Source organism: Gymnoscopelus microlampas (assembly GCF_963454915.1).
Source record: "Gymnoscopelus microlampas genome assembly, chromosome: 21".
In the NCBI taxonomy this organism is placed as follows: Eukaryota; Metazoa; Chordata; class Actinopteri; order Myctophiformes; family Myctophidae; genus Gymnoscopelus; species Gymnoscopelus microlampas.
This window is the reverse complement of record NC_139958.1, coordinates 22,655,114-22,726,254: the sequence shown is the minus strand read 5'-3', so window position 1 is coordinate 22,726,254 and position 71,141 is coordinate 22,655,114. Positions and strand designations below refer to the sequence as shown.

The 71,141-nt window shown below is 40.0% G+C and overlaps 5 protein-coding genes across 9 annotated transcripts; 3 read left to right on the top strand and 2 right to left on the bottom strand.

Moving 5' to 3' along the window:
* Positions 1–6,262: 6,262 nt before the first annotated feature.
* On the bottom strand, positions 6,263–11,041 carry gal3st1b (galactose-3-O-sulfotransferase 1b). Its single transcript, XM_084046298.1, has 3 exons — positions 10,952–11,041; positions 8,981–9,119; positions 6,263–8,877 (listed from the first exon to the last, which is right to left on the bottom strand). Exons 2-3 carry the CDS (start codon positions 9,103–9,105, stop codon positions 7,725–7,727), a joined length of 1,278 nt encoding a protein of 425 aa, XP_083902424.1. The 5' UTR covers positions 9,106–9,119; positions 10,952–11,041; the 3' UTR covers positions 6,263–7,724.
* Positions 11,042–14,159: 3,118 nt separating this feature from the next.
* On the top strand, positions 14,160–18,867 carry srsf9 (serine and arginine rich splicing factor 9). Of its 3 annotated transcripts, XM_084046559.1 has the most exons (5): positions 14,160–14,294; positions 16,238–16,538; positions 16,893–17,113; positions 17,672–17,844; positions 17,947–18,867. In XM_084046559.1, the coding sequence occupies exons 2-5, from the start codon at positions 16,381–16,383 to the stop codon at positions 18,169–18,171; spliced, it is 777 nt and encodes a 258-aa protein (XP_083902685.1). In that variant the 5' UTR covers positions 14,160–14,294; positions 16,238–16,380; the 3' UTR covers positions 18,172–18,867. The 3 variants fall into 3 exon arrangements, with proteins under 3 accessions (XP_083902685.1, XP_083902683.1, XP_083902684.1); XM_084046557.1 differs by having other exon boundaries at positions 17,672–18,867; XM_084046558.1 differs by having other exon boundaries at positions 14,215–14,294; positions 16,132–16,538; positions 17,672–18,867.
* A 6,333-nt stretch (positions 18,868–25,200) lies between these two features.
* Positions 25,201–44,767, bottom strand: sgsm1b (small G protein signaling modulator 1b). Its single transcript, XM_084046255.1, has 24 exons — positions 44,704–44,767; positions 41,705–41,780; positions 40,155–40,317; positions 39,358–39,510; positions 38,857–38,924; positions 38,285–38,427; positions 37,973–38,104; positions 37,693–37,817; positions 37,523–37,590; positions 36,514–36,677; positions 35,811–35,940; positions 35,217–35,343; positions 35,054–35,118; positions 34,347–34,492; positions 33,812–33,940; positions 33,188–33,361; positions 32,548–32,619; positions 30,721–32,037; positions 30,498–30,622; positions 30,260–30,342; positions 29,570–29,679; positions 29,389–29,485; positions 29,025–29,192; positions 25,201–28,794 (listed from the first exon to the last, which is right to left on the bottom strand). Exons 1-24 carry the CDS (start codon positions 44,764–44,766, stop codon positions 28,706–28,708), a joined length of 3,987 nt encoding a protein of 1,328 aa, XP_083902381.1. The 5' UTR covers position 44,767; the 3' UTR covers positions 25,201–28,705.
* Positions 44,768–46,918: 2,151 nt separating this feature from the next.
* On the top strand, positions 46,919–63,775 carry git2b (G protein-coupled receptor kinase interacting ArfGAP 2b). Of its 3 annotated transcripts, none has more exons than XM_084047748.1 (20): positions 46,919–47,112; positions 48,628–48,761; positions 49,831–49,943; positions 50,045–50,150; positions 51,073–51,159; positions 51,280–51,410; positions 51,669–51,763; positions 51,849–51,894; positions 52,558–52,606; positions 52,709–52,781; positions 52,936–53,033; positions 53,386–53,497; positions 53,782–53,933; positions 54,032–54,184; positions 56,281–56,490; positions 56,651–56,740; positions 57,460–57,542; positions 58,640–58,792; positions 61,179–61,242; positions 62,205–63,775. In XM_084047748.1, exons 1-20 carry the CDS (start codon positions 47,061–47,063, stop codon positions 62,412–62,414), a joined length of 2,211 nt encoding a protein of 736 aa, XP_083903874.1. In that variant the 5' UTR covers positions 46,919–47,060; the 3' UTR covers positions 62,415–63,775. The 3 variants fall into 3 exon arrangements, with proteins under 3 accessions (XP_083903874.1, XP_083903873.1, XP_083903875.1); XM_084047747.1 differs by having other exon boundaries at positions 52,555–52,606; XM_084047749.1 differs by lacking the exon at positions 56,651–56,740 and having other exon boundaries at positions 52,555–52,606.
* An 802-nt stretch (positions 63,776–64,577) lies between these two features.
* On the top strand, positions 64,578–68,875 carry LOC311038320 (glycolipid transfer protein-like). Its single transcript, XM_084047771.1, has 5 exons — positions 64,578–64,780; positions 65,573–65,631; positions 66,140–66,273; positions 66,653–66,803; positions 67,641–68,875. The coding sequence occupies exons 1-5, from the start codon at positions 64,678–64,680 to the stop codon at positions 67,821–67,823; spliced, it is 630 nt and encodes a 209-aa protein (XP_083903897.1). The 5' UTR covers positions 64,578–64,677; the 3' UTR covers positions 67,824–68,875.
* The last annotated feature ends 2,266 nt before the right edge of the window (positions 68,876–71,141 follow it).

The following is a 71,141-nucleotide window of genomic DNA, read 5'->3' as shown; positions in this document are numbered from 1 at the left end:
TTTCACTACAGTCCACTTGACTGGTCTCCATAGAAACTGGTAGCACGGTGATGTAGAAACCTTATATCTCCATATTTCATCTTTTTATGTAAATTAGGTCTGCCCAAGGGGTCTGACTTGGCCCCCTCCCACGGAGAATTGCTGATCTACAAGCTCATACGTTGAGATGCATTGTACCTTTGTTAGTATATTTGCATCAAAGGTCGTGTTTGATGTGTATAGCATGGAGATTCTACAGGAATACATGATTCTTACTGCATTTGTATGTATTTAATGGGATGTTTTAAGCAATATGTAAGGCATGAAAGGCATGGCGAGAGAGTATGTTTTGCCCCCTGTCCGTCCGTCCGTGTGTGTGTCCGCGTGTGTGTGTCCGTCCTGTCTGTGTGTTAGCAGCTAATCTCCGGCACCGTTGGCCCGGTCACTCCGAAACTGTGCACACACATATTCCATATTCCATCCTCATTGCCTATGGTTGGCTTCCAAAGTTTGCAGGATTGGTCCGTTTTGAACAAAAAGCCTCAAACTATGCACGCAGCTTGCGATTTCCGTGAATTTTCACACGCACATTCCCACCAGGCCAAGGAAGAAATGCCACCCTTTTCACATTAGCCTATTATAGCGCCACCAGGAGGCCAGAATAGCGTACCTGACCTGGCGGAGACCTGTGCTCCGAGGAGCACTCTAGTTGTTTATCTATTCTGTCAGGCTAATATACACTTGAATGAAGTCAAAAGATAAGCATTTAGCTGAAATCACATCCAAAGATACAGATATAGATAATTGCTCTTCTCTTTGCAGATGAGTGAGGCTGGGAACGAGGCTAAGATAATTGTGTTTATTCTTTTCAAGTTGAATTTTCATTGGGGAAGAGTGGGCTATTGTGGATGTTACATTTCTCTAGAGGACAAGCTGGAGAAGGCAACCATGAGAGAGACTAGATAACTTGACAGCAGAAGACCAGGATTGTCAATGGGCACAAGAATACTCCTTTTACACAGCCATCTGGTCTGGGCACTGATCCATCCATCCTGCTGCTGCTAGCTGACTGAAGATACCATGGGGGGGGGGCAGTGTGTATAGAATGTATGTATATACATAGAAACACATGCTTTACCGCACTCCATGGTGTGTGCCTGTAAAGAGCTTGATATAGACCTACTTTGTTGTGTGCGGTGTTGCCCCAGCCAAAATAGCAGATCTACAAGCTCACAACGTGTTGTGAGTTTAGATCGGCCATTTTCAGTGCACTACACTACACTATACCACACTATACTCGACTATGTAGGTTGGAGATGATTAAGTCCAGCGTGTGTCACTTGTTGTGGGTGGGCTCCGTCACCTGCTGACTCATCCCATAGTTATCAACAACAGAATACAGTTTGACAACAACAACAGAGGCAGGATGACAGAGAAGTACTGTAGCTTCTACAAGATGGTCCACTAAGAAACATGTCTTCCTATAGACCGCTGCTAGCAGTCCCTCAAAAGCAGAATGCTTATGCTTAAAGTTACTGATGTCTGAATGAGGAGTATCATCAGAACTTCACCTCTTCAGAATCTACTTCACCCCCAAGCACTCCTCATTGCTTGCATCACTCCTTGTTGACTGTAATTTGATAGATGCTTCAGGCTTGTTATACTATGCAGTTTAATGGTCACTTGTTCCCATATGTTATGTTATTTAGATAGACATGTACTGTTTGCTTGACCACAAATGCTAAGAATCTTTACGTAATTGTTTTCTTTACACTCTATTTACTCGACCATTTACCCTGTTATTTGTTGACTAGGGTTCATGCCACCTACTCTGTTCTTGCACTGTGTTAGTCATTCTGGATAAGAGCAGCTGCTGAATGCCTAAATTTGCAAATCTAAATTGTAAATGTGGCTAATGATTCTTTTGTTTATTGAATTAATATTTTTTAGAGGCAGGGTAGTGGCAAAAAGTGTTAATTCAACATGTACAAAAACATATCACTATGTGTGTGGTGGTTTGTGAGTGATAGGACATAATGAGTGGCTTAAAGGGGAATCTTTGTCCTCTATTTCTCTTTCTCATGTTATTTTAAGATTGAATGTGAAGTGATCAAATCAAGTCAAATACATATTACATTTTTATTGTATAATTGTAGTGTTTTTTTTTTTTTAAATCAAATCCCAAGACAAAGGACTATGGCCTGGATCAGTAACACCAGTGTTCTCTCATTATTGGATTGTGTGTCTTACAGCTAAGCAGATGGATCCTGTTTCAAAATTGATGAAAGAAATTATCCTCCGAGGATGTAAACCTCAGGCGATGTTACAAACAACCAGATGAAATCAATAGCTACTGTATGGTTCTCTCTGTGGTTTTCTTTCAGAGAGAATATTTAATTTTCACAAATATAAATCATAAAATCTTGGCCAATGATATAATTCTCAAATCTAACAAATAAATAAAAATCATGTTAGTTGACACAGCTTAAGAAAAATAAATATAATATCAGTGATGCAGTGAGAGAGACAGTGGGATATAGCACATTTTGAATGCTCACCAGCACACAATTTGATATGGTGGAGACAGTAAAAGGAAAACGTAACCTTTCCCTCCCATGCAACTGACATCTTTCCCATGGGAGGACCAAGGCGTCCTGACCAGAATCCAAAATGAGACACCATTCCAACTCAATAAGCACTGCAACTTCACAAAAAAAAGTATTTTGATTTACATAAAGGCTTTCCCTCTGAAGTCTATCCCTCCACTAGATCTACATGCACACAAAGCTCTTTGAAGCTCCTCGTCAAACTACAGTTAAGAGTTAATATGCTGTATGAGTTGGGTCTAATAATTAATTCCATAATGCTCCCAGTAAATACTCTCCTAAAGGGCAATAGATGCCATTATGTCTGGGAATAGTACTGATTGAGCAGCATGAGATTTAAAATGTTGAATATGATTTCAGATGCTGAAATTCTGTGTAATAATACACCATGCTAATCAGTCAGTAAGTCTTATGCATGCCATTTTGCAGGCATGTGGAAAGGTTTATGAGACTTCTGGACGGTAGTTCCAGCTTTTATGTGGTTTTATTGGACAGGCCATTACAATTTACTTATTTCCAATAAGTAAATTATTTCCTGTTCATAGCATAGAAGCTGAAGCCTTTTTTGTGCGGACTAATGTTTTGATGTTATTACATCTTCATCATGAACACATGGTCATTATTCAGTGCAGTGTTCCAGGTCTCTTTCGACGAGAATTGAAAGAGAAAGTAGATCTGAGTTACATCAAACAACATTTCGGAAAACTGGTATATGCAAAAGTATACAAGAGTTTTGCAAAACATTTGCAAAGTCTTAAGGTGCTCACTGACAGCACACTTTTGGCTATCTAATATGATTATTACATGTCAAACTGCAACATGAAAAAGGATAAATTGTGATTAACCACTTTCTACCGTCACATTAGGTGTGAAAAGATTAATTTCTTTAGCTGCACTATTCCCTTTTATCAGTTATATTTTAGCTTATTTTTAATCTGAGTTATAAACCTAGTGGTCGGGTGAGTCTGAGCCTTTTTCAGCCAGGAAAGATTTAATCAAAAGCAGCCTTCAGAGCTCTCCTTATAACCTTTCTGCAGTATAGCAATCTTACAGCTGAATGAAGAGGGATATCTTTGTATGCACACATTCTGCTGAGCAGGGACTTCACCTGTCATTGTGTCTAAGAAGATTGTGCTACTATGAAGATAAAAAAACTTCAGCGTGGTTCTGATTTTGACATTGAGGTTTTCTTGCTCCATAAAAGCCTTTACTGCGTCCATGCCTTTTGTTGTGCCAAGCATGAGCTGTAAGCAGAAGAGTTACAGAAGAGTCACAGTATCTGGCCATGAATGTCATTTACCTCCACGCTCTCATCAAGCAGACACTCCTTTGATGGCTCCAGTAACCGACAACATCTTGGTGTGTACAAAAAAGGAGGAGCTTAGATAGCTAGATAGGGCTGGATTTTGACAACATGCCATATCATGGATAACCACTGCATGTTGCGATAAATATTCTGCAATCAAATTATTGGTATGGTGACTTGCAAGTTGAGTGATCATTTGGATATTTTTATAATCTCTTATATATGTAGTTGGACATAGAAATTGTATGAGTGTGCTTTACCAAGCAGGTAAGAGGAAGGGGGGACGGTTCACTGTAATGCATTCAGGAAACTTGACATTAGGTGCAGGCATGCAGCTCTCAGCAGTTGACATATAGATTTAGAAGAATCAGATTTTAGTGGCTTAAAAAAATCACTTTCCATTCATTTCCCATTATTACTCCAATACAACATACTACACAGCAGCACACCTGTGTCGTATGTGGTACACATTTGTGTAACTGCAAAACGTTACTGTATGTGCATCCACAGGCCTGTAGTTGGTCTTTAATCACGTACATAATATGCACTGTATGAAGGCTTCATTGAGACATTATATGTCCAACCAATATGAGCAGACACTCATCATCAGCTCAGATTCGTACCTTGTTCCTCAGTCTACGGGGAGGTTGAATCTACTCCTAAGTCAACACTCAGCATCAGCATGCGCATATCAGTTTGAACTGACATGTTCCATTTCATTCCATATAATTTACCTCACACCCGAGACCAGAAAAATTAGGCTTCAGTGCCTGAATTCAAATGAAAAGTTTGTTTTCCCCCGATGTACCAGTGCAATACTGACTGTCTGTCACATTCTCCTGCTTTTTCCATTGACATGTTTTCACCCAACTTGTCTCAATGTGTCACAATGTCAGTGATTGTTATTTATGTATGTGTAGCAGACAGTCTTGACAAAAGAGTATTCACATGCTGTTTGACATACAGTACATCATTTTGTGAAACAAAGATGGAATATTTCTGTGAAAATATGTGACCATAAATATGTAAATACAATGTATGATAGAGGAACAGAGGAAAAGACTCTTGGATTATATAATATCCAAAGGTAAAGCTAGAACACCAAAGGGAATAGGTACCCAAAGACAGTTATGTGAACACTACACACACAGTAAAATTGGTATCCTGACCTGTTAATGTATTTTCTGATTGTAGACACTGGAGTGAAGCCATGAATATTAAAAACAACATAAAGAAAACATTGTGCTCTCACCCTCGTTACAGTCTCTCCACAAAAACACAATTACGTAATTTTTACCTGCCTCGCCTGCTCAAACCTCTGTCACTATAAAAGCATATACAATAGAAATTAATTCAACCTCATTCCCTTATTCAGGGAAAATGTGGCAGTGTAATATTCTCTGGTGTTAAATTATTCACATCAAGAATACTCCTGCAACACAAAGCTAATGAAAAAGTATTTGTGGTAAAGGACGGTCATGTCCAAACTCAGATAAAACTCAGAATAATCTGTGATTTCCAATATGTTGCAGTGACTATACAATTTGTTGTCATCTATATATACAATTTGAATCCTGCGCCATGTCGGTTGTCCGTATGCGACGCCAGTGTGACGGTGTGACGTAATCTGACATCACGATGACAACGCCAGTGTGACGTAATCTCACGACAGCATGACATCACATCCTACCTATAAATAGGTAGGATGCACCAGTTCGACGGCTTCCATCCTCAACACAACCCACACCGACGACCCTTTACACAAATAAACTGCTAACTTCATCTCCTGCGATTTCAACTATCTTTTCACATTGTACACCACTGCACACTCCCCACAGGTCTGCCATACCAGGTCTGAGTAATCACAAAGTGGGTTTTGGTCATTGGAGAGGTGATGCACGTCACCTCTTTCTGAAGTGGGTACTTTCAAAGCCTGCCGTGGATTTAGGAGAGCACAAAACTCTCTCTCACACTGTGAGGTGCCTGTAAGGTGGCACTGCAAAGTGAACGACGCGTCACGCTAGACGTTCGGGCCGCGTAGCGGCCCGAACTTCTAGTTGTCTACAATACTAAAATATAATGGGCTTGCCCCCTTGTATTTTTCAGAGCTCATAGAGCCGTACATCCCAGCCAGAGCCCTGAGGTCAGCTGACCAGTCGCTCTTGACTGAGCTCAAAACTAAAGACCAGAGGTGAGTGGTGACCGGGCCTTTGCAGCGGCTGGCCCTAGACTCTGGAACGCCCTGCCCCTCCATATTCACTCTGCTCCTTCACTAGAGGCTTTATTACCTAATGGCCTAATTACTTATGTTTGTTTTTTATCTGAAAGTGTAGATTAAAGCATATACTGTCAAAAAAGATTGTGCCTTCACTTTTATTGAATGTCATTAATGCTCATGCATTTATTGTTTCATACGGTGCATAGCTCACATGGATTAAATGATTAACACATTCAGATATTCCTCGTAAAAGATATCTTATATCTCGATACCACCTCTATAAATAAAATAAAAACATATTGCTGGGGTATGACCTAGGACAGTGGTTCTCAAACCTTTACATTTGAAGGAACCCCCAGGGTGGTATGATTTAGGCCATGGACCCATTTTAGTTCCATTTGTACACTCTCAGAATATACCAGACCAGATTCAATTTGGTTCCTAACAATCAGTCATTTAGCTGGGGCCCCTGGAACCCCCTAAAGGACCCCTGGAGGTGCCCGGGCCCCACTTTGAAAACCACAGACCTAGGGTAATAATATTCACTCAATATGGTACTCCTAAAACAACTATTGGTCGGACCACTATTTGTGTTTCCATAGCAACAGGTCTCCTTCTCCAATCCTCCCCATGGCAAGACACCCCTGGAGGAGATTGTTATTTCACCACAGAGTGGAAAACATTAAGCAGATTTCAACACCACACTCACAGATTCTATAGGTAAATATCCCCACACCAGCCCTTCAAATATTTGGTTCACTTCATCAGTCTAACACAACAGCACACCACATTGTACAGACATGAATGTCTTGAAGTAGATCACCCCCACAGTACAGTATAAGATCTGACAATATCAGCCTTATACTGCCCCCTTCAGACAACTCTGCAGGCTTGATGTACTGTATCTTGGGGAAAAGCCTATTACTGAAAAATTGCCAATGCTTTCTTAGCCTCCTGGTAGCTCAAAATTACAATAAATAAATAAAGGAGAAAAGGTCCCCACATTAAATTAAACGTAATTACAGCAATGTTTCGACCAGCACAGTCTTTGTCAGGTGTTTGTGTGGGAGTTGGTAATTTGTGTGTTGATTTTATCCTGCACCTGTGCACAATTTGGGTTGGATGTGCACATTATTCTCCCTCTACTACAAAACACTTTCCTTATTGAATGGTTTTGTGTTTAGCTTCTTTCCTTTCATTAATGGATTCAAGATGTGTTTTTTGAAGCACAGAATTATACATTCATGTCTTCACACAAGAATGTGCACAAAACATTGTAGGACATTGCAGGTCAAGGTCCAGTTTTCGAAAATAGAAAGAAATTGGGCTAAATCAGGCCACTTTAATGAGCACATACGAAATGTAAATCAGCAATGTATTCATCTAATGAATGATATTTTCAATTTCAGAATATACTGTAGGGAAAGGCACTAAAAGAACTGTAAATCAGTGTTACGGGAGTCTCTCTCACTCACTCACTCACTCACTCACTCACACACACACAAATGTAAAGACAGTTACTCTGAAATATTTCCTTCCACTCAGTCGACTCAGAACGTCAAATTGTTAATAAAAATCCTGTCCCACATTTCTCAATGACAGTAAGTCCCTGTATTCAACTAATGGCATCTTTTAGCCAGCCCCACAATGTTGTGAGCCAAAGGTTGACTCCTAGATCTGATAAGTACTGTATTTCAGGCGTGAGCATTTTTCGACAGAGTGTCCTATATTTGGGGTCGATATCTTTTCTCATGTTGTATCCCTGGATAGAAGACTCTCCAAATGGCTGCCAAGGCAGCAAACTTCTATCCTGAATCATCCTGGCTTCAACTGCACCCTCACCCTCGACACAGATGGCCATCATCTTAGCATTCCTTCTCTTCAGCTCATCAACTTCCTTCTCCATTCTTTGTTTGCCATATGCTGCCACTCTGTTCCAGAATGTGGTATTAAAATGTTGATAGAGTGTCCAATCTGCCCCGTTCCACTCCAAAGCTTTAGCTCTCAACTCAGAGGTCAGTCGAGACGCAGACGAAGCCTTGCGGGCATTGAGTTTAAAAAATAGCAGGTCCTCCATGGTCCAGCAGAGAGTGTCCTTGAGCAGGATGAGAGACTCCTCGAAATATTCTGCTATTAGGACCAGATGAAAATGTTTGGACAGAGTATGAATATCTCTCAGAACACGAGGGTCATCTGCCTCCATGTTGTTATCAAACCCCAAATCAAAAAGGAGCAGATTCCTCAGGTAAAATGAATTGTAGCCATCTGGGGTGTAGAAGGCCCAAGGGCTGTGCAGAAACTCTGCCAGTTTGTCATCTCCATGGATCCTCCATGTGAGGGGGATTGCTCTGCGATAGTAATGGAATGATGAGTCAAAGAGTTCAGCTGGGTCACGTAAGATGGTAATGTACACAGCATCCACAGGCAGAAGTTTGGCCACCTCTTGAGCATCAAAGCGCATATGGTTACAAACAACATTGAAACACTGCCCAGGCTGGTATTCCTTGACCTGAGAACACAGGAATGGTGATGGGTAGAAGAAGTCATTGCGACCATCAGGGAAGGCAAACTTTAACTTGTGTCTCTCTCCAAAGCGGAAGAGGATATTGAGTAATGTGCTGCTAGCAGTCTTATGGGTCTTCATGAACATGATGTTCTTTTTGGGATGGCACTCTTCTGACTGGGTGTTTGCGCTCTGCAGTGGGATGGTCACACTCTTCTGCAATGCTTTTGACATGCTTAGCGCACACGAGGGAGCAAACGAGCCCCTGTGAACAAAGTATATAAAATAAAAAGATAAATATATATGTAAATAAAAAAATGTGTGATTTTGCCTCGTCAAAATATTTATTTATTCTTTAATGTACCTACTCTTGCATGTTGACTTGGGTTGAGGTAGATAGGCAGTACAGCACTAGCATGAAGCCAGTCAATACAGTCCAGAGAACCACCCCTCGAATCAGTGACTTGGGCTTCCTCCCTCTCATTCCAAACATGGTTACAAAAAAGTCTGAAAAGGACAAATTAACTTGACCAGGCTGCCACATTACATGTAATGTGTCATTTACACACAATCGTACAGCTAAAATGCTATCTTATTCCACCATTATAATACATAGCCTACAGTGAGTGCAACAGAGTGACACAATGGATTAAAATGCAGGTTTTCAGAAAGTCGATCTGAGTATTATTTGGCGTCCCAATTTGTTTTGGACCATAAAATAGGGTTATACTCACATACATTTAATGCTAATATTTAGACTATTACCAATGTAAACAAACATATTACAGGCACCCAAATACTGTTTAAAACTCATCTTTGTCTCATCTTTCTTGTTTAGTTAATTGCTGTTGTTAGTCCTTATGTTGTTAGTCAGTGACAAGAATGGAAATATCTCCATTTCTGTTTATTATTCTGTTGATTGGGCTACAAATTTATTTGGGCCTTTAAAATTATTCTAACTAAGCGTGGCTTATTATAAGAATTAAGCTATGATAAACAACCCTGGGCAGTGAAGATGTCATGGGAAAGAACGCAAATAACTGATAAGGCTGAAAATGCTGCCTCAGTCTTTTCAAACCAAAGAGCCCCTATGTTTACATAGCAAACATGTTTATGGTTCTTCAATTGTCCTTTGAACAGACGATAATATAAAAGCCTGGTAGCAGCCCCTAGAGGAAGTGCTGCTCCTTGGTATTGTACAATATATCAAGAAACCAGAAGGGTTCATCTTGTAATCTACAGTATAGGCTACCTATTACATTGAGCAAAGTCGACATTTTGGCATGAGGGTGGTGGTGCTACAGGCTACATGGGGTCCCTCAGTCGTTATATTAGGGTTCATCCACCACGTAAGCAAGAGCACTCAACAAATGTCATGGCAATCCATCCATTAGCTTCTGAGATATATTGTGTGCAAATGGAAATGTTGGCCTACGGGTGGCATCGACACACCATCCGACATCACATTAGAGCCCTGCCACTAGTTGTGGTTGAAAATAGGATAAATCAACAAAATGAAATGAATGATATTTGATATAGAAACTGCCAATGATTTATGTATGAGCAGCCCAAAAATAATATCTATTTCATTCAATAATAGCAGGCGAACAATGCAGAACATATTTTTCCCTACCTTTACATAAGAAACGCTGAATGGAACAGATCTTAATGATCATGTCTTACAAAGACAGGCTGCAATGTGTCTATAATGAAGTGTCTGCATTAGACATCTGTTATGGTAATTATTTTTTATATTTTTTATTTATATTTATTACAGGAAAGCACTCAAGGGGCTTCAAACTAAATATTAACTTCTGATAAAGACTGATAAAGTGATTGTACTCCATGATGGGATTCATTATGACTATTATTATTCTCTCCAGTCCATTTTAAGGTGACTGCATTTTGATCAACAATTAATAATTCAAGATTAAGTGTGAAAAGTCATCATAGAGGCATGCCCCTGATTCTGAACAAAGATCATATCTTCATGCAATGATCTGAAGTAAATCTTCATCTACTCTGTTACACTGAATTTATATTTCCCATATCCCATTTTATATTTCCCATTTCAAATACATGGTTATTGCTCCATTATCAGATGTTGGATCGGATTAGAATGTGTTTCAGAAGAAGGAAAATAATATAGAAATCAGCCAAATTGATGTCAACTGAAATTAGATTTAAAAATTCACTCCACAGTTCACAAAGATGTGACATCTTTGTGAACTCAGGAAGATTTTCTTGGACATCATTTCAACAACAAAAAATCTACCAAGTAGAAGAACTGAAAAGTTATTTAAAGCAATTATTCAAAAGAAGTTAGTTGTTTGATTTACCTGTTGCGAGGTAGAGACAGCTGCATCAATAGCATCACTGTGAAGGTATATGTTTTCAATGCAGGCTGAAAACCGACCCCTAGCCTTGGGTATACTATACACACACTGACCAAAGTTACATCTCATTGGCTGTGGTGAAAACTGGAATTCCAATTGGCCAACAAAAAGGCCATTTGTGTCCTTTCCTTTTGGTCTCGGAGTTGATTCCCTCAACTAGTCAGTCTCCTCAGATTTGAGAAAACAGCTGCACAGGTGCACTGTATGCTAATACTGTTTATTTATTAAAGATAACAATCTCATAATTATACATATTCTACTTATCTTGATGATAGTGTGTATGTGTGTGTGTGTGTGTGTGTGTGTGTGTGTGTGTGTGTGTGTGTGTGTGTGTGTGTGTGTGTGTGTGTGTGCGTGCTCGCGTGCACACGCATGTGTGTGTGTGTGTGTGTGTGTGTGTGTGTGTGTGTGTGTGTATATATATATATACACACACACACACACACACACACACACACACACACACACACACACACACACACACACACACACACACATTGGCTGTGGAATCATTCCTCAGTCACATGGGAAAAGTGTACGATCCTGTGAAACCAGAAATGTGAAACTGTTGTCTCTACTCACCCATGACTTCACTCCATGCAGGGGGTCTGCTTACAAATGCAGATATTGGATGTCTTTCCCATCTACCAGGAATGCTTCCATGACTTCTGTTGGAGGATATTTTGTGGAGCCTTGCCCTTAAGTTTGAGTCTGCTGACATCTTCATTGCATCTTTCAGGAGAAGACTGACAGCTACTGCAAGCATGACTTTGCCTAAAGGAGAAGCAAGAAATATTGTAGCTCAGACATGTTCCTTTCCTTCTAGTTCCACTGCCATTCTAGCATAAGGTCTGACACACATTGTTCAAGGAGATGCTTTCATACTGGACACTTAAAAAAAAGACTAAAAAGTCCAGAGACTTTAATATTCTGTGTACATGCCACTGCCACGACGACTATCTGAAATGCTTAACAGAAGTTGAGTAATCATGTGAATAATTTAAAAAGCAAAAAGGAAAGGGCTAGAAATGTATGCTTAATGTGCTTATTGAGCTAAATAGAAAAAGATTTTAAAACATTTTTATGGATTGTTCACCATTGTAAATAGTTGGCAGGCAGAAACTGATAAAAAACAAGGCAGGTTCTATAATAACAGTGTGTGGCTTAATGGATTGTAATATCTGTGCAGTGCAGTGTGTACGTTGCCATAGTAGCCAAATAGATATGCTTGGAATAACAATTGTTTTGAATAATCATTACATACATTTTTTTAGAGGACAGAGAAAGAGAGAGAGTGAGAGAGAGAAAGAAAGAAAGAAAGAAAGAAATAAAGAAAGAAAGAAAGAAAGAAAGAAAGAAAGAAAGAAAGAAAGAAAGAAAGAAAGAAAGAGAGTGAGTGAGTGAGTGAGTGAGTGAAAAATCTAAATACATATGATATTCATATGGTCAGGGGATCTTAGTATAATCTTAGCGTCAATTGGAATTGATGTAAAAAATAATAATAATCAAAATCGATAAATTGGTCAGATTATACAGAACAATCTCATGTAGGCTAACCAAAGTTCAATAGTTGTTAAGAGGAAATCTGAGCTGAGCATATCCTTTGGTATACTCATTGGGAAAGCAACACTAGCCTGACACAGCCTGAATTTTCATTTCGTTTCACTCCATTAAAAAAGCATTACGATTGATTACTACACAAAAGCCTTTCAAAATGATTAACGCCAAACGTTCACGTTGGCCACTCATGAAGGAAGGGATAGGCTCTATTCACAGCAGCCATATTATGAAGACATTCACAGGTGTTACCAATGATACTAATGAAGGCTCGGTTCCATTCTGGTGGGGGCTTTCGGATCTGGCTGTGTCAGGTACTCAGGTTAAGTCCGGGTGCTGATATTGTGCATGTTGGCTCACTGGAAACACTCTGTTACACCAGTGGGTCTACAGTTGGGGTCCAGGGACCCTCATGGGCTTCCAAATGGCCCCTTACAGGTGTGTAACTCTGAGAGTGTACAAATGGAACCAAATGGACCCGTAATCCATTTGTACAGTACACTCTCAGAGTTATGGGGGTCATGGAAACCACTGTGCTAGACTAAATGGAACAGAGCCTTCATTAGTATCATTTGTAACAACACCTGTGAATGTCTTCATAATATGGCTGCTGTGAATAGAGCCTATTCCAGAAAGAATTTACCAACCTTTGGGGGGCAGTGTTTCACTTTTCAGTGTACCGCCTGCCGTAAACGAAAATAATCAGAACAAGGAGGAGGAGCCTGATTTATGCTTTGTCGTACAACGGTGTCGCGTAGTGAAAATAGCCGATCTACAAGCCCGCAATTCATCGCATCCCTCGTGTGTTGTGGGCTTGAAGATCAGTTTGTTCGCCACGCAACACAATCGTACGACGAAGCATACGAACCAGGCTTGACTACCCATGTTGCCATGTCCGCTTATTATAAGCGACTTTGGGCGTATTTTTCTGTGAAGTTGCTCGTAAATAAATATTGGTAGTTGTGGGTTGCGGATTTGTGTTTTGTGGGGTTGCTTATTTAGGCTTGCTTCACAATGTTTGAATTATTATTTTAACCAGTGGTTCTGATTGATTGATTGATTGAATACTTTCTTTAGAAAAGACATGGAAACAGTACATGGAAAGTACAATTTACAATAAGAGGTCCTCTAAACTGGATCGCTCATAAAAGCACAATGGCGTATTTAAAATGAGATCCCCACACACTCAAATCATGATACATTTAAGAAAACAGACAAATGTACACTACTCAAATATTGTCATGTCATGGACCCCCAAATTAATATGTAGTATTTGACCTCCTTCGGAAAATGTTTTGTGCCAGGGAACCCCGTACCAGATTTGTGTTGTCAGAATGTTTTCTTTTTCCTAGAGCTCTAGGTTCAGTGGTTCTCAAAGTGGGGTCCAGTGACTCTCAGGGTTCCTTGGGGGTTCTTCTAAATTGACCCTTACAAGTCAGTAACTCTGACAGACAGTATACAAAAGGACGGGTCCATTTATTTCCATTCCATCTGTCAGAGTTAAGGGGAGACCATGACATTTTAAAGTTTGAGAAGCACTGCTCTTAGTTGCTTCTGTTTGGGCTTATTTTCCTAGACCGGGTTGCTTATTTCGCTCGCAAGATGTGGCAACCCTGCTAAGTACCGCGGAAGGGAACTTGCGGAGGAAGGGAAGGGGGCTACAAGGGGGTTTCAAGGTACGGCGTGTGAAGTACCAACACTGCCTCGTATAACCTACCTACGTGAAAAGGTAACTTTGAATCCTACAATGTCGCATTATTGTTCATTGAATGCTTTCTTCCGTTGCACCAATATATATATATTTTAATAAAGGTGTGGTTATTCCGTTTGATAATGGCGCGTTAGGTAAAGTGACGCTTGTTGCTTGTTAGCTGAGTTAGCTTAGCAGCTCGATACATTATCAACAAAGAGACCGAGTCGGTGTTTGTTGCCCCGTTGCTGGAACGCAGAATAAGGTGTTTTTGACCCGACGTTTATTTCAAGCTGAGGCGTTTGTTTTAACGTTGGTGGTTGAATTTAAAGGATATCAGCGGCTGGTATGTTAAATAAGACAACGGATCTGGTAGCTATAGCTACGAGGCCTAGAAGGCTCTAGCTTTGTAGCTAACGCAGCTAATCCGGGTTGGCTAAAATCAATTCAAACCTTTGACCCCGTACACTAAGGTTAGATTCCGATTGCACAACTAACAACTTCCATAATAGTTGGTTCGTTGTAGATCCACAGGCTTGTGGATTCCTCAAGCCTGCGACGCGAGGTGAGTCTGTAAATCGACATTGACATGTCCCAATGGGCCAGATTACTGTCGTTTATTTGTAACTTCCTCATTATTAAACACTCCAGTTCTCCTGGTGTTGCATTGCATGTTCACTGCGGCCATTTTTTAAAAATAATCTTGGAACGTCTGGCCTTTTTTTCATGCCGTCGTACATTAGGTTATTATCCGAATGAGTGCAATCTTAACCCTTAGCTGTAATAATTAGCACAATAAGGAAGTGGTGCTTCCTGACGTCGCAAACCTGCCTTTCCAAATCGACGATACGACGTAACCATTATTTAGCATGTTGTGACACCGAAAGCGACGCGACCCCGAAACTCAAATCAAATACCCAAAATCCTAATCCAGGAGAGTGAAATGTGTTTTATTTATTTTAAGGATCCCCAATAGTAGGGTGCCGGTGAAATTGCTTGTATGTAGACATAACATTTTATTGGTCTGAGTTGAGTTACTTGGTTCCCTATTGTCTTATAGCAATTTTTTGGAGCAAAGTGTTGTCAGAACTGTCTCCCCGTACTCTGTACTTGCAGAAGTGTTAAGCAGATTACGTACTGTACAGATGGATAGAAATCAAATACTGCATGATATAAATTCTTTCTGTCTTCATATGGCCACTTACAACATTAATTGTTATGCAAATTGTAGCATGTGACTAAAGCTGGCATGTTGACCAATTCCATAGCAACAGGTTTTGTAATCTCTGTACTTTTAAATGCGTGTATGTTAGGTGGGAAATGTACTGATGTAGTGTTGTGTGCCTATTAAATTGTGCATGCATTGTCATCATATTAAAACTAATATTGTGTGGAGCTCGTGTAGCATAAGTTCCTAACCCAATACCGGAGTCTAGGGGCCGGAGTCTAGGGGCCGAAGCCTCAGGCTACGGACGGATTCTGGACAGAACCGGGCTGGAAATGTGATCTCATAGGTTTCAGGGCATCTGTTCAGTGGGGTGTGGAACTAGGCGGAGTAGGCGTGAACCTCTGCATGCGTTACCAGTGAAACTCTTGAGTCCTCACTATCTGGTGAAAAGAAGTGGCCTTGGTGTTGGTTGACTATGCCCTCCGTAGGACCAATTGTAGGAGTTAGCAGTGACGAGGAACCAGAATACATGCGGAATTGGCATAAAGACTAAAGTGGGAGAACTTATTGTCCAACCAAAAAACAAAGCTTATTTTGTGTACAATTGCTCTGTTCCTTTCCACCATTTGCCCCTTTTTAAAGCTCAGCCAACAGAATGCTTTAACCACTGTTAAGGATGTCCGACATTCATTACCCTGTGTTTTAAAGATTTCAGGCTTGGATCCAAGGTCCTGTGCTGTTTGTCTTGAACTCATCATTTACTGCGGCTGCAACCCTGCCCTGGTTAAAACTTTTTGTTTTTGTCTAAATTAAGGAGTTGGATCCGGATGGACAAAATATTGGATTTGGACTAGGATTAGGATAAGGACCACATCTACATCTATTTGTGAACCAGAAGTGAGCTTAAAGCCTGCAGTACCTCCATTCTGTGTTAGCAGAGCCTGTTGTTACACCACCATGGCGGATGGACGGATCTATGTGGGGAATCTTCCAATGGATGTCACGGAGAGAGACATAGAAGACCTCTTCTTCAAATATGGAAAAATACGGGACATCGAATTGAAGAACAATAGAGGCACTATTCCGTTTGCCTTCGTCCGCTTTGAAGACCCACGGTGAGTTTCTGGGATAATCTTGGGCACGTTAAAATCGCATTCCTCTTGTTGGACACATCTAACTCCTAGGCTTTAATAACGTCTCCAGGAGCTGGCGGCAGGGATTGGATGGAGAACGCTTTTCGAGGTGTATGTCCTTTAGTCAGACAGGCGTACTGTAAGGAGTTCTGTCCTCTCTTAGGGATGATGATGATGCCGTCTATGGAAGGAAGGAACAGGGATGGATATGGGGATTAGGCTTTAATAACGTCTCCAGGAGCTGGCATCAGGGATTGGATGGAGAAGGATTTTCGACGTGTATGTCCATTAGTCAGACAGGCGTACTGTAAGGAGTTCTGTGCTCTCTTCTCTTAGGGATGCTGATGATGCCGTCTATGGAAGGAACGGATATGGATATGGGGATTCCAAGCTACGTGTGGAATACCCTCGCTCCTCTGGTGCTAAATTTGGCGGACCTATGGAAGGGGGAAGAGGAGGAGGAGGAGGAGAAGGAGGAAGAGGAGGGGGGCCTGGAGGGCCTAGGGGAAGGTTTGGACCCCCAACTCGAAGATCTGAATTCCGGGTCATAGTGACTGGTAGGTGGACGTTATGAGTTGTAGACAGTTTTTTTTTAGTTTTCTCTCTCATGGCGGACTGGAGGTCAAGGGGACTAAGTGGATGAGGTCGAGTCAGCTGCTTTAAGTCATGAAAGAAAAAAAAACAATCGCTAAACTCACTGGTCATGTTGGCTGCGTAAACTCACTGGTCATGTTGGCTTCATAACATCAAACACCGGCCATAGTGACTGGTAGGTGTGTTTTTTGTCAATGTTTTATTTAGCAAATTTTAAGGACTTTTGTATGGCCTCCATCACCCATATTTACACATTTTCTCAGAATAGCATTGCTTATCTAAGGCAAAATATTAAAGTTTTGTGTTTTGACCCTTCATGCTATTCTTATAAGTTTATAGTCTATTGGAGGCTAGTCTCTGAATACTAAGGTTCTTTAATATTCCATAACATGTTGTTTAAATATGCTCAAGTATATGTAGGTTCTTGTAGTCATGGCATTACGTTTATTGATGTCTTCACAAAATGCAAGGTTTTGTCTTTTTCACCCGGCTGCCATTTTGTCTGTCACATTCACTTCCAGGATTACCTCCAACTGGGAGCTGGCAAGATCTCAAGGACCACATGCGTGAAGCTGGTGATGTTTGTTTTGCGGATGTGCAGCGAGATGGTGAAGGCGTCGTGGAATTCCTTCGTAGGGAAGACATGGAGTATGCTCTGCGTAGACTGGACCGGACTGAGTTCCGTTCTCATCAAGTACGTACACGTCTTATGCTACGTTATCATTCTTACTCCTATTCATATGTACAGTGTCCTAGTAACAATTGGCTAATGATTTTTCTTGTCAACTCGTTGCAGGGTGAAACGGCATACATCCGTGTCTATGAAGAGAGGGGTACTCCCAGTTTTGGTCGTTCACGTTCCCGTTCCAGATCCAGAGGGCGTTATTCTCCACCGGCCTACCAGAGCAGAGGGTCCCCCCCTCAACGCTACCAATCGCCGCCACCACGTCATGCTATGTCCCGCCATAGTCCACCCTCCAGGAGACCACAGCATAGCCCACCCCCACGCCACTACCGTTAAAAAAGAACACCATACATGGGCAGTAAAGGAGTTGAATTTTTGTAATGATATTTTACTTCTTTTTTTTTTATTTGACTTTATCCCAGGCCTCCCCTATGTTGCACCATTTCCCGCCCTTTGCTTGCGATTTACATTCCATGATTAGGATTCCCTCCCACCCATCATTTCTTCGCCTTAAAGATTCGCATTAGGTTTTTGGTAAGTTGGTAAGTTCAAGATGCACTATTATGCATTTAGCAAGAAAAACGTTTTGTTGCATAACTGATGGCATTTTTTTATAGAAATGATAACTGCTCGTCGATTGGTGTCTATTTTCAAATGGAGAAATAGTCAAATTTTACACTTCTGCAGCCATTTAACTAATTATGATTCTGCATCTTGAAATGATAAATGCTTAACGCTTCTGTTTGTGTGTCAAAGTGCTGTTTTAAAGTATGGTGAGGCCTTTTTCTTTTTGTAATTTAGCCACAAGGAGCTACAATATGATACTTCCTTTTTATGTCTGGCTGTATGGCTATATGAGTGTTGCTGTTAGATTAGTGACACAATAACTAAGCATCACCAATCATTTCATGTTTTGAAAATGTATAGACTCGAATCATGATTTTTGTTGGCTTATGTTAATTTGATTAAACTGTATGATTTAATGTTTTCTTCATTTTTTTGCCTTTTTGAAATAAATGAAATGAAATTTTACTTGACTTTTTTTTTTATCTTGCCCAGTTTTGATTTAAAGACTAAATTTGATGGTCCATATTGAGCCAGTTGTACATGGGTTAACACGGTTTCTGTTGGCTTACCATAGTGATCGTGGTGGACGTCAAATGCCCTTTGTGCATCAGGCAGGGACACTTGATCAATTTGAATACTTATTACCGTAGTCAGAAATGTAAATGGCACAGAAGTACAGTAAAATACAAAAGGATGACACAAGTCCTGGAGAGTTGTTTCCATTGTGGTCCTTTGGAGTCCCCTGTGTAACCTCATGGGGGATTTGCATGCCTGTTATGGGAGGCAGATTTCCAAAATATTAAATTTGTATTAATACGTCAAGTTTAAGAATAAATAAATACATATGGTCAGGAATGTTACCTGAACAAGGTATGTCAGATTTATTCAACAGGAATTCATTCATGTTGCAATCTGGTTCATCACTGATGCTATTTGGGTCCAAATCTCAAACCATAGTACCAACAAGGAAACCTCAAACCCTGGCTCTTTACTTGAACAAAACTCCTGATCATGCTTTACATTCAAAATAGTTATTGATTTCAATATTAATTTCTGTTCAATTCCCTGCTCTGACTCACCATGAACATTTTTAAATGCAACATTTTAGGCATTTACTTTCCACTGATGACAGAAAATTCTTGGAGCAACAACCTGCCTTGTACTCAACTTGGTGATTTGATTTGAGAGAAGGTATGTGGGTGCTAATGCCATTTCCTATCAGCCTTAAATGTGGCAGTCGACCAGATTTAGCTCCCAACTATGGCCATACATAAATGGAGGAGATGTAGTAGGGCGGAACCCCTATTTGTTACTATACCTTTCAAGACGGGAACCCCTTTTGGGGGTTGTTGCTATGTACAGTATATAGCAACATATATATATATATATTTTTTTTTTTTCAGAAAACTTATGTAAGGATTTAGAAGGCGTTTTTAGAATCGGCCTTGGGTCTAAATGGGTTAAAGTATACTGGGGGGTATTCATTTTAAAATCTCAAAGCCCACAACGGTTGTATGAGCTTGTAGATCGGCTATTTTCGTCGGGGGAGGATTTTGATTCTTATGTGGACTAAGAAAGAATGTACACTTGATGCATTGGAACCGGGACTAGCTAAACCGTTTCTCGAGCCAGTGAGATGTGATAGAATCAGAGATTCTTTCAGCCATGTTAACTGAGTGTGCACTCATAATGTATGCTCCATCGTACGACGTTGTCACGTGCCGAAAAAAGCAGACCTACTACCAGTGGTGGGAAAAGTACTCAAATGTTTTACTATAAATATCAATACTGCAATATAGTAATACTCGGTTACAAGTAAAAGTCAGGAATTACAAATTTACTAAAAGTACAAAAGTATTGGTATCAAAATGTACTTAAAGTACCAAAAGTAGAAGCTACTCATTAGGCAGAATATCCCATTTCACAATTTTTATCTTTTGAAAATAGAAGCTTGTAGATCGGCTATTTTCAAACGGCCGCAATGTATATATGGCTGAAGTGGTTCATGTATCTTTTGTAATAATAATCGGAATCTACAAAGTCTAGTGACAAAATGTTTCAAATAATTGTAGTGTAGTAGAAGTACAATATTTGCCTTGAGATGTAGTGGAGTAGAAGTAAAAGTATTGAAAATCGCAAATACTCCTCAAAATTGTACTTAAGTACAGTACCTGAGTACATGTACTTAGTTACTTTACACCACTAAGACTGAAGTCTACTCTAAACCTGCCTCCTCTCCATACATCCGCTGCTGTCACAAGGTGCTGTCAGGGGAAATGGCATCGATGCGGTCTGTGATGGTGACTCCGCAAAGCACGTGACGTTTCCATGGAAATGAAAGCTTTTTTCCCCCTCAAACCGCAATTTGATTAACCCGGCCTAATCTCCACCTCTAACAGTAACTCAAGTGTGCTGTGTGTGTGTGTGTGTGTGTGTGTGTGTGTGTGTGTGTGTGTGTGTGTGTGTGTGTGTGTGTGTGTGTGTGTGTGTGTGTGTGTGTGTGTGTGTGTGCGTCTGTGAGAGCGTGAGAGAGAGGCAAAAAAATCTTGCATGTTGATCAAATATTAGCCTAATGTATTTATTATTATGATTTTTTTCGCCCAACTTTGGTGTGACATCTCTCCCAGGTTTGCGTTTTTGGGCTAAACATTCTCAGTTGTGGTCCACAACTTGTGGAGTCAAAGCACCTGCTGTGGTTATGAATTAAGTTCATTAACCTTATGGCCTTGCATTGTAACTTGGTTCATTGCTCTGCCATTTTGGGCGAAGACAAGGTTGTCATTTAATCTTAGGCCTACTGCACTCTGCTCTCTCAAACAGCTGTAATTTATGTAGAAAATATGGCAAGCAAATGTTATGACGTGTGTGTTTTCAAGGTTCAAGGCTTTTATTGTCTCATGCACATATAGCACAACTGTGCGGGCTGTGAAAATATAACATCAAAAGAGCCACAATACAATTAAAAAGCAGTGCAAATAGACGTTAGATGTTGCAAGAATACAATAATGTAAAATCCCACCTGCACAACCGCAGCTTGTCTAACAGTATACTGCACAAGTGGCCACTATATCACACAAGCCAGTGGCTGAAACAACACTGCAGTATAAAATTGGATAGGCTACTGTGATGTGCGTCTATGTGTGATGGTGTTTGAGAGTCAAAGTCCATATAATCCACATGACTGATTTGAGGTCAGGAGTCTAATGACCGGGGATTCAGAGTATCCCTGTGCCTGCTGTATCATGTTTGTTAATTTGTATATCAGTCTGTGTCTGTTAAGGATTGGATTTAATCCTTATTCTATGACGCTCTATCAAAACTAATTGAAATCATGAATAAAGGTTCATCCTACAAGGGAAATTGAAATCATTCAAATCAATCAAATATAAATAGATTTATTCCGAAATAATGAAACTAAACTACCAGCAAGAATAACTTGTGGCTTGTGCTCAAATTGAAAATTGTAGAATAAGTAGCTGTAGTGCAAAACTACTGAGCTGAATAAAATAATTGTATAATTAACATTCTCCAGTGCAGAACATATTTAACAAACACAGGTGGTTTGTATGTGCCTGCTTCTGGTATTTCTCTTTGAAAATATACTATCAAGTGAAAGGTGTGGGCATTTTCTCTGGAGGTCTGCATATACTGCTAGACACAACACTGTGTCTCTTTGCTCTGCAGTGCTCAAGATGTTCTACTTCAGGAAACACTTGAGCAGGAGTGAGGAAGCACCTGCTCAAGAGACTTTGAGGTTTATCAAAACTGAAAAACTCTTGAAAGAGGAAGTGAACAAAGTAAGGATGCATAATATGAATAACCTGGCCAAGCAGGATGGAGTGTTAGAAGAAGCCTGCTAACTGCACAGCCCTGCATTGACCTGTCCTCCCTGTCACAGGATGGCTACAGCAGTGGTTCTACTAAACTATTGTCATGTCAAGGACCCCCAAATTGATATGATTTTATGCCACGGACCTCCTTAAGAGAATATTTTGTTAAAAGAAAATAATAATTCAAATAGCCAATCTACAAGCTCACAACCTCCTTAAGAGAAGATTAAAAAAATAGCTTATCTACATTGTAGATCAGCTTTTTGGATAGCCGAAAAAATAAAAGGGCTGAAATGTTTAAACTGGTCCCCCACTTTGAGAACCAGTGGGATACAACATGGAACCATTTGAAAGACCACAAATCTGGTACAGTAGAGTAAAAAAAAAAGTAAACATATTGCTATACAAGAGAGAGACAGCAACAAACACTGATTTCCTGTAGGTACTGTGGTGGAATTGCATGTGTTGCATACATTTTCTACATGCGCCCAACCTACTCTGTGGATAGTGGCAGTGTCAAGGAGGGGGGGATGCCCCACTTGCCCCAGCCTGCAATTTTCGAATATCCTTCTTGCTCCGCAGTGCTCAAAATGTTCTACTTCAGGAAATTATTCAGGATATTATTATTATTATTAGGCTACTACTACTAGCTTTTAATATTTCTCTCATTACAGATGAGTCAGATGCAACGTAACTTTGTTCCACAGTGCATCTGTCCATATCTTTGAATGATGATAAAGTTAACCGTGAACCTTGAACTTTGTGAGCATGGTGAAATGGCCGGTGGTGCAATACAGGAGGAGGGGTTCAGTGATAGGCCTACTACTACAGTACAGAAGAAGCAGAAGGTGGGGTTTGACTGAGCCATACGTTTGCGAATAGCAGAGAGTCATAGTTGGCATAATATTTTTCATGTGGTCATGAAAGATCAGTTTATAATCTCTGTGCATATTAACTGTAGTCCCGGATTTCCACAAAGTGGTATAACTTCCTTTTCCAGTTCATTTCCCATAACTTCGTTTCACCCCCTGCCCTGCCCTTATTTTATAAAAGACATGACTTGTTCCATAGAACATTTTCTCTCTGGTGTGTGTGGTCTTTATTTCCTTGATCCAAGCACACCTCCCATTTAACATGCTGTACCTGCCACACACTGATAAGTCAGAGAAATCACCCGTTACAGACAAATGCAGCCATGTAAAGAATAGAGAATATAGTAAATATCAAGAACTTCTACAGAGATGTCTTCCTGGATACATAGGCCTACTGTATTACAGAGGTGTTTAAATGAAGAGTTATTGTAACTATCTATCATGACATCACCACAACCAAAAATGTATTTCCGGGTAGATAACACTGGCAGCGTGGCATTGGAGCAGTATTATTCATTAACCTTATATCTGGAAGAACAGGACACTTGTGATATTATTAATGTTATTGGCTATTAGAAATATATCATTTAGTTCAAACTTGATTTGAGTTTTAATACGACACTAAAAATATAGGCTAATAAAACAAAATATTTGAAGACAATCTAAGTAAGAAACATAACAAAAAAATAATGAAAAGAAAAATGTGCGACAAGATAAAAGACCATATAAAGTTTTCACGTCCAATAATGCACCGTATGTATAAAAATATATAATAACAGCGAACAATATCTACCTGACTGTAGTCTAAATATCAAGGGCCTGCCCTGAAATATGATACATATTCCATTTCAAATCATATTTGTCCACCTGGTTATTCATTCTAAAAGATAATATCTCTAGAGCAGCCACAGTTCCAAGCTGAGAGAACCAAACATGTGCTGGGGCAAATCCTCAGACTTCCACTCTTTAACAATGATCTTCCTGCCCAGGATAAGTGCTGTATGAGTCCAGTCGGCCAGAGGTGCAGGGAGATCTATACATCCACAGGTTGACAAACTAGACATAGCTTATGTTCTGGACACTTTCTTTTATACTGTGTAATATCCAAAGACTTTCCACCCATAGGCCTAAATACCCATTTGTTTACAAACATTCTGATCTAGTCAAGGATAATTGAATTACTGATGTTTGACACTCATGATATTGTTCAGATTATTTTTTCTAGCCGGCACACTATTATAATGAGAAGAAGGTGAAACCTGCTTAGATTAAAAATATAGCCATGATTATTTGGTTGGAAGAAATTCATGAAAGCGTTTCAGCTGTTAACAGATGCGATAGCTGCCCTCTCCTGGCCATCCTTGGATCTAAACTTTAGATCCAAGGAAATAAAGGTTGCTTTAGATTCTAAAGCAACCTTTATTTGTGCAGAGGCTGTCTGTGATTCTATGAGTACAAGACTTGTAATGTCAACTTGACATTGCATGATTGCAAGTTGAAGTAAGAAATTATTGTAAACTAACTGGAATGTGTGGTAGAATGAGCGGTGTCACCAGTGGGACAAGACCTTTCCTGAAGATGCAGTAAAGGAGAAAAATAATAAACAATATTAAGAACTGTCTTTAGTACTATGTCATAAAATGGCATTGCATGGTACAGACAATCTGTACTCTCTGCATCATTCCTGCATTGTGTCTGCTGCCCTGTTTTAGATTATTTTGCTCACTGAAGAAGAAAGGCAGATATAGCATATGGCTGTGTTGCCTTCTTGCTGAACTGCTAGTTAAGTTTATCTAAAGGTTTTCCCATGTGGTATATGTAGCTCTCTCTGGGGTAATGATGAGTTTATAATGTTTGGCTGTTAAAGCCTTCCATGTTCCAATCCCACATTTCTTCTAGCTTTTGGCTTTGCTAACATAAAAAAAAAAAAAGCAATGATAAAACAGTATGTATGTATGAATGTATGCGTGCATGTCCAATTTATTAATATGAATCTATTTTCTCAAATAAAACTATACACAACACATGGACTACAAAATATATTGTTTAATACACAGTAAATTAATAACAGTTAATTGACAATTTAAGAAGACATTGAAAAAATAAAAATAGATTTATTTAAGTTGGCTCATTTTCACCTGTTCTGTCCCTTATAATCAAATAAAGCCCATGTGCATTTCATATTGCAATTTCATAAATATGTAACAACCTATTATTATTTATTTTTTAATTTGTTTTTCTTTTGTGTTAACATTGTGTATACTTTACGTCTGTTGACCACAAATACATCACGATCAGCAATACACAAACAGGTTTCAGAAGGTGGAGACACATGTAGGCACTGATACAAAAACACAGGAATTTATGCCACGGTGAACCAAACTTAATATGTATGCTGGATATGTTGTTACGGTAAATGGTCCCATCAAAACAAAATGAAGGGTTGATAGATCCTGTGGCACTGGCACCTTCCCAGTCTGTGAAATCCCACACTAAAAATATACATGTATGTTTCAAAATATACAACCACTGACCAAAATATAAATCTTCCAAATATATATTTGCTATATTCTGACCACCCAGACAATATCTTCTCACATATATTTCCTCTAAAATGCATTTTTGGCCATTTTGGTATATGTTGAAACATAATTATCATTTAGTACCCACTCCATGGGGTATTTTGTTGTCACTGTACATTTGCAGAGATTTGTCCCGTATTTATCAATCCTAACTATTAGGATCAGTGAACACTATTAATACAGCGCCCAGGGAGCAGTTAGGGGTTAAGTGTCATGTTCAGGGAGTCAGGGACACTTCGATACATAGACTAGGCAGGTCTGGGGGTGAACCGGAGACCCTCTGGTTCCAAGACACCAGCCTCGTCTCTACCCATATATTACAAAGACTACATTACCTTGTTGTATAGGATCCCGCGTGATAATGTTGAGTCTTTGAAGATTCAATGCAATCTCCACAGCCTATTCTTTGACCTCGCAAGGCCTGCAATGACTTGGGTGGGATAAGACACCCCTAAGCCCTGCATCAAGAGGCCTGTCTGTAAAGCCTTGAGAGAGTAATGCCATCATTGGTACTATGGCCAGCTAGATAAACCAAACGTCCCATCCAGGAGTATAATCTTGGCTTCTGGGAATAACACAATTCCAAGGTTGTGTGGGAAAACAATCCATGCAGGAAACAATTCATTGTAATTCGTAATGGGATGCAGACAAGTGTGGACTGCCTAGCAGGTTGCACAAGAACCTGCATGGATGGCAGGGTTCAATTTGCTGGGGAGGGGGGGGATTCGCTTCTGCTTTTTATGACCCCCTCTACCCCCCCAACCCAACCCCTTGTGGTCCTTAATTTTCGTTATTATCATCGGTGGGGATGTGTTTTATCCCTGCTTCGGTTCAGACTATTAAATACATGAATTCCTTTGGGGAAATGTAGACTGTCTGATATTTTTGATAATATCACTCATTTAAAACTTTAATGCAATTTTATATTTCAACCACAGTAACCATGGCATCCCTATTTTGGCCACATTTTCAAAGATTTGTCATACGAAGAAGTATAAGAAAATGCCAGTCACACAATGACAAACTACTTGGAGAGGGAGCAAATGATAGGATGCCATAGAGCCTTCCCTGCTGAGTCACTGAAGGAGGCCTGGAATATGTCCACCGAAGTCATTGTGGCATTGGCTTCAAAATGATACAATTTAGAGGCCACCAGGCAGAAAAAAGAAAGACAGGCTCCAGTCCAACTAGAATATATCAGGATTTGTTGAAGCAACAACAAAGCACGGACTAGGCTCACAAATCCATAAAAATACATCAAAACATCAGTAATGATGAGTACTCCACAGTGCTCTATAAGGTATACAAGAAATACCTCCCAAACGTTTGTACCAATAGACCACAAATCTACTCCAACTACTGTGCTTAAATTCCCAAAGAAGAAGCATTCAATGTTTTCACGATAATCTCCTTGGTCAGTGTCAAAGAAAGATGACAGTGATGTTAGCTAATATTTGACACGGAATTCTTACAGTGACAATTCAGCTTAGAAAACAGGTTAAATAAGGTCTGCCACCCTAGCGCTATTTTATGAACATTTGATCTACAATTCTGGACTTCGCCACTTTCCGTCGTTGTAACAGTTTTCTGCAAAACTATTTCCTAACTTAAGGGCTGTAGTCTGTTCTCACCAAGCAGGGCTAGCGTTCCGCACCAGCCGGGGCGAGCATTCTGGGCGAGCGTTCCGCACCGGTGCGGAGAGTGGTCCGCCGCTGGGGTGGCCCGCTCAAAAAATGGGGCCGACCGTGAATTGGTTACCCATGAAAGCACTATACACCTACTATATGTAGGTGATGGAAGTGCATGTTTGTGCAACGACCAATTGCTGCATGATGCTGCAGTGTGCAGTCAGAGTTTGCTCCCTGGTTAATTAAGTGCAAACCTAACAGCTGAAGCTGAATTTTCCATAAATCATTGCAGTGATCAGACATTTTGCTGCAGTCCGAAGCATCACACCAGTGATTTATACTTGAGCTGGCCATTCTCCAGGAGTATTGTATAAAATAAACCAATGACAGCAGAAAGGCCAGGCATGAGGACTTGTTGGGCAGGTGCACAGGACAGTGTGAACAATGTGTGTCTAATACATACAGTGATTCTTTAAGTTTTTACTTTGATATGCATTAGGCCACGGACCCCGTGGCCTAATGCATAGGCCACAGGGTTCTTAATTATTATCAATAATTTAGCTAGGGACCCCTGGGAACCCCTCAGTGATGGAATATTTGAAGGAGGGCTGCAGGGAGTTTGCTGGTCACTCTGTAAGTTGCTGATAACTCTTTGTAAGTTGCCCTGGACAGCAATACAATATGTCTAAAGTTAATTGGATAAAGAATTGATTGACCAGAAATGGTCGGGGTGAGTGTGATGTTGAAGCACTTGACACAGCCACTGACACCAGATAACATCGCTGACAATCAGGGACGGATTATGGACATGGGGCCCTTGATTACCAGGAGGCCCCGTGCTGCAAGGCCCATCGACAATTTACTAAATGTATATAGTTTAATGCTCAAACATGTGGGCTAAAAGATCATTGGCCCAATTAAGGGCCTCCGCAAGTCTTAATCTGTCCCTACTGACAATATGTCCAAGTGCATCAAGAATATGCATGAACTATGATACTTATAATTCTAACAAAAATAGGCTTGTACAACAATACACAAAGTCATTTGGTTATAATTGTATCCCTGAAAAAATTGCAAAATTTAAGGCAAAAATAAATAACATCCTGAAGCAGTTTTACAAGGGGACATTCACTATGTGAACAATAATACTTATAATTAATTTTACTGTTGATAATTGTATTACCGGAAAATAGGAGGGAGCATTTAGAAACACAATGTTATAGAATATTGTATAATGAAAAGTCGATTCATTTTAATGCCAATAAAGTCTTCAGTACTTTACTTCATTTTAGTTTCTTCTTGTAGAATACATCAATATCATGTGGTTGTGTCAGTACCTTTGTCAATATTACCATACAGAATGAACGGTAATGCAACAGCTGCATGCGGGATCACTTGTTTTCGATTAGTGTCTGCACCTTGAGGGCCAAGTCTCGAGCCATCGTCAGAACTTGTGGGACGTTGTGTCGTTCAGCCATTTCTGAGAAGAGAAATCAAAAGGAACTCCCAAGAGTGAAATTACTTCATAAATAGTATAACAGTGGTGGAAAAAGTACTCACATGTTTGTACTTACATGTACTTATTTACTTTACACCACTGATAAATAGTGATGGTTTTACACGGTTTTCAGTGATTATAATCAAGTCTAGGAATTACTCGTATGCTGTTCTCTCTCCTAAATATTGCAGCACTGAAATTCATGGTCTTACCATTGAAGAACTTAATAATGTCAGTGAAGTCCATATTATTCTCTAAGATGATGTCTCTGTACAGCTCAACCAGTGCCAGAGCAATGAAGAGCACAAAGTGATCAGAGGAGGTATGTTTGGCTGCCCAAATGGTCTCCCACACAGAAAACACATCATCATAGACCATCTCTGTTGGGGAAAAACAAGAAAAAAAGATCACAAATTATGACAACCCTACAAGCATATGTTCTTTACAGTGGCTAACTCAGCTACATTACATAAATAAGGGGAAACTATCAAATGCCCATAATTGGAATTTGTGGGTAGGATATAAACTCTTCATAAAATATATTCAAAATATTATGAGCTTTGCATATCTGATCACCTCTTTTAAAATCCAGCAGAAACCAGCGGTAACAGAAGTAGAAGTGGGTATAGTCTCCATTCTGTTGCATCAGTTCAAATAACTCAGAATCCAGGATCTGTCAAGGAAGATAAATACAAAGACATGTTGTAATGAAATGTGCTTCCACACATGGCTGCGAGCCCATGGCTGTTTGTCATACCTGGATAAGGGAGCGCATATTGGCAAAGTGTGAGTCCATAGCGCCTCCATGAGGAAAATTCTGATTCATCCTCTTCATTAGCTCAGTGAAACAGCTAAATGCCATGACCTCTGAAAACACATACAGATAGCATATAAACGTATTAAGCATTTAATCCTAGTGTACTTCGCCATACAAAAATAGCCGATCTACAAGCTCACAATGCGTTTGCAATGCAACGCATTGTGAGTTTGTGGATTGGCTATTTTTTCTTTTTCTTTTTTTTTTCTTAACTTTTTTCTCCTGCACAAGTGCTGATATTTTTAACATTGTGCTAACATTGTGGGATAAATTGAATCTTGAGTCTTGACCTTCAGGTTAAAATTTGTGTCAAACCGGAAACAGGATGGTGTCAAAGGTCATGTCTCACCTAGACACAGGATCTAAATGTCTCAATAGAATAGCAGGGAGACCAAATACATCCGCCCTAATTGTATAAGTTATATTGTATTAACACTCTCTATCATATTGCGTATTAATACTCTCTATCATACAGATTGGATAAAATTACATTTTATTCATTGAAAAAAGTGACATAGTGCCACTTTAAATCTTTAAAGGCCAGGTTGAAAGAGGTTAAACAATTCAATAGTTTTTGAATATTTGCATATTGGCATGCAACAAGTCAAATATATTACTCTGATCACTGACCATCATCCAGAATAACAAGTAGAGGAGCCAGCAGATCACACATGCCCTGGACATAACCAATTTCCAGATGCTGCCACACGTAACTGTAGACATTAAAGAGATTTTTGACACTGTGTTGTTTTATACAGTATGACACATTTGGCTTGAAACAAAAACGAAGAATCATAGTGTCACAGGCATGTAAAAAATGACTGCTTCCTTCAGTGAAATCCTAAGACAGTGAAACGTATGTATTCACCTGCACATGATGTTACGCAGCTTCTCCAGGTTAGCAGGGGTGAAATAGCAATATGTTCTGTCACATCGTCTGACATCCTTATCAATCCGATGTAAGTTGAGTAAATATTGGTCCAACTGTTCTTGCTTTAAAACAAAACAAAAAAGACAAATCATCAATGTATCAACAAGTGAACGACAGTAAAAAATATATATGTTTAATGTCTTCCTTTTTTAACGCTTACAGAGTAGGTACTCTCTCCAGAGGAATCATGAGAGCCTTCTTCCGGTTCAGCTTCTGCTCCCACCTCTACAGACTCTGGTCGAGGGAGGAGACTGTCCATCTCTGGCTCTTCTTCAGAGAGACCTACGTCTGTGCCCTCGGGGCTGGTATTGGAGCCTGTGTCCAGATGGTGATCCAGGATAAACTCCTCGGATCCAGCCTTCCCTCTCAGGGCCAGAGAGACAGAGGGGCCAGCAAGGCCTGCCAATAAAGGCCTCATTCTGTTGTCTTCAGAGGTCATAATGCCTGTGGGAATGTCCTCCATTTCCAAAGCAGAAGGGGAGTCATCCGAGTCTGCTGTGTCTGGAGACAGTTTAGAATGAGATGACAAGGAAATGCTTCCCCTCGATGCTGATTGGAGAGCATTCAGCACTTGTCTGACAGGTGAATTTGAACCGGGTTTCTCATACGTAATTTCGGCGGGTTTGTCTTTCCAGGTTTCAACCAATTCAGAAGCTTTTGCTTCAGATTCCTTACTTTCCGTGTCAGTAACAAATGCCTCAGTTATTTGTGGAGGAGTTGTTTCAGACTTGACTTTTTCTGACATTTTCTCAGGCTCTTTCTCAGTTTGAGGGCATTTGTCTTCCTTCGTTGTAGGCAGACTTAATGGTTCCAATTCCAGATCTGTGTCGTCGTCTGCTTTAAAAGTTAACGTTTGGCCAAGCAGTGGTGCTTGGAAATATTCATTATGAACCTCTGTTTCTAGCCTCAGGACATTAGTGTTATCTGGTGTTGCTTTCATGGGGAGGTTTGTGTCGCCTTCATTATTCAATACACTGGCCAGCTCATTTGTAGAAACTTCCAATTCAGCTGTCCTCAGAGATATTTCACCTTCTCTGTCAGAATGACCAGATTCCAATCTTTCTTGAACTCCCGAAACCTCTGATTCGATAGTCATTCCATTGTCTGAGACCACGGCTTCCTCCTCTGTCTTTACATTGTCCTGGGACAATTTCTGTTTTACATCTTCATTTCCTGATTCACTGAGAGTGAACTGGCCACTTGCTGGCTGTGACCCCCCCTTAAGTTCTTCATTAAAGCTTTGTTCAGGGATCTCTGACTGCTGAGTGATTGTAGATCCAGTGGCTGAATTGGATAAATGAAAGCTGTTTTCTGAACGCAGTTGCTGGTCTGAATGACCTGGGCTAGATAGGTTGCAAGCGGGGGGTTGTGGAGTGCCATTTGGGCTATCCTTTACTGGGCTACGGGGCAGTACTTTCCCTTCCTCAGACCTGGGCTCTGATTCAATTTGATCCACTTCCTCAACTGAGCCAAACACCTAAAAACCAAACAAGGAAATGGGGAGAATATATCATTACATTTTAGTTTCCCATAAATACTGACATGACACAGAGTTAACCACTTCAACCCTCAAGGACCCCCAGTTTGATATGCATTAGTCCACAGACTATGATACACTTTCTTACATGTATCTCTGGGACCACAATCTATAATATGAAAACCTAACTCTGAGAGTGTACAAAGTGGAACCAAATGCACCCATATGGGTCCATTTGGTTCCATTTTGCACACTCACAGAGTTACAGCCCGGCAACTCCCCAAGGACCCTTGGGGGTCCCCAGACCCCAGTTTGAGAACCACTGCTCTATACTTAGTATAATGATACTTAGTTGACCGACGTAGGCTCTGTAATTGGTCTACTATTTATTCCCCTCTATACCAAATTTCTTCTGTTTTTGGCGAATGTTGCCCCCAGAATTGGGATGCTATCGGGTTCAACTGGGTAAACATCAATCATGTAATAATATCCCAAAGTATTGAGGAGTACCCTTGGGCTGCTGCTGGTATCACTGTGTGAGGAAACATTCTGATGCTCCGAGGTGCTGATCTGAGAGGAGGACTGGAGATGGAAAAGGCACACGACAAAGAGGAAACATACTGATTCAGAGACAACATGAAACTAAGGCTGCTTCCTCAGCATATAAACATAGGCTACCCTTGCTGTCGGGGGGGAACCTGGTATGTCCAAAACTGTTCATTTCATGAAATGAACAAAGACAAAGAAAAACCTGTACCAATGGATCTAATGGGGTTATAAGCTCTACTACTTTTCATAAGTTCACCACTTTCAACATGTATCCTTATTTTGGGCATGTATTTTTTTTTTTTATCCAAAAATTGCAGAATATATTTATATATAAATAGCAGCACATATTTATGCTATTTTGTAAGGTTTTTGAAAGTACAGGATATGGCTCCAGTTTCTAAATATCTGTAATATCCACAGAGATGTAATGTATGACAAATTAAATTGTATTGATCTAAAATAAATAAATGAACTAAACATGGAAATCAGAGGTTTCCACCCAACAGTGACAATATAATATAACCTATATTAACTCAGTGATGTTTCATTTTGTTGTACTAAAAATGTGTAGGATATTGTGATCATCAGCTAATTCCCTTACGTCGGTGCTGATGATGGAGTCTTGTTGCACTGCTCCTTTTTCCACACTAGCCCCTGAGGAGCATCTGGCCAGAGCCTCAGCATGCTTCTCTCTCTCCCTTTGACGAACAATGGCCTCACAGCCCTGCCACTCCCTCATAGTTTGATTATAGATGGTCTGCACCTGCTCATCAACCTAAAGACAAAGTTTACATACATTCACACAATCCTCATACTTGTATGGTCTATCTTATCACATCCAAACTATAATTATTAGAGCGAGACCAATATATCGGCCATTATTTTACTTTTTGGACGACACCGGTATCGGAAATCATTGCACCGATGTGTCCTGATTTTTAACCACTTTCTTCCCTATTTTGGGCATGCCATTATAGGAGAAAATGTTTTTCTGTGAGCTCTACAAGCTCACAGTTGCGATGCAACTGGTTCTTTGTGTTTATTTCTATTTATTTATTTATTTTGCGTATCAGTTAAGTGTTCTCAACTTTAATCAAATATACGTTTTTCAAATTGAACTCTTTGTGTCTGACCCAAATGGGCCTCTTGGACCCATTAGGTTACCTTTGTACACTCTCAGAGTTACAAATGTATAAATTAATTAAAATGACTCATTATGCGCTACCTCCAACCTGCATTTCTCGGTCATAGTGAAGTGGTAGTGTCCTAGCAGGAAAGGCCACACTTCCTTGCGTAGTGAGGGAGCCACACCACCAAAATACACCAGCCTCTGAAGTTCATGTTCTTCATAGTTCTGAAAGGCATATGACATTTTTTATTATTCATTTCATTTCTTTTTTTTTTATCAAAGCTTCTGAATTAAAGGTGTGTTTTATGTTTCCAATGGTTTCCAGCCCATAACCCATCCACCCCTTAACTGATTTTAAATTGCTATAATTGCCTTTTCTATTGACTGTTCTACTTACTACATTACTTTTACTGATTTGTACCAAGGTTTGGTTTACTCAATGTGAACATTTTATAAGAATAAAAAGCTTATGAATTAAACAAATAAGCTTAAAATAAGTATTTTACAATAAAAGTATATAATATTATATAATAAGCATTTTTGTGACAAAATATAAGCTCTGCCACAATATATACTGTTTATAAAGCATTATAAAACCGTTTTAGCTTGCCAGTGCTGTTTTCTTTCTTACAGAGCAGTCCTGGAGGAAACTGCTCCAGACCTCTACAGTGAGTCCTCCCCGGGCGTCACGTGGGACATCAGCATCAACTATACTTGGGTTGACCAGAGCTGAGAGGTGAATACGAACCGTGGACAGATGACGGCAGTATGCAAGCCCTAGAGAACAAATTAAAAAAGGTTTTTTTCATACTTTTCAATTACATTTTTGTTCCTCAAACCGTTCCTCTTTTTCTCCCAATTTAGTATTTTACCAATTTTCCCCACACTCATGTGTAGTCCATCACCGCTAATCCCTACAGTTGGTCGTGTGGCACGGTGTAGACAAGCATGTGTCTCCTCCGGTACACATGAGGTTGACAGCCGCCTTTATTTATTTTTTAAATGTGAGGACTTGAGGAGCTTCACCAGGATGTAATGCGTACGGAAGAACGTGTTATCCGATACAGTTCCTCTCCCTGCTCAACAGGTGCCCTGACCAACCTGTAGGAGTTGCTAGTGCAGTGACACCTTTGAACACGGCCAATTGTGTCTGTTGGAGCGCCTGACAAAGCCGGAGGCACCGCAGAGGATTTGAACCCCCTAGTCTCCAATCCATGGTGGTGGGCAGGAACTTTACCCCTGCGCCACCTGAGCGCCAACTTTTTCAATTAAATTAATTTCATTTCATTTTAAATTAAATCAGAGATAATTCAAACATATTCATCCAATTATACTCACATCCATAGAAAGCGCGAGAAATTATCTGGTATTTCATGGTGTCACAAAGGAGCTTCAAGGGAGCCCTGCTTGACAAAACATAGAAACATTCATTCAGCTACTATAGAAACAACTGGGTGTATACCTGCATATCCGGATATATCTGGATGGATGTATTACTTGCCTGTCTTGGTTACATCCATTAGGCAGAGAGCCATCGGATGATCCATTTTGTGAGCAGGAAGAACAGGAGGACTTCCTGGGGGTAGGGTGCCACATGTTTACTCCCTGGTCCATCAGTTCTGGAGCCACTGCACGCCAGGACAACCCTTCATTAGTCACCTCTTCATTGTCACTAGTATCATCACCATCATCGTCATTCTTAACAACAACAAGACAACTAAAAACAAAACCCAACACAGCAGAAGAGTCTGTGTGTAAATAATAAGTACTTGTAATTTGTACAAAATTAACACAAAATAAAACAAACATGGAAAACAACAAACCAAGCCAGAGGATGGAGGTGTGGTAGACAACTTAATAAATCCATGCAAGGTCTCCTTATTGTGAAATGGACAAACAGGGACTGGATAGACAAGAGAAGGATGAGGAATCGTGACAATTTAACATTAGAGTCACACAACAACGATGACATCTGTATCTCACAATTCCTCTAATCTTACTGAAATTCCATCTAGAACTAATGAGTTTCAGGAGAATCAATATTTGACTCATTAGAATGGCACAGATCAACAGCTGGGAGGTCAAAGTGACGTACCAAACTCCATCGGATTGCCCGGAAAGAGGATACGAAAAACATAATCTGTGGCCTCGTCCTCCTCCTTATCTGATACAGAATCACATGATCCCTGTGGACTCCTGTTCCGCAGTTTAGGGAAAACCTTGCCCTGTAAATTGAGAGAAAGGGCATTCAGTGTTATGTCATATATAAATGTAATTATTACACACAAACTGAGTCCTTAAAGACCCGCTTATATCACTTTAGCCCTCAGGTCATAACCATTTAATTGTTATGCGAGACAAGATAATCAGCAATCAATTATCCACCCAACAAAAGAGCTATCCCTGTAGCTGACGTTATAAAGTCTAGTCCATTCAAGTACTGAAACCCTATTCTATGGTCAGTTTAAATCAGTGGTTCTCAAACATTTTCATGTTAAGAACCCCACAATTGTATTTGTATTTGACAGCAGACCCTAAAACAGAATATTTCTGTTGAAAATGTTCAGATTTATTCCAAATGTAAAGACATTTCTAAATGTTTTGAAACTAGCTGATCGACAAGCTCACACTGCGACACGTTGTGACCTCGTGGATCGTCTGTTTCTTGAATAAAGTATAAAACATATAGTTAAACTGTTCCTCATATTGCTGGGCACCCCCTGGAAACCATTTAAGGACCACCAATTGGAGAACCACTGGTTTAAATGGCAGTATATTAATCTGTGTCCAACACTGACCTTTCCTCTCTGACTCCAGAGTGGAGGGTCCAACTGCCCATGCGGCAGCAGCCCAGTCTCAAGACAGGTGAGAAACTGGAGCAAGTGGCCTCCTTTGGGGAAACGCAGAGGAGGCCTCTGGATCCCATCTTGGCTCACCAGAACAACTGTTCCACCGCTGTCCACTACAGAAGAAACACAGTTCATTAACTTCTAACTGTGGTCTCACATACACTGTAGATTCATACAATAATACATGTTGCGATTGATTGATGTGATCTTTGAACCATTCTTGGGATGTAATGGAGGAGGTTTTTGTTTTGTTGTAGTTTTTTTGTTTATTTACAAGATCAAAGTAAAATAAAGAAATGTTAAAAGAAAAAGACCACTGGAAGAGGCAAAGTGAAGTGGAACTAGAAGGGTGCTCTCTCTCTCTCTCTCTCTCTCTCTCTCTCTCTCTCTCTCTCTCTCTCTCTCTCTCTCTCTCTCTCTCTCTCTCTCTCTCTCTCTCTCTCTGTTGTCTTGTCATCTATTTCAAATAAATCAAATTGTTAAAAATAAAACAAAGTCGACTACCATAAATTCAGAAACTTTAGGTGCTGCAATGATTGCATTTGGCTAGTGTGCAGTCCGCTTATCCCATAGCCTGCTGCAATTAGCTAGTTCTGGAACAACCATCCTATAGCCTCTAAGGACGATTGCTCTGTTATTATACATTTCCAAAATTACATGAGCATTTTTTGTGCATGCTGCCAGCATGCACAAGACATATGATGCTTATTAGCTACACACACACACACACACACACACACACACACACACACACACACACACACACACACACACACACACACACACACACACACACACACACACACACACACACACACACACACACACGATTGCAAGATCTCCACCTAGTGGAGATCATGAAAGTGCCATATCAGTAAGTTATTGTAAGTAAGTGTATTTCTGTAATCAAGAGGTACCCAAAAAAACACCCCAAAGAACAGAAGACAGGTTACTGCACCTTGCTGATGACAGTGGAGATAGACGATCTCCTCGAGACGAATAGTCATAGCAAAGTCCCAATAAACACTATCCGAAATAAATAATGTGAATTATTCTAGTGAATTATGTAAAGACATGTCAAATATGGTTGTAAATATGTTTATGTATAACTAAATGTATTTTAATGACCTTTTCTCTGAGTCTAGCTCTCCTACATTGCCATTCATCAGCTGATTTGGTGTCCATTTCAAAGTCATGACAGCTGCAGTTTGATGCAGAGAAAGGTAGCCTGGCATAGCCTCTATGTCATCTCTCTGAAGACAAAACACAAAGCTTGCTAGTAAAGAATAACAGTTTATGAATTATGCAAACACACCTGTCTTCATAGCTAGATAGATTGATTATTATTGATTTTTTTATATCAAATAATTTAAAACACACATAAATAAAATAAATAAAACACACATACCGGCTGTACCAGTACATTGTTCTTGCCAAATAGCAGCGTGGCTCTTGAGTTTTGATGGAGGGACTCGACGTAATCCCTCGCCCACATCACAGGCCGATCATCCATGCTGCCGCTGGACTGTCTCTTTTGGATCTGAAACAAGTCAAGATGACATGAAAGTGAATTTGTTATTGCAACCATTAGTCTGTAATGGGCACACAGTGTTCAATCCGTGGGGTCACCGGCACAAAATCTTTTCAAATGGGGATCCGCAGCCAAATACATATATCAATTTGTGGGTCCTTGATATGAAAATGTTTGAGAAGGACTAACCAGGGCAGGCCGTCTGGAGGGGGATTCCTGGCGACAGTGGCCACTGTGGATCCGATGTCGCTGAACCAGCTCATCAGCAGAGGGGTCTGTCCAGAAATGGTCTGCTGTCTTAACCTTTGTGTACTCCAAAGCACAAGGACCAACTGTAAAATAATGACAATTCAACAAAACATGGTCACTGGAAATAAACCACTTGAATTCTAGCATTCATGTTCTGGGGCTAACATTCAGAAAATCTAGCAGAACTACAAGCTCACAACGCTTGTAGATCGGCTGTTTTCGGCTAAAATATAGTGTAGAGGGAAACCAGAAGGGGGCCTATAGTGCCCTTGGGAATCCAGTCAAGTCGGGTTTAAATGGTTAATAAGGATTAAGTGTTGTAACTACATTCATTTCAATTATACACTGGTGTAATAATTGGCCCATACATATTTCTAAATATTGTTTACAATGAAAGATAATGCATGAAGATGCATTCATATTCACTGATTAATGCAACATCTAGCTTTCTTGTCCAGCATCATTGTGGTCACACAGTGTTAAACAAATACATTACTGAGGCAAATCAATACCTAAAAGAGATGCAAGGATCGGTCCATCCGTAGGATCCATAAGCATGGCCTCTTTCTCATAGAATGTACTGCAGGCATAAAAGAATAACATAATAATAATAATAATAATAATGACATGACATAATAATAATAACAATAATAATTACATGTTTTGTAATGGAGGAGGCAGTCTCCCAATGATATATAAGATATAGTTATTAGTATTACTGCATACAATACAACACTGGTTATCAACGTGCGGTTTTGCGGACTGTCAGGGGTCCTTCATGGGGTTCCAGGGAGTCTAAGTTAAATGACTGATAGTCGGGAACCAAATGGACTCTTATGGGTCTGTAACTCATTTGTACACTCAGAGTTAAATTAACAGTGAGGATTTTACAGCATAGATTGAGGTCCTAAAGATACAAATGTTATCAAATGGGGGTCCGTGGCCTAATGCATATCAAACTGGGGGTCCTTAAAATAAAAAGTTGAGAATCACTGTATGTAACACTGTCTCACCAACAGTTCTCCACCAAATACACAACAATCTTGTCCAGAAGCTTCTCCATCAGAGCGGTGCGGATCCACACGTGTTTCAAAGCCTGAGGTGCGAAGTTGCCTAACTTGGACAGACGACTGCGGTCGTTACTAAAAGGAGAATTGTTTTGCCTGCTGAAGAAACAAACAAGACATGTGATCCAACGGATTGCATTGGTAAGGTCAGACCAGGACTGATCAGGACTGACTGGATGGATGGATGGATGGATGGATGGATTGATTGATTGATTTAGCATTGGAGTGGATAGTACAGGGATGGAAAATTGTTAAGTTGTGTTCCCTTTAAACACTGCCTTTTAACCTGTCTTTGTAGCCAACGTGTCACCCCGACTACAAAGGGAGATTCAGTGATTAATACTCTGGTTTCATCAGATAATCAATAATCTGTACATTGAAACCATACACACTATAGGATGCCAGGTCAACAATGACCTGGTGTGTGTGTGTGTGTGTGTGTGTGTGTGTGTGTGTGTGTGTGTGTGTGTGTGTGTGTGTGTGTGTGTGTGTGTGTGTGTGTGTGTGTGTGTGTGTGTGTGTGTGTGTGTGTGTGTGTGTGTGTGTGTGTGTGTGTGTGTGTGTGTGTGTTATGCTCCTGTAATTGGAGAGAGAACCTGCACTTCACTGGGTACAAGAGTGAAATACAAAAGTGGAGACAAGAGGGTATAATAATAAACTGATATACATAGATATACCGTATGCTGGTATAAGTAGCATAATATATAAAATCATTTTGTTTATATGAACATTTAATATCTCACTTGTTTTCAAAAAGCTGCTCCACCTCTTGGACCTTGTGGCAGAGCTCCTCGGCAGGAGGAAAGCTTTTCCCCACCTTCATGAAGAGAGCTGCAACCTTATTACTGCACAGCAGCCCTGCAGCACGCCGCTTCAGTCCATGCAGCACACAGGCCTCCACTACCGCTGCACGTACACACAGACACACACACACACACACACACACACACACACACACACACACACACACACACACACACACACACACACACACACACACACACACACACACACACACACACACACACACACACACACACACACACAAAAGCTGAAAATGGCAGATCTACAAGCTAGATGTGCTATTTCCGGTGCACGAGACGGCACGAAACTAAGTATAAATCAGCCCTAACTCCAACCATTAAACCGAACCTCTAAATGTCTAATCCTAACCCCAACTTGAATATTTTCCTAGCTGTAAGCCTATCTCTAAAATATTTTTTTAACCATAAAACAACCATATACTACCATACTTGTGAGGACTTTGGCCCTCACGACAAGTATAGTAATACAAGTATGTACATATAATGCTATGATAGCAAAGACTGATGATCATACAACATAGGTTACAAAGATTCCAATCAACAACGTGATGTTTACTTCCATTAACCAGTCCTTTGTTTAAGCGAATCATCACTGGTTCTGGGGGTGAAAAATAAAGGGAAAGTTCAGGAGACTCTCAGCAGGGCTAGAAGTAGAGTGGAATCTGTTGACTGTTGCTTGGATATCAAGGATATGATTCACATACGTAGGTCTCACTTCTGATTAGTTCCAACACCTTTGAATGGTGTTATTCCAGTTTAATGAGTAAAACATTCTTTTTAATCAATCCGTAGAACTCGTTAGAGGATGTTAATACAATATAACTAGTACATCTGCAGTGGTTGTAGGGGTCTCCCTACTCTTCCATTGAGGCATTCTGACTCTTGTGTCAGGTAGGACACCTACTGGTTTATAAGTAATGCTGCCTGAAGCTCATATGCGCAATATTAATCCTGGTCAAGTAGAAAGGAAAGGAAAGTAGGAAAACATTTTCAAACATTTTCAGAAATGTTCCAATTTTTTTTTAAAGCCAATCTAAAAGCTCAAAGCTTGTAGATTGACTATTCTGTTGATTTATTTTAGTATGGCTTAAGTGGTAACCACCTTTTCTTTCTTCTATTCACAATTGGGTCCCTGCCATTCTCGGAGTCAGCAAAAGCAGTCTTATAGATTTACTCCCTCTCTTAACGATTTGATGTACTTAGTGTAAATACTCCATGTAATACAAATCAATATCACCTAATCAACGTCACATTAACTTCTGGGACTGATTTATTATTGTATCATTTTAAAATGGGGGGGGGGGGGGGCCTGGGGTGTCAAATTCCAGGTAGGACATGAAAGTTACAGATTGCAGTTTTAAATTAAGCAGAGCGTTGTGGTTGAAATGTTGTCAATTACATGATTAGTAATTTAATTTGGTATGTTCCTATGTTTTCCTGCCTATTTCAGAAGGAGCAAAGATACTCACCACAGAAGGATATGATATGACTGCTGTCCGCATGTACAAACTTTCTTGTCACTGCCTCCTCCATAATCTGTTTCACCTGAGAAGCAGAACACATTGAGATCTGAGTTAGTCTGACATGAGGCACAGGTTTTCAAATGTGGGGTCCGCGGCCCCCACTTTGGCCAATTGGAGAAAAAAAGAAATTGAAAAAAGGGAAATGGCAGATCTACAAGCTTACTGCATCGCAACGCAACGCGTTATAAGCTTGTAGCTACTTCCGTGATTTAATTTAAAGCCATTTTGCAATAGGGGGGCCACAGCCAGAGGCTACAGATAGGTTTGGGATCCCCTAACATAAGGTGATGAAAAGCCAATAAACCATGTGAAGAGGGGTGAAAGTAAGTAAGGACGATAAACTGAGAATGATTAGAGTGAATTTCAAGAATTAAAAGTAAGCCAATAATGAAGACGTTTTTTCCACTAAGAAAATCCCAAGGCTTGCTATCAATATTTTCGAGAGCAACGAAATTCTTGCTAAATGATTTGACCATAATTGGTCTATGGTGGTGTTATGACCTGCCAGTGCCCATGCATATATTCATTCATCAAGTATTCATAAGGCAATATTCAAGAACCATCACAGCCCTTGCTGTGCTGTATCAAGGCAATTCAAATGAATTTGGCTAATACACTATAAAATGTATTTTAAACTGTTTCAAGTCAGCCAGTTGCTTTCACCATAACTTTAAGCATCTATAAACATCATCATAATAACAAATGTATAATTAAAAAAAAAACATTAAACAGCACATTCATCGTCATAAACTCAGATGTGATCAGGTGGAACGTTTATGATAAAGCACAGGAAGCTGATGCTGGGTTTTCTGTTAATAACAACAAACCTTGCCATAAAATACTGGGTACACTCGCTGACTGTGACTGTCCAGTAACATACCCATTCATCTCCACCCCTGGTTGATCTAGCATTCAAGCTGTTTATACATTACACCTGACTAAAATACACAATAGAATGGATACATCATCATTGATAAATGATGCATTTAGAGAGTAGTCAGATGTTGCAAAACTGCTTATCTGATTCTAGAAAACGCCACACAGATGGTTCACAGTGCAAGGTTCTTAGCAATGCTGTAGGCATGGTATTGGCATCTTGACATTTACAGTGCATCACAATTCTGTAATACATTATGCAAGGCTTACTCACATGTTTTTCTTTGATTTTGTTCTTTATAACGAATTTGAAACAAGAATTCATGTGTGGTGCTAAAGACTTTTTTCCCCCTTCATTCTGTGGATCTTAGGAGTAAACACAGTTTAACAATAACATATTAGGGCCAGATTGTTAACCAAAACAAACAGAAGGTCCCACATCACTCCAGTCTTAGCCGCCTTACATTGGCTCCCCATCAAATTCAGAGTCCAGTTTAAAGTCCTGGTGATCACCTATAGATCTCTACATGGTCAGGCTCCAAGTTACTTAACCGATCTGGTCCCACGCTATGTCCCAGAAAGGGCCCTAAGGTCTGCAGAACAGGGTCTGTTAAAGACCCCAATCACCAACCTCAGAATGCTCTCCCCCAAGTCCTGAGAGATGCAGCCTCGGTTGACATTTTTAAAAACAAACTCAAAACGCTTCTATTTGAACAGGCGTTTGTTGTCATTACATGATTTTATTTTCCTTACCTGTGTTATTATCCCACCTGAGAGAAATTTGTACAGCCTTTTTGTTTTGTGTTGTTGTTTTTATTTGATGTATGTAAAGCACTTTGTGAGACTCCTCTGTGAAATGTGCTATATAAATAAAATGTACTTACTTACTTACATGAGTAATAATATGTCATTTTCCTTAAAATTTTAATGATTATTAATTGTTTTCATTATGTAGCAACAGGGTAGCTAAAGGTCCTCCAGATTATTCTCTAAATTCTGAGTTTTCTCTGGCTGAATCATTAGAATCTTTAATATGGTGATTGGTTGCAGTAAGAAACAGACGAAACAAAAACAGGATACATCTAAAACAGTTGTTTTTTGTGTGACAACCAAGTATAAATCAGACAATACAGTACATAGTCTATGCTTTGCTAGGATTAGGAATGAATCACAGGTGGCTGAGAGCATGAAGGAATTAAAGGTGGAATTAAAATGTCCAGCCTTTGCAGCAATGAATAATACATCCTGTTTTCTCTCCCCAGGGAACTACTGTGCAGAGATTAGATTTGGAAGAGGCTTTGAAGGTTTCTTTTTTATGGCAGATAGTAATCTGAGAAACATCCCTGTTTTTGGCTTAGATTTTTGCATTTATGGCCCTCATATTGTGTACTGTACATACAATGGTCACGCCCCTAAGGTCTCACATGTGTCTGCAACCAAACTGAGGGTGACAGCTAGAGTCAGGGGGAAGGGAGTCAAGGAAGGAGGGTGAGAGAGAGAGAGAGAGAGAGAGAGAGAGAGAGAGAGAGAGAGAGAGAGAGAGAGAGAGAGAGAGAGAGAGAGAGAGAGAGAGAGAGACACACACAGAGAGACAGAGAGAGAGAGATGCCAGGAAATTAAACAGACAGGGGGTAACAATTGTCAGGAAATGAAATAGACAGGAAAAACAAGCATCCTCATGGAGGCATACAAATTAATAGGATATCTGCTGTACAGTAGCCTATTTAAATTGCTATCATTCTCTGACCTTATACCATCATCGTCATCATTCACTATCACCATCATCACCACCATCATCAATGCCACAATCGCCGCCGCCACCACCATCATCATCATCATCATCATCATCATTATATGACAATCAAATAGCGATTAAAAAAACTGTACAATTTATAGCAAATTTTGGGGGAAATGAACAATTTCCCCTCATATGGCGTAGGTAGGTTACAAAAATCAAACAGGACCGACGGGATTATTAGTGCACTTACATCGGCTACACAACAAAAAGTAAAAGAGATCAGCATTTAATCAGAATGGAAAAATAAATGTAAAAGTGAAATGCAACGCACCTCTTTCTTCACATTGCGCAGCAATTTCTGACGTGTCTCGGCCTCTGTCACAGAAGAAAACATTGTGAGGATTCAATGACCATAAGGATCTCTATAGTAACCTAAACTAATGATTATCCCATGGAAATGAAATATTACCTCCCATGATTGCGTCAGTGTACAGCAGATCAAAACGAAGACGATTGTCCTCAATGCAGTGCCTATAAGCAGGTAACACTGGTTGAAGGCGTGAGGATGCGGATTGTAGGCTGAATTCTAGCGACTAGCTCTAAACCTACTACCTCTCTGGACCAACACCCCCCTTAAAGCAACAGTGATCGGTGCACAAAACCAAATAGGCTTATTGCCAGATCTATGTTCCATTTTCCATATTAAGCTTATACATTTTTATTTTTTGTTTTACATATCAGGAATATTTTTGAGTAAGCATAGGCTTATGGAACGTGAAATTGTTTCCAAATGCTCCATAAAACAAGTTCCCATAATTTATTTATTGTTAACATTTTATCTTTGAGAGCTTTATGGGCCATAAAGCTCTCAAAGATAAAATGTTAACAATAAATAAATACAAAAATAATTAATCAAATCCAAAAGGAGCCCATTTTAAATAACTTGAATTTGAATGTATACAACATTAAAGCCACTCAAAAGCTTAAAGCAGCTTTATGTGGCCCTGTTAAGTGCAGATTCATCTATGGTATAGTTTTACCAAACGTTAGCCAGGCCTAAAGGTTAAATTAACTGATAAAATAAAATACATCTATATATTTTAGCCTATTGGTGCTCACTCACCCTGATGAGCGTTAGAATAGCCTACTACTGGCTGGCCTGGATTGCCATGGGATTTGCTGGCCTACCTAGGCGACGTGAATCCCATATCCTAATGATTTTGGTGACCCCCCAGTCTATGCGACCAGTCCCTACTTCTAGCAACACCATTAGGCAAAAACATAAACAACAATCACAAAATCACATTTTCCTCTTAATTGCCATGGAATTTGTTGTGCAACTTCATGATCCCTAGAGGATTGCCCATACTGAATGGTGACCCCATAGCCTTTCGTCTAGCGCCACCCTTAGGCCATAGACGTATCCACTTGCACACAATCCCTTTAGAAATTAGTAGCAATGGGCACTCGAGTACTTTTTGTCTCTCTCTCACTCTCACACACACACACACACACACACACACACACACACACACACACACACACACACACACACACACACACACGTGTGTGTGTATATATTGAACCCATACAAACGATTGGAGGATAAAGATAAGTAGTGATCAGATTCAGTAGTTGTGGACATGCAGAGATGCTGCATGATTCAGAGTCCAAGACACAAAAGACTAGTGCCTAACCTACTGAACAATGAACAATGCATTCCAGAATGGAACATTCGTATTGCCTGTTGCAATGGCCGCAATGTGCAAAGATTTAAAATGTGCATTTTCATTTATTTTAACTTAATGTATTTTATTATTATTATTATTCTTTATTTGTATTATTAATATTATTTGTATTATTGTTTTTAATTGATTTACTAATTTAATTTAATTGACTGTCAGCTATATGCTAATTTTATTATTTTCCCCCACCTCAATCAGGCAAGGAAGGAAGGAAGGAAGGGAGGGAGGGAGGAAGGAAAGAAGGAGGTAGCGAACAAGGACCAAACGGAGTAGGGGATTAAGGGGAACTCTTGTCAGTGTTCGAATGAGACCCTTGCTTTGTTACAGACCGCAGGGGAGGGGATGAGTGTTGCCAGGTCTGCTTATTATAAGCGAATTTGGGCTTGTTTTTCTGTAAAGTTGCTTGTTTCTAAAGTAGTTGCTTATTTTGGTCTCATTTTGGGGTTGTTTAAAGTGATTCTCAAATATTTTCATGTCAAAGACCCCCAAATTAATATGTATTTGTCTGCAGACCCCATCTGAAAATATGTTATGGCAGGGAGGGACCCCCTCACCCCCATACAACATTTGTGTCATTAAAATATTTTAAAAGTGTTCCACATTTTCTTCAAGATTTTTTGAAAATAGCAGATCTACAAGCTCACAACGAGCTTGTAGATCGGCTATTTACAAATAGCCAATGCATAGCATAGGTTTAAAATGCTCATGTGGCCTGTAAGTCGCTTCTTTTAGGCTTGTTTTCATAGACCAAGTTGCTTATTTCTCTCGCAATGTCTGGCCACACTGGATGGGATTCGTTTAGTTAGTTTGACTGCTAAACGCTAGCTACTTTTCAGCGTCGGAACATCCTTTGCCGTCGATGTATAGCTGTCTAAATAACAACGTATCTCGCAAATATTTGTCTTGACCGGAGACTTGTGCAGCTCTTCACCGGCAGAGAGGGATGTCAAAGCGGCTGCGAAACCGGGAGGTCTGCGCTGATTGCAGCGCCCTGGGTATGATGCCAGACAAGCTACATGTAGCTAATAGCCCCGTTTGGAACCTAACTCCACGATAGCTCCGAGATTAGGTCCCGCTGTCTCTGGTCTCGGCAGAGGTAGAGTCCGTCCAAATGCAGTGAAGATCACCTTTTTTGTAACATCATGTCCAAAAAGTAAAAGTAGTCTGAGACACCTACAGATGTTTGCAATTTCGCCGGAAAGTAAAATTTAACCGACGGGGTTGAAACACCCGGTTAAATCGCTTATTTAGTCAGCCTGTGCCGTGTTTTCCTATTGTAACCGAATCGGGAGCAGTACTGGCACCTGCCGTCGTGGGGTTCTTCCGGGTTCAATGGGAAAATATGGCACAGATTGACTAAATAAGCGATTTAAACGGGTTTTTAACCCCGTCGGTTAAATGTTACTTTCCGGCGAAATTGTAAACTTCTGTTGGTGTCTCGGACTACCTTTACTTTCTGGATTCGATGTTGCGAAAAAGGTGATCTTCACTGCATTTGGCCGGACTATACCTCTCCGGGGACCCGAGACTGAGGGACCTCATCTCGGAGCTGTAGTAGAGAGAGGTTCCAAACGGGGCTAGTACAGCTACATGGCTAACACTCGTCTCCAACTAATAATCTAACTCGGGGGTCTTCAACGTTTTTCAGGCCAAGGACCCCTTGGCTTAGAGAGAGATAAAGCAGGGACCCCCATTATATATTGTTTAAAATATGTATATTTTTTCGCCATTGATTTCATAGGCAGCTTCATAGACTTGTTTGACAGCATTATCATCAGTGTATGTGGATTTCCAGACATTTAACCACTTAAACCGTCAATACTAAGTAAACTTGACCTTTCACTCTATACTTGGTCTGCGCTTTTTTCCCCCTACATCAAACCTCTTTTGGCAAAAATGTGCAGATCTACACTGCGAGGCGTTGTGTGCTTGTAGACCTGCTAAGTTGTCCTCAGAATAGAATAGGGATGCTTGGTTGACACAAAGATTTGGCGGACGCCCTGTAGTAACTCTGAGGGCCCCCTAGGGGGTCTTTGACCCCCTGTTGAAGACCTCTGATTTAACTGAGCAGCGAATAGGAAACTGCATTGACAAGACTAGACATAAATTAGCTTATTTGTTGAAATATGCTTGCATTTGTTGTTACACAATGTCAAACGCTGGGTCAGATCCATCCAGCTGCTTTCTTCTTTCATACCTTTTTAAATTACTGAAACATTGTTAGGATATGTGATTATAATACAAGTTAAATAAGATATTAAGTTAGCTAATAGCACAGAATTATTTTCATTTGAGCTGATTTCTAGAGAGAGAGGGAGAACCACTTGCATATAGTTGTATTAATTATGAATGTGATATTGTATGTGTGTTGGACTTGAGAGAGATGAGTTCATATTTGTTCCTTGACCTTTATTATCTGAAAGCTATAATGATGTTGGTGTACCATGATGGCACACATGGTTGCAGTTGATGTTATGATAACTATTGATTGAGGGTTTCTCCTGCTTCAGAACCACGCTGGGCCTCTGTGAATAGGGGTGTGTTGATCTGTGATGAGTGCTGCAGCATCCATCGAGGTCTGGGGAGACACAGCTCTCAAGTCCGACATCTGACTCATACGCCATGGCCTCCCTGCCAATTACAGGTTAGAGGAGTCATACACACAGACAATACAGTACATACGACATACTAAATCAATTTATGTATTGTGGTACTGAATGGGTGATACTGATATAGGTTGTTTAGTCCAGGGGTTTTCAACTTATTGTGTACCAGGGACCACCACCCTGACATAGAATCAACCTGGGGACCACTGTTGTGTTGGTTGGGGAATGGGATATATATGGATATATTAGTGCTTCGGTAACACTTGCTATGCATCCCACTGTTTCTCAACCAATAGTCCACAGACTACTAGTGGGCCATGGCATAATTAGGCCTGCAGGTGGTCCATGGGAAAATATAAAAACATGTATATACATAAATAAATACCTTTTTGTTAAATTTATTAAAATAATATTTAATTTCATCAAATGTAAGTAAATATTTGAATTAATAGGCGTGGTGTGGGAGAAAAAGCTTGCAATTAAATAATGATTGTTAAGGGCTTTATTTAATTTGTTGCACGATATTATGTGCAACAAATTTAACCCCAGGAATTATTTAACTGAAATATGCGAGTGGTCCAGAGCTCAAAAAAAGGTTGAGAACCACTAATCTATTCCTATCCCACGGTTACCCTTATTCCATTCTTTTACTTTATCCAGCCTTCCACTAAACGCATGTTAACTGTTGTATCTTATGTATGAGAGAGCAGACACATGCAATAATATGAGCGCATTTCCTAATAATGATGACTGATGTCTGTGGAATTTCTTGACCTCCGACTTACAGTAACTGACAACATTGACACATCATCATAGGTCACTAGGTCATTTAGTGCACTGTTCCCTGGACGAAAATATTCACTTTCACTTTCCTACATTACTAAATGCATAGTCAGGGACCGCAATACCTTCACGGTAACCCCTGGTTTAGCCACTGGCATGCATGCATAAATCAGCTGACATAGACTACCCGGTGGTTCTCACACTATGTCAAGGACACCCAAATTGACCCACCCACTTTGAGAACCACTGTTTTAGATAGTAGCTATTGATTTTCCATAAGCATAAATGATTTTTTATTTTTTTATTTTTTATTTCTGGGTGTAGATGGTCCAGACATTATACGGCAATGGAGCCAACTCCATATGGGAGCATAGCCTTCTGGATCCATCTTCTATGATGAGTGGGAAACGCAAGGCCAACCCACAGGATAGGGTGCAGTGAGTGTTTTTAAAAAAATATATAAATACAAGTTTGCATTGTGTACATACTGTATGAACCTGTTCAAATTCCACGTATATTCATTTAACTTTGTTTCTAGTCCCAACAAGACTGAATTCATCAAGGCCAAATATCAGATGTTGGCGTTTGTTCATCGCATGCCATGCCGTGAAGATGATAATGTCACTACAAAGGACCTCAGCAAAGTAAGGGATAACTTTCAAACCTATATGTTTTTCACTTAAATTCTGATCATGTAAAGAAGGCACAGTTTATTTGCTGCAAGTGGAGAAGCGCTTTTGGATTGGGATAAAAGATTGTTTCAATAATTGGCAAGACTGCACAGTCAGGTCAGGTGTACAGTAATAGCAATGTAGATGGAAGATTGACATCTCAGATTAGGCTACCCAAAACATGATCTGGGTATTCAAGTATTCAAATGGGTAACGTTTTAGCTATTTTTATTCGCCTGATTTGGGCCTAAATGGGAATGGTGTATATTTTATTAGCATTTTTCATACATTGTCAATACAGGAGCATTCCACCTGCAGTGTCCAATCATACCCAACAGCCTGTGTTGCACTCTGTTATGGAGCAAATGCCATATAATATGGTTATAATCAGAAGGCTATTAGATCTACAAATGTACCGAATAATCTTCTCGTTAATGAATTGGCAGCACTACTGTAAGTGATTTTGCAGTAGAAATAGAAGCCATGTCAAAGTATTCAAATATGACTTTTGCCATTTTGTTTGAGGACATTTATTTTTAAGTACAATTACGGTCAACTATGGTATGCATGTTTACTACTGAACATTGTCTTTTGGAGCTTGAGACTTGAGAGTGAAATTTTATTGAATAGAAATGTATCACTTAAACTTAAACAACAAACCATATTTGTGTGTAAACCTTCAGAGAAAATAGCAGATGTGCCAGCTCATAATGCGTAGCAACGTTGTGAGCTTGTAGATTGCCTATTTACGGCAAAGAGGTTTGGTGTAGAGGGAAAACCGGAGTGCACCTAGTATGAGAGCGTGGGGGACCCTGGACAATTTAGCATTTAGAGTTTAAGTGGTTAAAAATCAAGTAATTGAAACAGTGAAACCTATGCTCCTTTTTCTTGACAGCAACTCCATTCGAGTGTTCGGACTGGAAACCTGGAGACTTGCCTAAGACTCTTATCCTTGGGAGCACAGGCCAACTTCTTTCATCCTGTAAGTTGGATGAGCAAAAAACAAAAAAAGGAGCTGTCAGAATGCCAGAATTTATTCGGCTCAGAATTACATAATCCTAATATGTAATTCTGTTGTATTCCTTCTGGGTTTCTTCCCCAGGAGAAAGGAAACACACCATTGCACATAGCAGCGAAAGCCGGACAAATGTTCCAAACAGAACTTTTGGCAGTGTATGGAGCTGACCCTGGCGCGCTGGACACTAGTGGGAAGACCCCCATCGATTATGCAAGGTAAAATACTAGGTCCCATGCCATTGTTTCATCCCACTGAAGTTTTGAGAGGCTTTTATGGAGTCTGTATTTCACTTGTAATCAGCATTCTAAAACGTTGATTGTAGTATATGATCATTTTACATCCTTTATTTCTAAATACGTATTTGGCTAATGGCTATGTTTGTTTTGCCAAAACTGCAACATTGTTTGCATAATTGATCCAGGGACACGATTCACGAATCATGTTGCACAATCATGTATTCACAATCTTTACAGACAAGCTGGACATCATGAGCTTGCAGACAGACTAGTGGAGATCCAGTATGAGCTCACTGACCGGCTAACATTTTACCTTTGTGGGAGAAGGCCAGGTAAGCAGTTACTATTATAGCTTGGAATTGTTTTGACACGGTGGTTTGCATTAGCTTCCTCTCTCATTGGCTGTTTGTTTTCTAGATCATAGAAATGGACAACACTTTATTATTCCACAAATGGCAGACAGGTAAGTGCTGTGCCTTACTTTACATCATAGTAGGAATAGTACCTCTGCAAATTGTGGTTTAGTCATGCTCTGTATAATATGTATATCGTTGCTGTCCGGCAGAAACCAACTCCATTTTTCTGTTTTTGTATTTTTTTCCATAAATCAGTGCTATTGAACACCCTCTACGTTTGTGTGTTGATTAAAACATATTGAACCAATGAAAAGTATCAATAAGTGCTTCTGACAAAACCAGCTAACTCCATTGGATCCTCAAACTTTCTGCTAAACCAGCTAAAGTCCACCAAAGGGGGGGGTGGAGTTAGCTGATTTTGCTGACTCCAGGCTCCACCCCCTTTCGACCTCAAACCCCATTGTGAGCTTGGAGGTCCATTTAGCTGTACAAAACCTCCTAACTCCACTTTTTGTTTTGTTTTTGTAATATCCTGAAAAATTAACGTTTTGGAGTTAGCTGGTTTCTGCCGGACGGCAGAGAGATATGATAGTATAGATTCATCACAATCTACAATGTAATTACAAATTAATATTTTTCCTATGCTGCATTGTCCTGATGGATAAGAAATAAGTAAGTTTGTTTTGTGTCATTATCATACTACTTGGTATTTACTGTATGTTGAAATGGGTTGTCTGCAAGACAAATAAGATCATTCTGTTCTGTAGCAGCCTGGATTTGTCTGAATTTGCAAAGGCTGCAAAGAAGAAACTCCAGTCGGTAAGAAAGATTTGTGCTTCATCCAAAATATGGGTCTGTTGGTGTTCCAATTATTTCAGAATTGAACCAGTGTGTCTCTTTTTTCCTTGTATTTTCTTCTAGCTAAGTAATCATCAGTTTGAAGAACTCGCCATGGATGTTTATGATGAAGTTGACAGAAGAGAAACGGATGCAGGTGAACTATAAAGAACTGATATTTATATATAACTTATAATTTAAGTATGTCTATGATCTATTGTAGGGATTAAAATGTGTAAATGGTGTAGACTACAATAAATAAATGCATGTAAATATTGAATCCTGTCATATCTCATTTGCTGCAATTTCAGTGTGGTTGGCTACTCAGAACCACAGCACCCTGGTAACGGACACAACAGTGGTGCCTTTTCTGCCTGTCAATCCCGAGTACTCTTCTACCAGGAATCAGGCAAGTTACTGCACCCGGCTGGTCTCCTCAGTCTAAATTGTTTTTGTTCTGTGAATGAATGAGTCAGGGTCAATACGTGCTCCTTCCGACATCGGGGGGAAAAAAATCTGTTTCAGACGTCTTTCCAAACTTTCGGTACAGTCAGGACATCTGGGGGTGCAGGAGCGTCTGAAAAAATAAGTTCTGAATGACGTCAAAATGTTATCACCTCCCTTTCTGAAAAAGGTTTGGACGTCGAAAAGAGCATGTATTGCGCTTTAGTTGGCAAAGGCCATCATTTTAAGTAAATTTGTATGCCAATGATTAGCAAATTCACTGTTGTTCAAAGTTTATACGTGTATTTATTTCTCAGGGCCGTCAAAAACTGGCAAGATTCAATGCTCATGAATTTGCCACACTTGTCATTGATATTCTAACTGATGCCAAACGTCGGCAGTGGGGTAATTCCTGTGAAAATCCCAAAGGTACAATATTATCTTTATTATTATACGTTTTATTTAAATCAGTTTTGTCATTTTAAGTTGCATCATTATTTTTATATCATACAAATACCCTATACCTGAACAAATGGTTCAGGTAGAAAATAAGACTCCAATCATCATTCACCGAAATACATCACTATCATAACATTTGACTTCAGATAATATAGCCTCTTTGAAATTTGCTTCTTAGCTTTGCCATTTGAATTGGACAACTGTTTGTAGCCATCCGAGCTTGTGTGATTCTCTGATTTGTCCTGTGTCTACAGAGGATGTAGAACTCATCCTGAAGGGAATCGGCAGTTGCCATGACAGTGACAGCCAGGACAACGACCAGCCAGATTATGACAGTGTGGCATCGGATGAAGACCTAGACAGGGAGGCCACTTCTGGGGACAATTGTAATGATGGGAGGACCAAGGCAAGTGTTGGCTGTTATGATACAAATCTTATGATATATCTTATGATCTTTTTAATAATGGAAAACATTCCAAACATGTATATTCTTTCCTGTTGCAGAGCTCAGAGTCTTCTGACCTCTCTGATGGGCCCATCACAGTGCAGGAATTCATGGAAGTGAAGACTGCCCTCACTGCCTCGGAAGCCAAAATACAACAGCTTCTCAAAGTCAACTGTCACCTGAGTGAAGAGCTGCGAATGATGCAGGGCAAGGTTGGTGTCTGTTCACCTTCAGTTTTTGGAATGACTCATTCACGTCAAGCATAACCTAATAAGAAATTGCAAGGCAGAAAGTCTGTACCTCTTCCCTCACTTGAACCAGACATGTGATGTGTTAGCCTGGCATGGCCAGACTAATATCACTGCGTAGATATTAGTCTGGAGTATGGAACGTGCATTTCCAAGAGGCGGATTAAAAAGAATGCCTCTGGTGATAAACCCAACACATATTTTCATACTGGGCCCTGATTGGTCCCTCACAACTTCGGAGGGAGAGAAATCCAATCTAAACTGAGAGGGGCCAGGCCTAATCTGCCAAGGGACATTTTTGTTTTCAATGACAGATTCGTCTGGAACCAGGCTAGTGATGTGTGCATATTTCCAACATATTCAAGGTGCAGTGTAATGTAGGGATGGGTACTGAATCAGAACCAGTGCCAATTTGGTGACAGTTCCTGCTTGGTTAGAACCAAAATACCAGTGAGCTCCTCGACAAATGGCGTTGCTAGTATTGGTATTTGACAGTCAGTTCTTTCTATCAAACTTACCGAAGTATTGAAGACACATTTTAACAAGTTTCTATTTCTATATTCTGTCAAACAATGGCATCCATAATCAATTAACTAGCGGATAGTCCCATCTCGTTCCATCAGTCCCATCCGTTTTCTTTTTCTTTCGGCTAAATCCCATTGAGGTCGCCACAGCGGATCATCAGTTTCCATCTGGTTCTGTTTTCTGCGTCTTCCTCTGTGTCTTCTACACAGCATTATGTTAGAAGATACAGTCACAAAGCTTTCTCGTTTTCTGGCTGTTGCGTAATTATTCTCTGACTTTGGTAGTAGCTTCTAAGTTCTAATAGTGTGCTATGTTGGTAGCTACACCTACAAGTTAATTTAGAAATGATTATATTCAGAAACATATAAATCCTGCTATATTTATGATGGCTGGATGGAACACTGCCTAACCTTAACCTCACAGAAAATATGTCTAAACCTAACTTCAAAACCCTGCACACCTGGGCAAATCACCTGGGAAAAGTGAGATTGCTCACAGGGCTTCTCACTCTCCTATGTTGTTTTTGTAAATAAGGGGAACCTGTTCTACAACCTAATGAACCTATTCAGCAGAGATTGTGCTTGACTGGCTGTTGATTTTATCAGTATATTGTTGACATTTTGTCTTCGAAAGGAATGAGACTTCAATTCTCAGAACAATGGGAGAGACTTGTGCTTCAATAACGGACCACTGCTATAATTAGAAAAGGAAGTGCAGCTGCATTAGTGATAAAGCAGATAGCTCTGCAGGAGTCTAGGCCAGGAGGTTTCAAAGCCTGAGACAGTGGGCCTCTCATTTAGACAAGGGTCAGACAACAGCATCCCCTCCCTTTCCTATGACATTATTTGGCTACTATCTCTGCTAGCTACGATGGTCTCTCTTTGCTAATATGTTAAGAGTTAAATATGTTTACTTGTGTATTTAATCGGGCTACATGTCAAAAAGTAAGTCTGTATTTCTTGCGCAATGGATTCATGAAATCCAGCAAATGTGTGCTTCGCGAATGACATCGCTGAGCACAAATCATTGTTTGAATAGACTAACGTCTTATAAAGCACAATTGACAAGGAATTGACACTCACTTCTGATGATTATAGGAAAATTAGAATCACAGAGATTCGTTGAGAATTAGGAGTAAGACAAAGCTTTTTTTTTTCATATCCAATAATAAATAAATGAATACTGTGAGCTCGTAAATCTCACGGTATCAATACCGTGGCTATTTGTACCTCGTAATACCATAATACGGTATATCGGTACATGCCTAATATTACAGATTAATGAGCATGAGAGAAAGTAGGAGAGCTGTAATAAATAGAAACCTCTTTTTCATTGTTTGTATGTTAGATTTAGCCAAACTTAAATATTCTATATCTACAGTAACTTGCTATTGATCATCCACTGAAATGCTCTTGCGCCTCACACTTTGAAAACCCCTGGCCGTACACTCTTATGGCCGGTGTCTGGCCAAAGCTTTTTGTAAGGAGATCATCCCCCATCGAGAGTTGATGTGAATTTGTCTTTGTTCCCTTCAGCTAAACTCCCTGCAGACTGAAAACTCGACACTGCGATGGCAAACCCCCAGTGGTCTACAGCACTCACAGGAGCCCTCTATTCGACCCCCAGTCCGCGGAGGCCGCCCTATGTCCATGTATGAGACAGGTTCTGGTGTGAGGCAGTACCCCCACAGAGGCGAAACACGTCGCCATGAGGATGGACTCATTTTACAACCCCTCCCAAGCAATGTAAGTATACAGCTCCCCATGGCTTTTCTGTCCTCACAATCGGAACCAACGATACCTCCATAGGTTTTTGTTCGCTTGTTTTGTTCGTTTATTCATTCATTTATTCATTCATTCATTCCCCCAGTAGAGTATGTTGTAACTTGGTTTGACCCCTTTCTAGATTGGGAGGGGTCCTTTGGGTACGGCATCCTCCTCCCTCCCTACCTTCCCCTCTTCCCTGTCCTGGTCGTGGGATGAGAGATCTCGAAGGGTTAAGTACTGAAACTCCCCTCAGCTGCCCTAGGGGAGACCCAGGGGATGGGAAATACAGCCCCATTGCTTGTCCCATATTCTCTCCACTCTTTACCTCTGTCTTTTAACTGTGCCTTCACTGCCTCTCAGCATAGCCTGCATGCCTGCATGCACTACTGTGCATCTGCTGCAGCTCACTGATCTGAACTCCTTCCTGCTGCCCAGCAACAGTTAACCCAAACAACCGTCTTTAGGCTCACGTAAACATATCAGAACTGCTTTGTGTATAGTTAACAAACCTGTCCAAAAGAAAGAAACAAGGAAATCTGATATCCAACAAAGAGAAAATAAGGTAAATAATGGTACTGTATGAGGATCAGTCACGGCCTCGGGGCACAATTTGACATTGGCATTCTTTCAGATCTACTAACGGCATCCACTGCTGTGCATACTGCATTACGCAACAAGGATCCAGCCACTGGTTTCACATTTCTTCCCCAACTACTTAGAAACCAAATGACGTCTGATAATATCCACATGGCTTTTTTTTTGTTGCCAGAAATGCATGATTCTGATACAATTTGCATCATAATTAACTATCATTAAGTAATTGCTGCTCATACTTAAATGATTTGTAAACCTTGTCAATATGTAATTGAAGATAATCAGCTGTTCTCATTTCTATTTGAAGGAATATCTATCTGTTTTACTTATGTCCCCCCCCCCCCACCATTACAGGGCTGCAGTCTAGAAGGACAGAGTAGCATGCTGGAGAATGATTATGACAATACGCCCAATCACTCAGAACTGGAGGACACTGGGTAAGAATTTATCAAGTATAAATAACTCCTGTTCCCATGCATGTGACAAGGCATTATGAAAAAGACTAAGGGCCTTGTTTAGAAGATCTCTGGAGCATGGCACAAACGCCTTGGGGGCGTGTGAGACTCCAGTTTTGCTAGTTAGATTAGGTGCATAATCTGGGTGCAAAGTAAGGTGCAAGGCACAAAGGGGTCTCTGAATTAATCATGGTTGTGTTTCGGGCATAACATAAATTAAATCAATCACTGTCATCATCTCCCGTTGCCATTAAGAGCCAGGTGCGCCTGCACCATAGCACATTGGTTTGCTATTTAAATGACGGATTCAGCAAGTTGTAGTAGAAGCGATATTTCTGCTGAGGAAATGGGTCTGCTTGTGCAGTGTGCATGTGTCCTAAGGGGAAGGATCTGACTTATTCTGAGTTTGCAAGAATAGCATATTTGGGTGGCTCTAGAGGAAATGGGGTCACCAAAATCAGTAGGGTTCAATAATTGCATGGAGAGCATGAAGTTGCAAATTCCATGGCCAGTCGTTATCCAGATATTTTCTTTGGGATCAAAATGTAAAAAATAAAAAAAACAACACCTTTTTGTATTTTTGCCTTTTATTGATGCAAAAAAAAGTGAAACTTGCAGAGGTCTGCATGACGTTAGTTCCACCTAAGGGAGAATGTTGCAAAAAGACTTGCCCAGGGTGGGACAATGTTGGGTCTCTGCTCTCTATGTAAAGTATCTTGAGACAACTTGTGATTTAGCACTATAATAAATTGGAGTTGAACGGAAGAGTGAATGAAAGTCTATTCTGGACTCATGCATCTTAACCTGGCCAAAAATGGTCATATATTTGTAATATAACAGTGAATATTAAGCATTGCCTGTCAATACATTTTAAGAAAAAACAATATTGTATAGCAAACACTTTGTGTCCTCATTGAAATCAAAATGTCCCAAAACAATGTTTTCAATTGCCCAATAAGCCACTGTAAATTATAATGCTTGATGGTTCACCTTCTCATGCAACATGACCGGTATTCATCATAGTACAATATTCACCTAAAAAGATCATTATACATTTTGTTTTCATCTTTGTCATACAGTCCGATCTCAGCCTCAGAGACGTTGGAGCCAGAGGAAGAGGCAGAGGCGAATGCCACCCTGCCAGGTACTGAGGACGTCATCTGTAAAACAGAACAGATTACCAAGAACATACAGGAGCTTCTGAGAGCTGCCCAGGAGAACAAACATGACAGGTATCCTAGAACAGTGATTCTCAACCGTTCTAATTTAAAGGACCCCCAGTTTGATTTGCAGTAGACCATGGACCTTCATATATTATGTGGTGTCCCCGGGCCCCACATTGAGAACCAGTGTCCTATAAAACCTGGATCTATTTAAGTGGCATCTTAGCCAGCCTATTTCCCAGATTTCCTGCTGTCCTCTGTTACCATTAGGAAATGAATTCACTCTTTGTTTCCACTTTGCTTCAATACCCCCCACCCTCATGCTCTTACCTCATCTTAATGATTTCCGACCCTAGCTCATGGTGTTGGGTTGTTCTGGTCAGGGCTGTTTTTTCTGGCCTCCCACTGTGCTGCTGTAAGAAGGCTGGACAGCATTGTTCTCCAGCCTCAGTGCCCAGCTCTGACAGAGCTGCTGACCGTCAGAGCTGTCTTTCTGTTCTACTGCCCCACACTGACAGAAGGGCAAATGGGTTTCCCTCCTCCTCCCCAGCTCCTACTAGCGTGCGTGTGTGTGTGTGTGTGTGTGTTGGGGGTGGGATTGTATTGAATGCAGCTGGCAGGAAACGCAGAGCACGTGATGATCAGAAACACACAAATACGTTACGCCATTCAGCGCCACTGCTATTGGCCAGATTTAAGTCATTTGTTTGTTTTGTTCTGTGGGCTGCTGAACAATTTCCCAAAACAATTAACCATTTAGGGATAGTGGTTTTTTTTTGGCTCTAGTGTTGATGCCTAACTTCTAAATGAGAAATATTCCTTGGCAGCCTGCCTTGTCTCATTGTCATTAGCCCTTTTTACGGCCGTGAATGTTTCCCCATCGTTTCACCTTGTTCTGTGTATAAAATACGGAGACGGAATGCAGGGTCATTTTTGTGTAGTCTAACGTAGTCTAATGTCCTTTTGGATTCAAATGTTTTTTTAGCATAAAGCCTTTAGACCTCCCCTTTTGCTACTAATACAGTGTGGTATTTTTTCCGCTTTTGCACTTATGTGCTGAATCTCACTCCATGCTGGTTATCTCATAGCTACTTTGTGGCTTACTGTTACTTCTGCTTTACTTTACTATTTTTTTTTTTATATCTATGTTTTTCTATTTCACCAAGCTGTTTTGGGCGTGTCATTATAGGCAAGAACTTTTTAAAAAATGCTGAAATAGCCAATCTATGAGATGTGACGCCTTGTGAGCTTGTTGATCGTGATCTTTTTACTTTTGAAAGTATAAAAGTGGCTAAGTATTACTTCTGCTTTACTTAACTATTATTTTTTTTTTATATCTATGTTTTTCTATTTCACCAAGCTGTTTTGGGCGTGTCATTATAGGCAAGAACTTTAAAGAATTGCTGAAATAGCCAATCTATGAGATGTGACGCCTTGTGAGCTTGTTGATCGTGATCTTTTTACTTTTGAAAGTATAAAAGGGGCTAAGTGTTGTGCTACTAAGCCACCATTCTGTATGTTGATGTTAATACTTAACATGTTGGATGTTTATCATTATTTCTTAAGGTAATAGATCACCACTGAGTTAAAATCGAATACAAGAACAATGCTAAGCTTGTTATGTTACTATTGATTATTCAATCTTGGCCTTATCCCTAACTTATTTGGGAGATCATAGGCTGATCTTATTTGTGTACCTCCCCCAAAGTATTCACATTGATCAGGTCATAAGCATCAGTATCTCCTTTTCTTCATTCATTCAAAACTGAAGTGAAATGACAGATTATACCAAAGCTTTTCTGTTTGGTCATTCTTAGGATTCTCAGGGCTACTTTTGGTGACTATAAAATAAGATGGCTGTCTGTATTTGAGGTGGACTGTGTTTGAAAGCAGATTCACTGTTAAAGTGCCATTGTCAAAACCGAGAGAACATGGCAAACCCAAAATAAAGAGATATGAAGATGTCTATAGTGCTAGTCAGAATATGGGATCTTTTATGGAATATAGTTTGGATAATTGTCTTGGACTTACGGACACGCATAATCCACTCAATCCAGACAGTATAGACTTTGTAGTAAGAGTTTAAGTAGATTTGGAAATACATTTACTATTTTAACCATTTGAGCATCCTTATGCTGGGGGCAAACATTCGGCACAAATAGCAGATCTAAAAGCTCCCAACAAAAAAAGTGTATATATAGTCAAATCTAGAGTGTATAAATTATTGATCAAAAGCAAGCAAACAGTCACCACACAAGACAATGGCTGCTACACCATGTTTGTGGTCTGAGAAAATGAGTTGCAATATTTTCTTTAGCTAGAGTATTTATTTTGCTATTAATCCTTGTGCTTAATTTGCTAAAATAGTAGATCTACTAGCTCACAATGCGAGCTTGTAGATAAGCTATTTTTGGATGACAAAGTATAAACTTAGCTTTACAATTCCTTTCCGCAGCTTTCTGCCTTGCTCAGAACGGATTCATGTGGCTGTGAAGGAGATGGCCATCCTGTTTCCTAAGGTAAGCTGACTCCCACCAACAGCAGGGAACCCCTCCCCTGTGTGCTCAAGGGATTCAGCATTTGTTTTGTAAACAGCCAAAGGGGGATCCAAAATAACGTGTGTGAATGGTAAAAGCCTCATTAGCGACCGGATTCCCCAGTTTTGTGTTTACAAGCACACACATGCTGTACAGTGTTTCTATACTCATAATATGGTGACAACGGGTAAAGATATGGCATTTAGTGTGTAAAATAAAGAGTAAATGGTGCATTTATCTAGCGCCTTAAAATGTCCATCACATTCACCCTTACATTCACACACTGATGGTGGAGGAAACCATGCAAGGTACCAACCTGCTGATGAGCAATTAGGGGTCTTGCTCAAGGACACGTGGACACACAGCTAGGAGGAGCTAGGGATTGATTGATTGAAAATGTTATTAGGCAAAAAATGTAAACATCACGATTACATTTATAATACTTTGTCTAAAAGGTCCGTCCAAAAAGGTCCTTGCGGTCTTGTTTCCATTGAGGTCCTTGGTATTCATTTCATAGACATGTACCTGTATAGTAGCAACCAAACAGTTCAAATATCAACACAAAAATACCCCAAAAGGATTGAACCGGTAACCTTCTTATTCCATCCAAGCCAGCTGCTCCACCACCTAAGTCACTGCTGCCCCACCAATAATAATTGTGTATGACTTAGGAATGGAGCAGTGGTTCTCAAAGTGGGGTCCAGGGACACTGAGTTCTTTGAGGGGTTTTCAAATGGACCCTTACAGGCGTCTCTGACACTGTACAAATTGAACCAAAAAGACCCATAACCCTTATGGGTCAATTTGGTTCCATTTTTACACTCAGGGATATGGGGGACCTTGAAATGAAAAAGTTTGAGAACCACTGTTATAGAGGTATAGAGGAAGTCAACGATGGTTTAGTGTGTCAAACCTTTATTGCGTCTACTTTCCTTTGCTTACAGAGGCCATCCTCAGACAAGGTGCGAGGATCTCTTTGCCTGCTCACTTCAAGTGCCAGCCGGCTCCATGGCGAGTGCCAGAAGGCCACACCTCACTGCCCCTGTCCCTCTGACATGCAGCTGGTCACGCAGCAGGTCATCCAGTGTGCCTATGACATTGCCAAAGCTGCCAAGCAACTTGTCACAGTGACAACCAAAGAAAACAACAACTGATTTTATTCCAAAGACATAACATTATTTCAGATACTCAATATTCAATGTGTCATTCATATTGCTACTTTCAACTTTTATCAGTGTTACCATTTTTGTTTGATTGAATTATGTAACCACGCACTCAAGATACGCGTGTGTGTGTGTGTGTGTGTGTGCGCGCGTGTTTATGCAGGGGTCTTAGAGAAATACAAATACAGTGCACAATGGCACATCAATCCAAAGCTTTATTTATTATTTTTGTATCATGATAATGGAGAAGGAAGTTTTGTCTTTGAAGGCGAATGAGATCATATCTTTCTGTCTATTGCCTCAGAAAAGACAAGAGGGTTGAATTCACATAGGAAAGTAATGTTCTACATACTGTATATAACAGTAATGTCAATGTGGTGAAACCTCTTTAAACCTTCACTCTGTAGTGCTTTGGTGTGCAACGGTGACGTTAGTCTCTCTTCATTTAGCCATTTTTAAACACAATGCAGAACCTATTGTTATCTTGATCTCATGTATTTGTGTACCCCTCTTGAGAGTGAAACATTTTGTTGAGTAAGCAGGTTCTCCTATATGTAAGCTTTAGTGTACTAAACACCATGTAATCATAGCCAGTGGGACATAACCTAAGCTGGATTTATACTCATCGCATGAAGGCGTCACTTGCTAAAAATCTGTTCTTTTTGGCAAACGACAACATGCTATGGTGTATAAATTAATCTTTGTGTTCCAATGACTTTTCTCTTAACTCTGTGTAGCTGGTGCAGGTAAAATGTTGAAGCCATAATGTTCAGTGTGTATTCAGCTTCCATAGCTTCTTGTTTAATATAACATGTTGATTTTTTTTATATATATATATACAATTGAACCATATGGAAAGGCTATCTGGCCAATTTTAATTCCATTGTGAATTTTTTATGTATGCAAATGTAAAAATATAAATTGTGTATCCGAATAATCCCAATACTATTCTATTTATAAACTCGTACCTCTAACAAAATGTCAACATTTATTTTTCATAAAACATGTTTAACGCTTATAGGCTTGTTTGTTGGGAACATCTCTGCTGGCAATCAGTTGTAGACTATTGGGCAACCTTCTGTGATATATGATACGTTTAGTTTGGTGTGTGGTGCTCACCCCTGTTTACTCTTGTGCTGCTAGTTGTCATCAGTTATGTGAAGCTAATTTCCAAGCAACGATCAAGTAAATGCAGGCTACCCTACGAGTAGGGGTACTTGTGGAATTTGGGGTTATGATCTGATGTGTTGTTGAATGTCATGATGAGCCAGACAAAACCCTGGGATTTTCCTCGTAAGCTATATTGCCACTGTGGTTGAAAACAATCCTTGCCTTTTAGGAAATAAAGTGTAATTCATAACCCAGCGTTGTCGTCGTGGTTATTTTGTGTTTTTAACCTATGCCAGTCTGTTGCCAATGGTGTAATGTAAAGTAACTAAGCACATTTACTCGAGTACTGTACTTAAGTACAATTTTGAGTTTTGTTTTTACTTCACTGGAGTATATCCAATTTTCAGTACTTTAAACTTACTCCACTACATTTCAAATATTATACTTTCACTCCACTACAATTATTTCAAAACTTTAGTTACTAGTTACTTTGTGGATTTTGATTATTATTACAAAACATACATTAACCACTTCAGCCCTATATACATTTTCGCTATTTGAAAATAGCCGATCTACAAGCTCACAATGCATCGTGATTTGAAAAGTGAAATGTTGTGAAATGGGACATTCTGCATAATGAGCACTTTTGGTACTTATGTATGTTTTGATACCAATATTTAAGTAATTTTAATCAAGTATTGTTTTAATTCCGGACTTTTACTTGTAACTACTATATGTAGAGTATTTCTACATTGCAGTATTGATACTTTTACTTAGGTAAGAAATGTGAGTACTTTCCACACCACTGTCTGTTGCATACACAACACATCATCACACAAGCTGCCCACCTGCTGAACACAACAGAAGAAACTGATAGGGGCGGGTCCATGGATTGTGGGCGCGTCTTGGTCTCAGCCTTGAATTTCCTCGTACGGCGGTGCGCCGCGCCATCCGATCTACAAGCTCACAGCGCGTCGCATAACTAGGCGCTGTGAGCTTGTAGATCGGAGGTTTTCGGACTAACGTGACATGAAACACGAGTGAACGACAGTTCCGGGTTCCTCTAATCGAAAGCTGTTTTTTTCTAACTGTACTGTTACTTATTACTAGGAGGGTTTTCTAAGGTTCTAGATCTAGTTCCACTATGGCTCTTTTACTGGACAACCAGTTCAAAGAGCTGCCTGCTGATAATATACTTGACACCAAGTTGTTTCTGGAGTCTGTCTCTCATCTGCCACCTTTCTTTGGTAAGTAACACCTGAACTTTCCATTCGAATTTCGAACCGTCCAGCGCTTTAGCGAATACTACTGTCTACTCTACACTGCCATTGACTCCCTTTTCAATACGTATTTCTCAATGAAAATAAGGAGGAAAAAAAATCTTCACACCAGTTATTTATTGCTATATACACGACGTAACAGTGTAATACATGCACATGCATAGAGCACCAGAAAATACATTGTCGGAGAGCTCGGAGACATACAGTATTGCATTGGTTCGGGGACCCCCTTGCTGGGGTTCCAGGGGGTCCCCAGTATAAAAAATTTATAATACAGCATCACAATCATTTTAACCATTTGTGTGTGTATATCCTGGGTTTAAGTGATATTGTTGTGTTTACTCGTATTTCTTTTACCAAAAATCAAATCAAACACACATCTTTGCTTCTGGAGGTTCCCCCTGGCACAAAACATTTAAAGATGGGGGTCCACCGTCCTTGACTTGAAAAAGTTTGAGAACCACTGTAGTATAGTGCAGAGATGTGAGTTCTGAGTGGGTTTTGTAGTGAGCATTGCATTGCACTGATCAGTGAAGGCTAGTCTACACACATTGGCGTCATTGTGACTTTAGCCTGTGAAAGAACCCTTTATTGACCCCAGCGGATTCGCTGCATTCTTCACAATAAGTAGAGTGATTTCTAGTCAGCAGCCCCCACCATGGCACATCCATGATCCCTCTGGCCTGGGTGTTTGTGAGGATTCATTCATATTTAATTGTATTTGACTCAAATGTCTCTTATGTTCTGTTTCTCTTTCAGACTGTCTAGGGTCAGCAGTATTTGCACCCATTAAATCAGACATTAATGGCAACATAACGGTAAGAATCAGTGGAACACATCTATAAATATGAATTACAGTTGTTGTGCATTCATAGTAGTTGGCTACTGTTAATCTGTTATGAATACGTAGCCAGTTTAAAGCTGCAATCTGGGACTTATTTATTTATTTTAGATAAATGGTTGGAGGTGGTCTCCCTACTCTTCCTTTCATTGAGAAATGTATACCCTGGTGTCAGATAGAATACCTAGTTGACAAGTAGTACTGCCTGAAGCTCATATGCGCAATGTCTCCCCCGGACTAGCCTCGGAAACCCATGCCTTTTTTGGGGGTTTCAACCCCCGGACTAGTGGGGATTTGCCTCCAGGCTGAGTGGTAGATATTTGGTCTCTCTCATGACAGACCTGGGTTCATATATCCCAATATTAAACATAAAAGATACAGAATACAGCTTTAATATTAGTGTTGTGAATTTGCTGTGAATTTGGGATAAATAATGTGGCCAATACATGCATGCTTGTGATGTGTACTGGTGTATACATTTTCAGAAAATCAGGGGAATTTACAACAAGGACCCTGCCAAGTATGCAACTCTCCAGCAGATTCTGGAGAGCGAGAGGGAAACCCATGGAGCAGAATGGCCAAAGGTTGGAGCGACCTTAGCCCTCATGTGGCTGAAGAGGTGGGTAGCCTGCAGTGTGTAGAGCCTGTGTGATGTGTGTTGAATGTTAAACTGAGTGCACTTTCCAAATATCACAATATTTTTAAATTACTTAGATTAGATATCAATATTGTGATGATGTATTTCCCCCCTTAAAATAGCCGATCTACAAGCTCACAACACATGTGTTGTGATCGGCTATTTTTGAAGATTTGTGACACTTTTTGAAAGTATAAGGCTATTGAAATAATACCTGACACCATGATTACAAGCAGGAAAAGACAACACTTATGGCATCCCAGATGATAGTCTCATATCACAAATCGTGATAGTATAAATATATTGCCTAATGCCTAGCCGTAGATAAACTTTATGACCAAAGAGGCTCATTCTCCTGCAGGGGTCTCCGTTTCATCCAGATCCTGCTGCAGAGTTTAGCAGATGGAGAGAGAGATGAGAACAACCCAAACCTTATCCGTGTCAACATCACCAAAGCTTATGAAGAGGCACTGAAGAGATATCATGGCTGGATAGTCCAGAAGGTCTTCAAGGTGAGTACCATAACTTGCAGTTTGCTGGTTTCGTATACTCTTGTCCATTCATTGTATTGTATTGTTGAACTTTTACATGATATAAGGCATACTTCAGATATACCTACTGTAATATTATCAATAGCCCACAGTAGATATATCTGATCTTAACCACGTTCAACCTGGAGTCCCTAATTAGGGCATGTAATTGTAAATGTTCAAACAAAAACAAAAACATTGCAGATCTTTAAGCCAAGTATGAGCTTTTTTGTAAATCGGGTATTTTCGCCATGAGACACCATTGTATGACGAAGTATGAAATAGGCCTTAAAGGGAGATGAAACCCTAGGCAGATTTTGTAGTTTGTTTTCCAATTCAGGTTAAAAAAAACTACAGCAAGGTAAAAACATGGTAGTCGTGTACTCTAAATAAGACTGACCTTATAGTGATGGTGACATAATAACCTTATAGTAATCATGATTTAAGCAACACAGCTGCAGCTAATAAGATCAATAATGGGTGTGTTAGATTTAGGTGTGCAAATATGAATTGACAATACTGTTGAGTACTATCGCTGCTTGCACAATGGCACACCCATGGCTCTAGTCTAGGGTCAGCAGTATTTGCATATAGGGCTGAAGTGGTTACTGTATGTTTTGGGAATGGGGGAAATGGGATTTACTCCAGTAAAGTAAAAATACCTCAAAATTGTACTTAAGTACAGTACTTGAGTAAATGTACTTAGTTACTTTACACCACTGAAAACAACCTACAACATCAGTTTACATTACGGTTTCGTGCACCTTTAAGTCGTTAGAACATCTGAAGATCTATAAACACTGGGTTTGTGCTTTGCAGGCAGCGTTGATCGCCGCACCCTACAGATCAGATTTCCTCAAGGCACTGTCAAAGGGCGAGGAGGTGAACGAGGAGGACTGCTTGGCCGACGTGCGTCAGTTCTTGATCAACTACACCGCCACAGTAGATGCCATTTATGCGATGTATACAGCTCTAAATGCAGAGCTGGACTACTCTGTTTGATGTCACCAGACATACTGGACTGGACTGGAGTATCCTGCATAATTCATTCTCACAAGCCTCTTGTTTTAACCCCTCTCAGGTGTCACAGCAGAGTCCAGGATTTTCAGGATCAAAGTGTTTCTGCATAAGAATTTATTTTGGTTCCACTCAGTTTTAGTATTTATTCTTACCACATCCCTCCTATACCAAATATTAATACCTTGTTCTTTAAAATGGTATTGAAATGTGTACATTACACCAGAAATGTGTGTCTTTTGGTGTGTGTGTGTGTGTGTGTGTGTGTGTGTGTGTGTGTGTGTGTGTGTGTGTGTGTGTGTGTGTGTGTGTGTGTGTGTGTGAGTGTGAGTATAGATACAATTGCAGGATTTTCACAGCTATGGTGTAGCAGCTCTTGTGCTGATTGTTAAACATTGTGTAAAACATTGTGTAGCCTGCTGCTCACTCACAGCAAGCTGTTTTTGAATATTACATAATGAGAACCAAACGGTGTTATTCCAGGTGCTATCTTAGGGAGAGTTGGCTTCAATCAATACTATTACTCAGCGTAGGCACTGTCCAAGGCTTTTGCCTAATCTATTCTCCATCGTCTTGACAGTTTTAGCAAATTATCTCCAATAATTAAAGTTAGTATACCAGTACTACATGGAGATGTTAACATCCTCACGCAATCAGGAGCTCATTCGATTACTCTAATCCAGTTAGTGCCTTGTGTGAAATTGCTACACCATGGTGTGAGATTCACTGTGAGTTATACTGAACAAATCAATAGTTGAATGTAGTGTGTTGTTTTGTTTTATTTTTGTCCTTGTGTTAGCTTGCTAAATGTGAAGACTGCTTACATTTACCCTCAACTCTAAATCTGTTGCCAATATGGCGATATACCCCCCCAGAATGCTGTTTATGTCACATCTAAAGGATCATGTCACCCATTTTCAACCTATCTTCATATAATTGGTCCTCACTCATGCTCATTATAAGATAGAACCACTTCTGTCTACTCACTCTCTGTGTCTCAGAGGAGGGCTATGGACAGTTCAGGAACCTGCCTACCAAGTGTTCAATTACTTTTTTGTTTTTTTATTAATGCAAGAACAATGGCTTCTATTTCAGAATGCTAACTTTCCAGGAAGAGGGAGGCTGTAGTTTCTATTAGCTTGGAATCACCATCAATGATGTCATTGGTAGGCAGGTTTCTGAACTGTCCATAGCTCACCAATGAGACAGAGTGAGTAAACAGAAATGGGAAATGGTGCCATCTTATGAGCATTAGTGAGGACCAATTATACAAAAATAGGTGAAGTGCTCCTTTAATATACTGTTAGAGAAATCAGCTACACTAGAAAACATTTCTGCGTTGATTACAAAACATGCAATCAATTTATTTATTTATTGTGTGATACAGGCATTGTTTTCTTTATACATGCTTGTACTTCAGTTATGTGTTTGTAGATATTTAAAAAATGAAGTAATTTTTTATTCTTTTAAATATGTGGAATTATTTTAAGAATAAAAAATAAATTAAGTCAGTCTAACCAGTGACTGAAATACAAGCAATTCACTTTTCATCCTCTGGGAGGAGACATTTACTTGGTTTCCAGTTACTGGATGAATACCATGGATGTTTCCATAATAACTTGGACAAGTCTAGTTTAAAGAAATTGCAGTTTGTCTGCACCTTTTTATTTGATCATCTAAAGACTCAAATTACATATAGAACGAATTAAAATGTTTTTTAATCAAAACATTACTTGTGTGATTTTTTTTTTGTAGAGGTGACACTTTCATTTCAAATGATAAAAATTCAATTTTTAAAGCGGCACTATATAACTTTATGAATAAAATGTCATTTTGTCCAATCTGTATGGTAGAGTATGTTAATACAATATCACTTATATAATTGGGGTGGTTGTATTTTGTCTCCCTGCTCTTCTATTGAGACATCCTGGGTCGAGGTGAGACATGACCTTTGACACGATCCCGTTTCTGGTTTGACATGAATTTTGACCTGAAGGTCAAGATTCAATTCACCCCCTGAGCAAGCAGGCAGGCCCTATTATCAGTGGTAAATATTTCAGCACTTACACAGGACACAAGGCTTAAAATCCGATGTAGAACATGAAAGTTACATAGTGCTGCTTTAAATGAAAGTCTTTTAAGCATTTAAAGCAGTGCCAGTTAGTGCCTATAGATTATTGCTACTGCACTGTATATTAGATGGCCTTGAACAATGTTTTTGGTGTGTCAGTTTGACTTGAACCTTGGCCTGCGGCTAAAATGGCAGCAGAACTCGTCTAAAGAAGCTGATGTTGAATAACAACGTAATTTGACCAGACAGTATTTCAAAGAAGCTACGGATAACTGGGGGCAAAATCCACCCTCTTCTAACTCTTCTGTCCTAATCTTCCTGATCAACCATCCTCTTCCTCCCCTGACTCTCTTCCCAATCTTCCCCTGTTATCTACACTGTGGCCCCACTGGGACTGTTTTGCTGCAGGCCAGAGTGGCTCCTGTTTTCCTCCCAAAGGGACCCAGCTAATGCCTAATTAAGGCCTTAGGCTCCATCATACGACAGTGTCGCGTGCTGAAAATAGCTGATCTTCAAGCTTACGATGTGTCGCATCCGCAATACGTTCTGAGCTCAAAGATCGTCTATGTTCGGCGCTGCAACACCGTTGTACGACAAAGAATTAAATCAGACTTTAATCTTCCCTGACTCTGAGCGGGAGGAGCAGGGCCTGTAATCCTGCAGTTTTATCAGCAGCACAGCTGCCTCTAGGCCCGGCCTGAACAGTCTGGCACATAGGATGAAGAGAGGCCCCCAAGCAAAGCCAGGAGACAATAGGCCCAAAGACAGGAATTCAATTTCAGCAACGTCTCAGTGACAAGCTGAGACTCGACACCAAATCACACTAAAGATATACATCGTCAGGCATTCACAGAGGACAGCCCTATTTTATTCTAAATTGTGCATCTAATTCTAACATTAAAGCTGCAATCCATAACTTTTTGTGTGAATAAAATGTTATTTTAACCAAACTGTATGATAGAGCGCAGTATAGAGGTGGTCTCCATACTCTTCCATTGAGACCTTTACATCGTGTGGTTGCAGGGCCACTGTTGGTGGACAAGAGGTATTGTCTAAAACTCAAAATGGAAATATCTCGCCTACCTAAACGTGCTCTCGTTTTTGTTGATCCAAAAGGCACCTTAGTCAGTGCTTAACATTGCAGGTCCAATTTATGAGCACATTTAAAAGAAGCAAGCACATTATGAGAATATCCAAAGCCTGATTTATGTTTCAGAAAAGAAAAAATATAT

Bases quoted from the DNA above. Each gene is read 5' to 3' on its own strand.
- LOC311038320 (XM_084047771.1), top strand. From the start codon at position 64,678: ATGGCTCTTTTACTGGACAACCAGTTCAAAGAGCTGCCTGCTGATAAT. The intron at 64,781-65,572 runs GTAAGTAACACC...TTTCTCTTTCAG, and splicing joins TCATCTGCCACCTTTCTTTG to ACTGTCTAGGGTCAGCAGTA. The intron at 66,274-66,652 runs GTGGGTAGCCTG...ATTCTCCTGCAG, and splicing joins GCCCTCATGTGGCTGAAGAG to GGGTCTCCGTTTCATCCAGA.
- git2b (XM_084047747.1), top strand. From the start codon at position 47,061: ATGTCAAAGCGGCTGCGAAACCGGGAGGTCTGCGCTGATTGCAGCGCC. The intron at 53,934-54,031 runs GCAAGTGTTGGC...TTCCTGTTGCAG, and splicing joins GTAATGATGGGAGGACCAAG to AGCTCAGAGTCTTCTGACCT. The intron at 57,543-58,639 runs GTAAGAATTTAT...TTTGTCATACAG, and splicing joins TCAGAACTGGAGGACACTGG to TCCGATCTCAGCCTCAGAGA.
- gal3st1b (XM_084046298.1), bottom strand. From the start codon at position 9,105: ATGTTTGGAATGAGAGGGAGGAAGCCCAAGTCACTGATTCGAGGGGTG. The intron at 8,878-8,980 runs GTAGGTACATTA...CTTTGTTCACAG, and splicing joins ACCCAAGTCAACATGCAAGA to GGGCTCGTTTGCTCCCTCGT.
- sgsm1b (XM_084046255.1), bottom strand. From the start codon at position 44,766: ATGTTTTCTTCTGTGACAGAGGCCGAGACACGTCAGAAATTGCTGCGC. The intron at 41,781-44,703 runs GTGCGTTGCATT...TCTGCTTCTCAG, and splicing joins TGCGCAATGTGAAGAAAGAG to GTGAAACAGATTATGGAGGA. The intron at 40,318-41,704 runs GTGAGTATCTTT...GTGTACGTGCAG, and splicing joins TCATATCATATCCTTCTGTG to CGGTAGTGGAGGCCTGTGTG.
- srsf9 (XM_084046557.1), top strand. From the start codon at position 16,381: ATGGCGGATGGACGGATCTATGTGGGGAATCTTCCAATGGATGTCACG. The intron at 16,539-16,892 runs GTGAGTTTCTGG...CTCTTCTCTTAG, and splicing joins GTCCGCTTTGAAGACCCACG to GGATGCTGATGATGCCGTCT. The intron at 17,114-17,671 runs GTAGGTGGACGT...ATTCACTTCCAG, and splicing joins ATTCCGGGTCATAGTGACTG to GATTACCTCCAACTGGGAGC.